This window comes from Thermobia domestica, chromosome 9 (genome assembly GCF_964235325.1).
Source record: "Thermobia domestica chromosome 9, izTheDome1.hap1.1, whole genome shotgun sequence".
Lineage (NCBI taxonomy): Eukaryota > Metazoa > Arthropoda > Insecta > Zygentoma > Lepismatidae > Thermobia > Thermobia domestica.
The window spans coordinates 71402370-71469950 of NC_137462.1; the positions used below are offsets into that span (position 1 = coordinate 71402370).

A 67581-nucleotide genomic window follows, 5' to 3' on the forward strand; every position below is an offset into this window, starting at 1 on the left:
TTCTGTTCTAACTTTTCATCTAGCTTTTCATCTAGCTTTTCATCGTACAATTTTTGTTGTTGATCAAATTTCTGTTTTAGCTTTTTATCTAGCTTTTCATCGTACAATTTTTGTTGTTGATCAAATTTCTGTTCTAGCTTTTCATCTAGTAGTTGACTAAACATATCAATAAGATTAGAATAGGAATGTTCAGACACAGTTACGGCATTTCCAGATATGGTTTCATTTGAAATACTGGGTACTTCTTCAATCTCGGAATCCTGCATATTGCTAATTCTTTGGATTCTCTTCCCACTTCTCAAAGTAGTGAAACTCATAAAATACGTATACACATAAACTCAGTTCTTACTATTCTTCGGAACTAAATAGTATAGTATAGTCCCGTGTCTTCGGCACCAGATAAAACGAAATATATTATAAAAACACTTCGCTTTAGCCCTGATTCGTTTATGTACCTTTAAAATCACTACGTTATTATAATAAATATATCAACTACTAATTACTAACCATAAACATGAATTGTGTCCAGATATCGTCGATTTATTCTTCTGTTTTATACGTACATGAAATATCAACAGCAACCATAGCTTTTGTACATATCTTCCAATTTCGTGTGTATAACTCAGTAATGATCTTTCCCATAACAACTAATAATCTTGTCAATAACAAACTGATAGTTTTTGTCATAGTCTTTTCCCATGACAACCTGTCCTGTCAATAACGGCGTTCTTTCTTTTTAATTACATCTAAGCTATATGCTTAATTATTGCGCCTCTGATCAGTGTTGGTAAAATGGGTACAGATTAATTATAATAGGAATGTATCGCTGTAAATGGTTCACACTCTGCTGAGACAGTCTTGAAGAAACATAATTTACACTTCATCAAAGCATCACCTGTACCTTCCACAATTTTAAATGGTTTACTCTTGATCTCTTTATTTGTTCGTACAAACTGCTTTATGTCATCAAAAATAAGTAAAGCACGTTCCACACATGCTATGTTCTCTACCCATCTTATTGCACAGTGTTTTAAAGGAAACATCTTGCTACCAGTGGAAGCAGTGTAATCTGCACGACGAGCTGGAGAATCACAAAACAAATAGTATACGTCACGAAGAAAACTGTGCAAGTCCCATCCAGCAGACTGAATACCACTTTTGATTGAACCATTGATAACATGTAAACCACACACACACCAATGTCCATTTTTTTTTCATCTGGGAAATTTTCATTCAGTTTTTCTTTCAAGTTCTTCAGGAAGCAATGATTAACATTGGGCCCATCCATTGATACCTGCAGCAAGTTGTTTGGCGGAAGAGGGGACAGTCCGCTGAGAAAAGATTGCAGTAGATCTGTTGATGTTGCATGATCCAAAAACACACTATTGTAATACTGATTTGCCACTCTATTTGTACACACACACATACATAGACTACCTTATTCCCTCAGTATGAAATAGCAACACTACTATCACTATCATCACTGGGAATAATGTATCATTGCCTTTCTCTTCACATGTCCACATTTACATACAGTACTCCATCCTTGCACATTTACGTTCCCTGACTTTCCATGATATTTTACATGAAATGCATAATTTCTATGACTTTCCCTGACAGGTTTCCAATTCCCTGACTTTCCATGACTTTCCCTGATTTTCCAGAATGTGGGAACCCTGTAAGAGTATTGAAACAGTTCTCTAGACGATACCTCTTCACTAATTCTTTGAATATTTTTCTCCTTTTTTATGTATAACATGTCTAATTTCTTACATGCATATGTTGCATGTTCTTGTATATTGATATACATTGCGCGGTTTATATTGCTGTTATTTAATACGAAATTTTCACAGCTTAGCTTTGTACATAATACATAATATTACATGATACTAATATAAACTTTATGATCGTAAAATACCAAGATTTTTTTTATACAGCTATCGACAGGAAAAGTCTTCAACTTTTTTCTGCTATACATTTCTGACCACTCGTTTGTATTTTTTATTTTTATTTATTTTATTTTATTTTATTTTATTTTTTTTGCGCTATAAATTTTTGACCACTCGTTTGTAAATTAAAAACAATGTTATTCTTGCTACTACTACTCCAAAATATGATACCATATTTTAATACCGTATGACACGTCGCCTAGTGTAAGGCCTTAGGTATAGTTAAATTTATTTTTCCCTGATAGTTTTCATTGCAAAGCAGAGATGACTTAATTTAAAAACAAGATCATTTATATGTTTTTATCGAGTGAGATTACGGTTAACTATTAGTAATGTTATCTTTTTTGTTATTAAAACGAAGATCAGAGGTAACTGAAATATTACTGCTGTGACGAAAATCAATGGCATATGATTTATTCATATGTAACATACGATTATTGTTTCTCAGCCACGTTGATACTTCCTCTAATGTTTATCATTTCCGTCACCAAATTTTCATTTTCTTTAGTTATGAAAAGACTAGTCCCAACTGTGTATACTGTCAAATTGGATACCATGATACTTTTAGATTATTCATAAACAAAATGTACAGCAAAAGCCCTAACACCGAACCTTGCGGTACACCATATACAATGAATTTCTCACTTGATAAAGACGACTTAAATTCTGTGTTTGACTGCAGATCACACCATGTTCACGATTTAATATATAATGAATTTCTCACTTGATAAAGACGACTTAAATTCTGTGTTTGACTGCAGATCACACCATGTTCACGATTTAATATATAATAGTAGTAATAATAAGTGCTGTTCTTCTAGAATAAGGTTTGGGAATTAACTCATTCTACCAATCTAAAAAACACACACAATCGTCGCTGGAATAATTAAAAAGTGTGCCTCAAATTTCTTTACTTTACACAATTTACACCTCGTGATGTACAAAATCTGCTTTTACCTTGACATCTACCTTCTCATCAATTCGATCTCGGAAATGAAGCCTCCGTCGCCTATGATTCTACAGTAATCGGCAGATCTCGTAAAATCATACAAAATACGGGTGTTGGCTCAAAATAACAACTTTTGAGATATGTCTATTGGTTATTCCAGCGATGATATATCCATATCACAGCTCTCAAATATCTGAATCCCACTCAATATTTTTCGAAAACCTCTTATCTTATGGGTATTTATTTAGTACCAACACTTACCTTCTTCTTCGGAAATCTTAGGCAGGTTAACAAGATTCATTAATGGATCATTAGCTACATCTATCATGTTCATTTCTTTAGGCTTGTTGTTAGAAAGATCATTCGTATGTGCAATATAATCTTGATTCATTTTCTCCAAGCTTGATAACAACAAAGCCTTTAATCATGAAGTGCCAATCTGGAAGGAAAAATAAATTATTAATATTAGTCCAAAACTATAAAATGAAGAGTAAGAAGTCACTAAACAAACATACAATAATCATTATAATAAGTAGAGTCAACGATACTTACAACTTTTGATACAAATAGTTGAAGGTTTTTCTTAGCAAGCGTATAGATAGTGGAAGAATTGCTGGTTCCATACACGATTTGGCAGACACAAAGATGAAAGTGTAACACTGGAGCACGATGCCAAGGAAGCAACCGCAGGACGACTAGCACTCGAAAGTTGTCAGACGGAGCTCCATACCTTACAGGCCAGAGTGATTCATCACCTTCACAATCTTGGCAAAAACACTTGGAGTTGCCGAACTCTCTCTTACGAATTGAGCCTCCAGAGCATCCATAGACTGTCAAATGAGTGGCAAGAAAACTCATGTAATCTGCACTTCTTGAAGAGAAGAGTACGATGAAATGAGAATCTTGTTATTTTTATTATTAAACAAGAGTCAGGTGCCATTACCTTTTGTCAAATATAGACGTTTTGAGCATAAAGTAATTCTCTGATTCTAGTGGAATTATGATGGAATAATTCACTGTGACTTCGTTTCGCACAGTCGAACAATTAATGCCAATCTGTACTTCGAACAGTTCGAGTAGCTGTATGCTATTCTGGACATTTCCTGAATTGGTGAACAGAAAGTGAGCCCTTCTGTGGCAACACGATGCAAAACCTCGTTCCTCTCGAACGAAACGAAATAAACTCCAGTAACTTGACGGAATTCAATTGATTTTACAACCAGCACGTAATGTGGACCTCGCGTCTTTAGAGTACTGCTTGATTGGCCAATGGTTCTCCTATTCGTGAGAACCAAGAGAAGGTGGAAGTTCCAGTGCAGGAGATTTTTTGTCTTAAATAACAAGAATTGGTCGAAAGGCGTTTCAGGTTGTATAGCACGGTGACCTCTACAACCTCAACTTTGTACATGTCGTTGTGGCCGAACGCATGAAGCAAGTGACTGATATACTATAAGTTACCTTTATAACTTTAGACTGCAATAACTTTAAAACTATAGTATACTAGATACCAACAAAAAAATGTTTTAAATATATGACAAGATAACTCAGTTTTGTGTCTTCATACATGTCACTGTGCTCATTCCTAGTGGCATGGGCATCGTTCAGTCAGTCAGTATTCAATTGTTCTCCATTTACGCTGCACAAACTCCACGGTGACATGTTCAAATGAACTGCGAATCCGTGCCTTCAAGTTCTGTCGGTCTGTAACTTTCGTTCGATATAAATGGTTCTTTACAAAACACCACAAGGAAAAGTCTAGTGGTGTGAAATCAGCTGATCGTGACGGCCACCGAATAGACAATCTCGTCAAATCCATCTATCTGACAACTTTTAATCCAGAAATTGACGTTGGAATAACGTCGGATTGCAGGTGTTCCAATTTTGCCGCACCAAACTCTAGTAACACGTCCAGGTAAACATCACTATTGATAGTAGACTCCTGAAAAAGAATGGATCAATGATAAAAATGTGCGTAAGTCCTTCCATACATTGACCTTGGGACTGTCTCTTTCCATTTCACGTGTAACATGAGGACGCTCTGATCCTCATATACGAATGTTATGAGGATTTAGTTTGCCGTATACATGAAAAATTGATTCATCGGAGAAAAAATATTTTCCAAAAAGTAACGGTTTGCGTGAATCTTGGCTAGCATATCCACTGCAAACTGTTAGCACTGAGGTTGTCCGTACGTTTTAGTGCCTGAAGCAGCTGCACCTTGTAGGCGTACAGACGCAACCTCTTATGCAAGACTTCGTGTGCTGTTGATCGTGGCATTTCCAACTCTATTGTCGTCGTTCGCACTGATTTTGTACGCTTCCTTCTAAACATCTGCCGTACCTTGTCCACGCTGGCATTTGAAAGAGAGCGACAATCTCAGTTTATGAAGAACACTACTTGTTACCATAAATGACGTATGCCAAGTCCGAATAGATGGTTGGGACGGTGGTCCTCTTCTATACTGTGTCCGAAAATTTCGTTGTGTTTGGGTATCAGACTTCGTCTCTATGAACCAGACTACACATTGAACTTTCTCTTGTGGCTTCCACAGTTTTAATATTGTCCTATGGTTAAATCTACGTCATCTGACAAAAATACTTCATGAATAATGTTGGCACATGTTGAAAACAGTTTATTATTATTATCTAGATTAGTTTTAAAGTTATTAAAATCTAGAGATAATGTATATAATGTATGAACACACGATATATCTATCTATCTATCTATCTATCTATATATATATATATATATATATATATATATATATATATGCGTGTGTATGTGTGTAGAGAGAGAGAGAGATAGAGATACACAGGACAAACTGAAGGGGGTGATGTCTTACATGAAAATAAGGAGAAAAGTTTCTCTGACTCTTCCTAATTTATGTTATTTCCTTGACTCCTTCCTCAGAATCATCTTTCATTTTCCTGAATTTCCAGATTAAAGAAATCTGGATGTATTCTCTGGAGACGTGGACCAAGTATCACGTATGACCTGAACCACTATACAGTCGCATAGTCAACGCGAGAACACTAACCATTAAAACAGAAGGGAGCTTCACATGCAGATGCAACATTCATGCAAGAAAAAATACAAATAGGGAAGGAAAATAAGAAAACTTCCTTAGTCAAGATAAAACCTAAAATAACTAAAGTCAGAATAAATTTAATGAACGAAAGATGCAAGACGCGTCCCTTTTTGTGAATTGTACTTCCCTGGGTATTACAATTAATATAATGTTACTAGCAGCAGGAAGAGCGATGGGTGATGTTGAGGCAGAGTGTAGGTAGGTTGACTTGGACGTGTGATGAGTGTATAATCAGTCACTGTTAAAAGGGGAATACGTGCCATTTAAATATAATGAAATATGTCCCTTTTTAACAATGACTGATTCACTTCATGTCCTTCCCACAAGCACCACAAGGTCAGTGATGATTAAAAAAAAATTATATATATATATATATATATATATATATATATACTCGCGGTGTCTACGTAAACAGCGCTTAGGTTTATTTTGGTAGTAAATGAAATGAAATGAAATCTTTGAGTTTTACGTCCCACGATTATGCCGGTTAGGCTAAAGGAGACGGTGAAAATGAGTAATGAATGAAATGGTGGAATGAAGAAAGTGGGAGGAAACGGGAGAACCCCGAGAAAACCCACGCACATGGTGTTTGTCCACCACAAAGTTCACTTGGCGAGGTTATTTTGGTAGTAGTTTGTTACCAATCCTGAATACTCGGGTTTATAGGTGGTGGATAATGAAAATACTCTTCGAAAGAGTATTAAAAGAGGAATTCGACCCGAATCAGAACTGCCGTAGGATTGTAGTTATTGTAAAGACTTGTAGGAAAAGTTGGAGAGAGTGGTTGCTCAGAAATGTCCACGGCTTTGTTCATGTCAAGCAGGGTCTGATCATACACTTGAGCAAGAGTCGAATAGTAGTGCTTCTAATTTAAAGACAACTTCGTCAAGACCACTGAATGATGAAAGCATTGGTGTCTAATGCAACGCGAGTAACAGACATGCGACATATTTTGACGATCAATTTTTTTTTAATTTTTTTTTTTTAAAAAAAAGCTTAATGCTTTATTCTGTTGCGTGCGATGGAAAATAATGTCTCACTGTCTGAACCAAATATCGATAATAAGTGTAACATTTTTACACGGATGACACATCGTTGAAAAACAGATATATTGCGATCTTTAGAAGCTATACAATGTAAGCTAAATTATAGACGCAGTGCCTATGTGATAGTCGAGTGGCTGCATATGCCCAACCTCACACTATGGTTCAGTACCCGACATCAATACACAACATAAGAAGCTTGATACATGATTGTCTCATAACCTGTTCCAATTAGAAAGGCAAATATAACAAGAGGTATTCATCTCTTATACTGACGAATAATCAGAAGGTATTCTGCGACCGATTGACACCACTGCTGAAAAAGGATATGGTACAGTGGCGAACACAAAAGAGGTTCTGGGTTTTAACCTTCCCTTTAACAAGATATTATAAAAAATACACGTTTACTATGTTAAAATATGTATACAAAAAATAATCTGAACTTGAGAGCTTGACACCTCTCTGAATATGAAAATCTGTGCATGCCACTGCTATGGTACAATAATCGTCGATGATTGTCACAGAATTTGAATAATGTTGAATATAAAGGATGCTATCTTAAGCCAACAGTCCATCTTCAAAAGATGTTCCTATTTGCATAGCGGTCTCCAGCTGAAATCATTCACTGTATCTTCATCATACAAGATTATGTTTGAGATTTTGTTGTATCGGAACCAACAACGTTACTAGAAACAACAACAACAACAAAAAAAAAAAAAAAAATCCCTACACATATATAGGGATTTTATTTATTTATTTTTATAGAGAACTGATCTTAGCCCTTTTACGGGCAACCAGAGCCTTTCAGGCCAGTATCTTAATACTCTTCCATATTTCGAAGATATAAATTCTGAATTCTTCTATTCCTATTCGGAGATAAAATCACGAATATATTGGGTTTCAAAAATAACGATTTTTTAAAAATTTAAACACTTTTCTAACGTAACTGGGAAAAGCGGGCTCTGCTAGGCCCCGTATGTTTTAATGTAGTTTCTGTGAAGTATATGCTTAAGTTATCACATAATTATATATTTAACACGCTGGTAATGTAGCCAAATCACATGCATTCATATTATTATTTTATTATTATCAATTTCTCTCTATATGTATTTCTTGGAAATACATTGAAAAAGTGAGCAAATTTTCTTTTTTTCTCCTCATTTGAGCTATGTCAACAATTCGTCTACAAGTAACATTGCTGAAAAGGAAAGGATTAGAATTTAGGTGAAGTCTGAATCTTGGGAGAAAGGAAAATTATCGTCTCTTGTGTAGCTAGTTCAAAGTTCATATTTATATAAAAATAGTGTCGGAAATTTTCTTGTCAGCTCGAGTTTGTATTTATGTAAGTAATTATTTTTCCACTTCTATATACAATATCTTCTGGGCAAATGTTGTTATGAATCTGATCTTCTGAAACTATAAGGTCTGGAAACAATGAACACACTTCACATTTGTTTTCTTTATCAGTGGAAGAAACGTGTTGGTATTTCATATCACTTTAAAAGTATTTTTGAAGTAATTTCAGTTTTTTTCTTACAGAAAGTAATTATTTTCCTGACATATGTGTATTACACATTCATTTTTTTATTACTTCACTACATCATGACGAAAAAAAAAAAAATAGAGCTGTGTCGAAATGCAATACAAAAGCTGCTGGAAAATGACAACCTAAGTGATGAAAGTGACTTCTCTTTCTGAAATTAAGAATAGTAATAGTCATGAACTAAGTGAAGCTTCTGACATCATTTCCGATCAAATTTCGGATGAAGAAATTTCCTGTAATATATCACAACAACATAGATTTTCCGGAAAAGATGGGACAATTTTGTAGGCCAAACCATATGTCGCAGGTACGACAAAGGCTTATAATATCATTAAAAGTCAATTAAACAAAGTAGTTTTACCTCCAAGAACTTGTCTCGAGGATCCAGTGCATGTATTCAGTTTGAAAACTGACAATTCTGTTCTTAGTGACACAGATCGGTTCACTAACCACGAAGCTCAGTGTGTTTATTCAGAGAAAAAGATTTCGCAACCGTGAAAATTGTGATACTTTTTTTTTTTTTTTTTTTTCATGATTCTAACTGCAGGACACCTGAAATTCTATCACACAAATTATGATATTTTGTGTAGTAGGGCGGATCGTATTCCAATATTTAGGGTTACAATGGACCTAAAAAGATTCAAAATTTTTGTTATCCTTTATAAGATTTGATTATAAAACGAGCAGAACCATTCGTCGCGAAAAGGATAAATTTCTTGCTATGAGGCAAATTTGGGAATCTGAGAAAATATTATCTTCCTGGATTTGATATCACTGTTGGTGAGAACTCATTCCGTTCCGAAAAAAATGTCCCTTCAGATAATAAATCCGATATATATGGAATGAAAGTTTGGTGAGTGTGCGACTTGAAAACTTTCTATCCTCTCAGGGGCTTGCCTTATACCGGAAAGGAAAACAATGAAAGTGTTGCTCCAAGATTAGGGTATAGATTCTTTGAAAGTTTTACGGAGCCTTATCTGAAGTCGAACAGAAATGTAACCTGTAAAAACTATTTTACCGATTCTGATCTAGCAAGAAATCTGTTAGGCAGGGACGTGTAGTGCATATTACCGCTGTTACCGGCGGTAACGGTAAAAATATGACAGTTTTCGTTGTTTTAATATGTCTAAATTTCATCATCAACATGGGAAGATGTTTACATATTTTCCTTTCCTTTCTTTTCTTTTCTTTTTTTTTTTTTTTTTTTTTTTTTAAAAAGTTCGGACGGCCTATGCCGCATTTACACTGCCAGCGCCAAATAGGAACATATTCTTGTTGATACCATAGATTTCAGAGGTAACGCGAACCCCGATAGCGGTCATTCACTTCAGAAGCACCTTTTAGCGTGCCAGCCAGGGCCAGAAGCATCCTGCGCGCTCGTATTTTCGGAATGGCCCTTATGTTACCGTTCGGCTGAGTGGAACAGGAAAAAATAGGAACGTTCTCTGTCAAAACAAGGAGAATCTAGAATATCATCAGCATGTTTATTCTACTCGCTCTCCCCTCGCTATAGAGGATCGAGCTGGCAGTGTGATTCAACTATACTGTTTCGTTTGCTTCCTAATCCAAGTATGGAAATTTGGCTGTAATTTCCGTATTCGTAAAGTTATTTCAATGTCTTAACAGTATACAATTTCATAGTAATGATAATTAGAGAGAAGTAGAGATGTTTCCCGCCGCTCCTTCTAATTCGTATATTTATTATTATTTAAGATTTATGCTCATTAAGTTGCAAATATTTTGTTTTTAATTTAGTATAGAATACCTACTTTCGATTCAGCAAATTTCCAGCCCTAGCCTCTAGCCTACTAGTTCAATTTGCACTTTGATGCAGTTTGATGTGTTGAAAAAGAACTGTGCAATCGTCTTCACTATACCGTAGTTTGACTGTCCCGCATTGTGTTTGACAGTCTGACTAGTTTTCAATACGGAAAACTTGTTGCTCAAACATACGATGGAGCTTCGGTTATGGTTGGTGAGGTAGGAAGCAGCAGCCTCTTGTTAAACAAAGATATACAGAAGTGTATTTTTTTCATTGTCATGCCCATAGGCTTCATTTAGTTTTAGGAAAGTCCGTTGACTGTACAAAACGGTGTAAGTTTTTTTTCTAAAACCATGTCGTGACTTGCTTCTTTATTCTCGAAGTCTTCAAAAAGAACAAATGCTTTGGACTATGTAGTCACAGGCCCGTATCTAGGGAGGTTTAGGGGGGCCAAGTCCCTCTAAATTTTTGCTGTCTCCCTAAGATTTGCAAATGAACTATAATAAGGTGATGAAATATAATAAGGTTGGATCTGTCCCCCTTAACTTCAGCCGCCTCCCTACATTTTTGGGCTGGCTACCGGCCTGTGTGGTCAAGAAAAATATCCCAACAGCCTCAAACACAAGGTGGAACTATAGAAGTAGGATAAATTATGTGCTGTATAGCTTTAAAGATGAACTGTTAGGACTCTTTAAATCCATGACGAAAATATCGACGAATGAGATTCTCAAACCAGAGTTCGTGCAGCAAAATTCTACCAAACCCTTCATAATTTTGATTTCAATTTTTTACTTGAACTGTTTTATGTTATAGGATCAAGATAAGAAATTTTTTTCACTATCTTACAGAAGGAAATTCATGATGTAAGTTTTTGCAGAAAAAAATAAATGAGTTTGAAGAATATCTAAGTTCACTGAGAGACGGTTTCGATTATGTTTAGTAAAAATGGAAGAACCTGAAAAGCCACACTTTTCAAAAGATCAAAGTAAATGAAGTGGGATGACTCCCCCCTGAAAAATCGTTGCCAATGCTTATGATTGATATGCTAAAAGGAAAAAAGGACTAGATTTTCTGATATTGAAAAACTAGAGATACTTGTTAAAACAACAACCGGTAACAGCTGTGAAAGTGTCACGCCACGCCACTGCTGTTAGGTAATGGAATTACTCTAGTAGAAACTGCGTAAGAATAAGTTTATCCCTAATGAATTTCAGCCTCAACGGAATCTTCTTCAGTGATTGAATTCACTAGAAATTCTACCCTTATATGTTACGTTCCGAAGGCAAATAGAGTTGTTGTTGTTTTATCTACCATGCATCACGATAACATTGTTGTGGAGGAAGAGGAAAATAAACCGGAAATAATTTTACATTATAACAAAACCAATGGAGGTGTAGACTCTAGATCAGCTGTTACATGAAAATATGTCCAAAAAACCCCACTAATCGATGGCCTCTCTCGCATTTTTTTATGAATTGTTTAGATGTTCATGGCGTGGCTGCTTATGTTCTATGGATAAATAGTCACCCCAAGTGGCATCCAGATAATCACACTATAAAAAGGTTTTTTTTTTTTTTTTTTTTTTTTTTTTTTTTTTTTTTTTTAAACGAGGGATGTGATGTAGCAGAAAGTTTTGTACGAGATCATCTTAGAGATCTTCTAAGAGTCTTTGAAAACCAAATCTCACAACTACAAGGCAAATTTCATCATCATCTTTAACTGCGGATACTAAAAGGAGGAAGCGATGCCATCTTTGTCCGTGGTTTAAAAACTGCAAACAGAAGTAAGTTTGCAACTTTTGCAGTAGCTCCATACGTAACCAAGACAGCGAGACAAGAATTTGTATAAAAAGTAAAAGAGACTCACTATAAACACGTGACAAGTGTGAATATAAACATTTGAACTTTGAAAACATTAAAAACATATATATGCTATGTGTAGAAAACAAACAAAATGTTCAGGCAATTGTACAACATTATTTCTATATACATAATAATTACGTAATGTAAACTCAAAAATTTAAAATAAATACACCTCGAATTACAAAAAGTTAAATTTTCAAGCAACCGGTACAGGCTACGGGAATTAGTGTTGAATTACTCCCGTTGCCTGTCCACGCTACAAAAATGTCTTGCCCGAATAAGGTTTAAGTAAAGTTGCACGTACTTGAATATGCAAATGTACTGTCCCTTTCAAATGTTCAAACCCAATAATTATACCCACTGCAAATAGTATTTTCGAGTTTTCAATTAAATCCGTTCCTATGCATAGTACTGAAACATAACTAATTAAAAAAAAAAAATAAATAAATAACGTAAGGTTTCCTTACCACGAAACAAAATCAACGAAACTAATATAGGTAATTGAAAAAAAAATCTTTATTTTCAGTATATTATTATTTGTAAGACCATTGCATTTATCAAAACGAGAACTATATAAGGAAAGACCCACGTAGCCTAGTTCACAATATGTAAAATATCTGCATAAATCTTTCAATAGCTATATCTGAATATTAGTGGCCTTAGAGCATGGATACCAGCACAGGGAACTGTGGACCCCTGGAATTAGAATTAATTAGGATAACTTAAATTAAGTTTTCAGGCACAAACAATATTCTCTAAATTTAATTCATTATATTCTCTATTTTTGTAAGTTTCCAACTTTTGCTATAAAAGTATCTATTAGATGCCAAGAAGTGCCAGGATAATAATAATAAATGTCTTGTTGCTGAAAATTATATCCTGAATAACAGAACGGTATCGTACAAATCAGCCCCTGGGAGACTCCTTTCCCTTCCCTCATCTACAATTAAGCCTCGAAAAGCCATAAATATCTCCTTAACAACGAAAATCAAAGGCCTGTAAACTTTGCTCCCTTCTGCGAAAAATCCGGTAGATGTTCATGTCTTAGAACACTGATGGGCAAATTATGGCCTGCAGGTCATTAGGGTTGCACTCCTAATAGGTTCTATCTGGCCCGTGACATGATTCCTAGTCTGACGAATGAAAAGAATAGTTACTTAAAAAAAAAAGTCATATTAGAAAAGATTGAAAGATGGGTCAATCTTACTTCTGACAGCCAATGCATGTCTGTTTGAACCCGATTGGGAAAGATTTTACTTTGACTCAGACAGTGACTTCAATCGATTCTTATGGGTTCAGTCACTTTCTGGAACTGTTTGTGCCTCAGTCACTTATTGGAATTGTTTGTGCCTTTGGTGCTGTCAAGTGGTATAGTCCACTTTTCACACACAACTTTATTGATTAAAAAAAAAAAAGTGATTTACTTACGTTACGAAACACACCTGAGCGAGCGAAGGGGGTTAGAAGCCCCGCAGCACTCATTTTATTCCATCTTTACGCCTATGATCAGTGGCGTAGCACACTTTTGCGCCCCCCCCCCGCAAAGTATAGAGAAGGGGCCCTAGTTGTAAAGCCGATAGAAGTAAGGATGAAGTTCTACTTCTTTAAACCTTTATTCATCGCAAGATTTCGGGGCCCCTGCACTGCGGGGGTTGCGGGGGCAGCTGCTACGCCACTGCCTATGATAATATAAATGACATTACGTCACGATCGCATGGAGCAACTTCAATGTTATTCCTAAACTGCTCCGGGAATCAGGTCAGATGAATCGGTTGCAGTCACTGGCCGTCAAAATAAAAACTTGCCCCATTGAGAGGAACTTCAATCATTAATAGGACTTCATAATACAAGAATTTCGTAAACTGTACAATCGAAGCTTTTAATGAATTATATTGGCCAGAAGTTTTTTTCTTTTCTCTGGCCTGCTCTTAAAGAAGTTTGCCTATCACTGTCCTCGAGTATAAGTATGCCACCATATAAGAAAAAATGAAATGAAATCTTTGAGTTTTACATCCCACGGTTATGCCGGTTAGGCTAAAGGAGACGGTGATGATGAGTAATGAATGAAATGGTGGAATGAAGAAAGTGGGAGGAAACGGGAGAACCCCGAGAAAACCCACGAGCACGGTGTTTGTCCACCACAAGGTTCACTTGGCGGGGGCTGGGATCGAACCCGGGACCCCAAGCACCAGAGGTGAACGCTCTACCACTGAGCCACCGCGCCCCCCGCCACCATATAAGAGTAGGAAGGATTTCGATACAAGCCTATAGTATCAATGTATGATTTTCAGTTGTGAATAAACGTTAATAGACGAAGCAATACTGCCCTCCCAGCTGGTCTAGTGGCTAGCACGTGTCATTGGTGCAGAGGGTACCGGATTCGATTCTCGGTAGAGCAGCCTTGAAATTTGAACGCAATACGATGGTTCCGATTCCGCTTTAACCGTAGGTTAACATCTCATATAAACTTGGTGCTAAAATGGACTAAACTTGAAGCAACTAACGATTCAGTATTACCCAATTTAACTAATACAATTATAATAGTTCCGACAGAAGCAATTTACTATGTAGTAAGTAGTTAAATTGTTAAAAAGAAATACTCTTAAAAAACCTAAAGCTCCCGAACTAATCATTCTCATAATATGGTGTACGCAGAATCTCGTCAAAGGGAGCAGATTTCAAGATCACGAGTTTATATCGGTCGACCACATCATTTCGAGCACTTGTACTGTACATGGTAATGTTTATTTTTCCATAATACCCTACTCAAGGGGAGAGTAAAACCCAAACTCTTGCGTACGTTACTGACTTATATGCACGTTATGTTATACTGTGAAGCTCAATATTCGCATCTAAGGTTTTCATGGTTAATTGGATGTTTTCCGTACTTAGTCACGTACAAGTTTTTACTAGCTCTACAATCTAACTAATTAAATACAAACCTGCAGGTCTGAACATGTCTTGTTATACTAATTCTTCCGAAAAATAATAATAAAGAAATATAGACATAGATCCTGACAAAAAATACATCCGTATGAGATCTACTTTACAAAAATCCTCTATTAGAAAGAAATTTAGTTTGTTATTTTGCTACGCACTAAAAGTAAACAAATTGTATGATATACAAGTTTGCTTTTGAAATATATTATTTGTATACAAACTAAAATTAGTAAAGCCCTACTTTGAAAATTACGGAAATTTTATATTCTTGCCATTACCATTAACAGCTACATTTGACTCACGCGGGGTTCAACGAATGTTCACAATTCCGTACATAGTTTTCTTCTTCTTCTTTTCTTCTAAATGTATAAGAAGTTGCCAAACCGCTATAGACGACCTCTCCCGCAAGTTACAAAAGTGTATATACAAACGAAAATGAAACTCACAATTTACTATAATTAACATTGACACTATCTGTGGGGGCAAAAGGGTTGCAAGAATTTCATCTTCATTAGGAAATTGTCCATTTTATTCAAGAGATAGTAGAAGTAAAAATCTTAAGGAAAATCGTTACTGTAAATAAAAGAAAAAGTCTTTATTCTGTACTACCTTTCGCAAAAATTGTCGAGCGTAAAGGCGGATTTTCATGCCCGCGTTAGAACGGAAGCATCACATATAGCGTATTCATCGTACATTATTTTCGTTTTCATACATCCGTGCGTGTATTGCGCCAAATTACTACTCGCTAGCTAATGCGCATGCGTAAAATAGAAAGTTTGCGACTTTAGTTTGTGATAGTGGATTCCCGAAGGAGAGCTATCGTTTTAGCTGGAATATATTATATTTCAAAACGCCGCCGTCAGAAGTATGTTAGGAAAATGTGGTGGGTTCACCCCATTTTCCAGCTTCGACGAGAATACGCAATATACAGGAACCTTTTCTTTGAATTAAAATCCGATCCGGATAAATTTTATAAAACAAATAAAAATATTTATAAATCATACTAAAGCATGTTTCAAATTACATTGCTTTTATTTTATATAGGGATTGATAATTTGTACATACCAGTTATTGTATGAACTATCTATTGTTCCCGGTAATACAACTAATTAATTACACAAATATAAAAGTACTAACCATCGATACCAATATTTTCAGCAATTTGATGGCATGTTTTTGTCCTTAATACTGAATCCTTGTATTTCGGATACTTAAGGTTGTCCAAATTTTGTTTTCTCTTACTTGTTCTACGAGCAGTTCTTCAAACGCTGTTCTTACCTCCGCCATGTTAGTCAGTGAATACAATAGTGTACGCGCGCTACTTCCGTCAGAATTGAACAAATTTTTACTCTGACGCGAGTGTAGCGCGCCATCTCCGATGCGTGATTTCATTGGCTGTTTAGCACAATCGCTCGCTGCTCACGGAGGTAAAGGACACATGAAAATCCGCCTTTACGCAATGCAAAGCTGCAATATACATAAGGGGTAAATTGCGGGGGGATGCGTCCCTCAGTTCCTTAAAAAAAATCAATGGGCAAATATAGACAGGGAGACGGCGACGTCATGCCGCTACCTACCGTTTCACACACATTTTTACCCCTGATATATATATCAAGGGTGTTAATGAACTATACCGAGAAACTGTAAGAGGTGATTCCTCACATCAAAATTAGAGAAAAAGTCCATATAGACCTATAGCGAAAAGTGCATAGTTTCACAGCTATGACTGTCCAAAATTGCGAAAATGCTAAATTTTAACAGGCCTTATTTCGAATTCGAGAAACTGCGGATTGTGGTCTTCATCATACTTCATCTGTGCATATTTAATCAATTTTCAATAGGTGTACAGGGTATTCCCTACAGGGTGTAATTCTCAGATAATTTATGCTCTCAATAGAGTTTTCAGATATACTCTGATTTCAAGGATGGTCCAAGTAATCAGGAGGTAAGTCTTGACAACAATGGGCATCTAATGCTTCGGAGGGAAGGCGGAAGTCTTAATAACCGGCAGCTCCATGTTTCTTTACATTCGGAATAACGTGTGATAATATGTATTTCGTCACGGTATATTTAAGGATTTCTTCACTTATAAGCGTGAAAGAAAATATCGCACCATGCGATTTCCTGAGTACGAGAAACGGTTCTGCTGCTGATTCTCAACACTTCCGACATCGTGCCAAAGAATTCCGTGTTCACTGGTATCAAGACTTATCGTTTGCCTATTTTGGACCAATCATAAAATCAGAGCATATCTCAAAATTCGGTTGATGGCATGTCTGGGAATTTCACAAGCAGGGAATAATCAGTACACACATTGAACATTAATGAAATATTCATTTTTGGATTGCGTATACGTGATTTCCTTTATGATGATAAGGACCACCATCCACAGTCTCTCGAATTCAAAATAGGGCCTTTTGAAATTTGGCTCTTTCACGATTTTGGCAGCCCTAGCTCTGAAACTATGCACTTTTCGCCATAGGTCCACATGAACTTTTCCTCTTATTTTGATGCGAGGAATCAGCTCTTAGAGTTTGTCGGTATAGTTCATTAACACCCTATATATATATATATATATATATATATATATATATATATATATATATATATATATATATATATACAGGGTGGGCCATTTTAATTAATCCACCGAAATATCTGAAAAATGATAAAACATAGAAGAAATGTTTCAACTACACGTTATATATTGCTAAGGGGGAAACCCAATTCCGCCAAAAGTACCCCTCCCCGCCCCCCGTAAATGGGGGTAACGGGGGGTAACTTTGAAATGTCAAATGGGAACATGGGTCGAGTAATACCTCGTTCGAAAGGTCTTGGAAAACTAAGTAACCTTGTACCAAAAGATGTTCCATATTGTTCACCGGTTTCAAAATGGCCGCCATAATATGGTTCAGAAACTCCAGTACTCGTAGTGTGAAAACCATGGAAGGTAAATGAATGGAACAAAATTGAAATACGTAAATATCATAGGGCATATCGAACGGTGTGGTCCCTGTGATCCCAGTGGCCTCCCTAAAGGGGTCTTGGGGGCTAACTTCAAAATTTCAAATAGAACATGAGTCGAGTGGTACCTCGTTCGATAAATCTTGCAAAATCTCACATATTGCAGGAGAAAACGATTGATGTGAAATGGCAGTGTTCTCAAAAGGCCACCGAAACATAGTATCCGTGTCAGAGAAAAGGTTTAGTACCCGTAATATGAAAGCGATTGGAGATAAATCAACAAAAGAAAAACTGGAGTAGCTAACTGACGTAAGGCACATCGAGAGGTGTTGTCGGGGTGACTCCAAGGGCCAACTGAAAGGTATCCGGGGCCAACTTGAAAATTTCAAATAGTAGCTTGAAGCGAGTAACATCACGTTACGTAGACAAATTAATATCAAAAAGCTTCTGTAAGAAAATTTTCGACATGAGACACCGTTTTCAAAATGATCGCAAAGACATGGTGACTGTGTCTAAGAAAACGTCTAGTGCCCATAGTATGAATACGGTTAGACATAAATGAAAATAACGAAAATTAAATAGGAAAACCACGGAGGCGTTCAAAGGCTCGAGAATAATACAACAGAGATAAAAATATTAGAGTAAAATTGCCTTAATGTATAGAGAGAAATCCAAGTCCTGCAAAATAATCTCTCCCTGCGCTCTGTATGTGAGTGGGGTGGAAAGTAAAGTGAAAGTTCAAACGAGAACTCTACTTTAATTCGTAAATTAAGGCTAACCTTACAAATAGGTATGGTGTGGTTGAAACATTTGTTTGTAAGGATGACGCTGTAGTGACTAAAAAAAGAGAAACTTTTATGCAATGCATGCTGGTTATTCAGAAAGCATTTCGGGGATATACGTACACACCGTTTCGTCCCTCAAGCTCACAATATGACATGAATGTTAATAGTTAATCAAAATGTAACTGTGGCCATCCGCGTTAACTTAGTGCACCAATTCTCTATGCATGAAGTCTGCCTTCCAAACAGCATTGGGTAGGTCAAGCGTACGCCCGAACCGTTGTCCGGTCGGACATTGAAATTTTGAAGTTAGCCCACAAGACCCCTTCAGGGAGGCCACTGGGATCACAGGGATTACAACATTCGATATGCCCTATGATATTTACGTATTTCAATTTTGTTCCATTCATTTACCTTCCATGGTTTTCATACTACGGGTACTGGAGTTTCCGAACAATATCATAGCGGCCATTTTGAAACTGGTGCACAATATGAAACATCTTTTGGTACAGCGTTACTTAGTTTTCCAAGACCTTTCGAACGAGGTGTTACTCGACCCATGTTCCCATTTGACATTTCAAAGTTACCCCCCGTTACCCCCATTTGCGGGAGGCGGGGAGGGGTACTTTTGGCGGAATTGGTTTTCCCCCTTAGAAATATATTACGTGTACTTCAAAAATTTCTTCTATGTTTTATCATTTTTCAGATATTTCCGTGGATTAATTAAAATGGCCCACCCTGTATATATAGGGTGGCCAATTTTAATCTTTCCACGGAAATATCTCGAAAACGGTCGAACATAAATGAACCAAACAAAAACTCAAATAGGAAAGCTATGGGGAAAATCGAATGATGCTGTTGCGGTGCCCCTATGGCCGCCTTTCATGGGGCCCAGGCCCAATGTAGAAATTTTAAAAGAAAATATGGGTCAAGTGATACCTCGTTCGATAGATCTTCATACACTAAACAGTGTTGTGGCAAAAGATTGTCCATATGGATCACCGTTTTCAAAATGGGCGCCAAGACATAGTGCCTGTATCAGATAAAACGTCCAGTATCACTAATATGAAAACGGTTGAAGATGATAACGGATGAACAGAATAAAATTCCTATACGAAATTACAGAGGGTATTTATCATTCCAGGGCTCGAAAATGTTGCAACGGAGGAGAAGATGATTAGAGTAAAAGTGCCATAATGCGAAGAAGGAAATCTAGTTCCTAGAAAATCATCGTTCCAACGTTCTCCGTAAGTGGGTGAAGCGGGACGGGAAGGAACGGTGAAATTGCAAATGAGAATCTTAGTTTTTGCAAATTGTATCTACACAACAAAATTATTTGAAATGTGTTTTTATAACAGATAGATGTCTGTAATGGAAAAAAGTAGATAAAGTTCTTGTTAAATAGTACCTTCCATTTTGATTGCAGGCAATGATCTGTGCAAAAATGAATCAATTGAAATGCGAAACCAGTTTGTCGAACAATGCAATTTTAGAACAACATGTACAAATGTTGGTTTTGCTCAAAAATCGTTTGTACAAAATTGGTTCATTACAGTACCAGTCACTTGTACATCCAAGTGTTTCAGACAAACCATATCTATTGCAAGTAAAAGTGGGGTTCTCATTTGAGATTTTATCATTTCCGCTTCACCCACTTACGGAGGGAGATCAGAAAGATAATTTTCTAAGAATTAATGTCCTCTTTAGCATTATGTCACTTATACTTAACACTCTTTTTTTTCCGTTGGATTATTCTCGAGGTGTGAAATGATAAATACCCTCTGTGATTTCCTATACGAGTTTTATCCTGTTCATTTATCTCCAACCGTTTTCATATTAGTAGTACTGGGCGTTTTATCTGATACAGGCACCATGTCTCGGCGGCCATTTTGAATACGGTGACCGATATGAAAAATATTTTTCCACAACACTTTTTAGTTTTTAAAGATCTATCGAGGGAGATATCACATGACCTATGTTTTCTCCAATGACAATTTTGAAGTTGGGCCCTGGTCCCCATGAAAGTCGGCCCTGGGGGGTCACCCCGACATAATTTGATGTGCTTTATGTCATTTTCCTCTTTCACTTTTTGTTCTGTTCATTTATCTCCAACCGTTTTCATATTAGTGGTACTAGACGCTTAATCTAAGCGTCATGTCTTAGCGGTCATTTTGAATACAGTGACCGATATGAAAAATCTTTTGCTACATCGCTTTTTAGTTTTTATAGATCTATCGAACGAGGTGTCACTCGCCCCATGTTTCCATTTAAAATTTTAAAGTTGGGCCCCCTTGAAGAGCGGCCCTGAGGGGCACGGCGAAATAACCATTCGATTTGCCCCATGGTACTTCCTATTTGAGTTTTTATTCAGTTCAGTTATGTTCAACCGTTTTCGATATATTTCCTTGAAAATATTAAAATGGGCCACTCTCTCTCTCTCTCTCTCTCTCTCTCTCTATATATATATATATATATATATATATATATATATATATATATATATATATATATATATATATATATATATATACCGGGTGCGTCATTTATAATGTCAAACCTTGATGACGGAGAAACCAAAAGAGAGAGAGAAGCGAAACTTTGCACGAAGCAACTATACAAAGGGGTACATTGGTAGACGTATTATTTGATATCACCGGATGAAAAGTGTTGCCAACCTAATATAAAGTTATGATTTTTTAAATGGAACGACCTAAATTGTATTTCATAATTGAATTCAACACTAAAAAGGAAGACGAAAGATATGCCACCCGCAGGTCAGTGTTGCAAACTTCTCGAGAAATAACAAATATAAAGTTTCTTTCGTATCTTTCGTCTTTCTTTTTAGTGTTGAATTCAATTATGAAATACAATTTAGGTCGTTCCATTTTAAAAAAATCATAATCATATTGGGTTGGCAACACTGTTCATCCGGTGATGTCAAATAATACGACTACCAATGTGCCCCTTTGTATAGTTGCTTCGTGCAAAGTTTCGCTTCTCTCTCTCTTTTGGTTTCTCCGTCTCAAGGTTTGACATTATAAATGACGCACCCGGTATATATAACTATTATGACTATTACCGCAAATTACAGTGCATGCAGAATTTGGATGCTTTGACGCAAACTGTTAAGAATGAAGCACTATCAGTTATTTCCCACGTTATGCGCAGATGCTAAGGGTGGCGTGCCTGGCGTTGCAAAGTTCTCCCACAGGAGCAAACATGCCCACAATCTCCCCTAAGTCAAGGAAATAACTGCGGATGATTCACACGCACCCTTTCCTAGCCCGTTGGAGTTCTTGTTTTATATAAAATGCACATGCTTCGGGTAAAGTAAATATTTGAATATATTAAAATGAAATTAAATAAAATCTTTAACGTCCCACGGTTATGCTAAAGGAGACGATGATAATGAGAAATGAGTGAAACGGTGGAATGAAGAAAGAGGGAGGAAACGGGAGAACTCTGATAAAACCCACGAGCACAGTGTTTGTCCACCACAAAGTCCACACGGCGCGAGCTGGGATCGAACCAGGGACCCCAAGCACCGGAGGTGAACGCTCTACCACTGAGCCATCGCGCCCCCTATTTGAATATATTAATGAGTTTATCGAATTCGTTGAGCAGCTTAAGCAATAATGAACAGAGTAGGATTAAGACCATTGCGGGCTCTGGAGCGGAAAAATACATGGGGCCCCATTTTAAAAAATAATAAGTTTAGTTATTGTGAACCAAAACCGAATTTACTGACTACGACTTTCAAAGAGAACATTCTGGATTGTAGTAATAAACACTTAACAAAAATTAAATATTTTAAATTCACAATTACTCGGTAACTTTTTATATTTAGCTTCGAAACGTAATATAAAAATAGGACATACGCAGTAGAGTTTAAAAGGCATTTTTCTGCACTTTGCTCGCACAAAGTTTTCAGTAAATTCTTCAAAACGTGCTTTTTGCAAAAACGTGGATTTAACTGACAATAAGGCTAAAGAGTTCAGTTTCTCTTCCCCCATAGTTGCACGAGTTGGTGATTTTGTCAGCTACAACTTTAAAAAAGAAAGCTGTCCTCTCAGGCCCAAAACCAGGCACAGAGTTGAGTTGAGTTGATTTTAGTTTAGCGTCCCTTTCAGCAGCGAGGCTATATGAGATGTGGACCTACTGATTAACGTGGAATCCAAACCACATGAACTCCCGCCGGGAATCGAACCCGGGTCTCCCACGCCAAAGGAGCGTACGCTAACCACTTAGCCACAAAGTAGCTCAACCAGCCACAGACGTTTGAGGGGGTCCATGAATATGTTAGTGGGGTCAAGTCATTAAAAATTCTCCTACAATTTTTTTAAAATAAATAATAGCATTTTCAGTTGAGGTCTGGAGGAGCCACGAGAAGTTTAACCAGGCCCCCCGTAGCCCCCTCTAGTTGTGGGCCTGTCTCCTGTACAATTAGTTACAAACACTTATAAATTCTGAAAGCCAGACAAACGTTTAAAAAACTTCTTGTAACTCCCGCCAAGTGAACTTTGTGGCGGACAAACGCCGTGTGCGTGGGTTTCCTCGGAGTTCTCCGGTTTCCTCCCACTTTCTTCATTCCACCATTTCATTCATTTCTCATCATCACCGTCTCCTTTAGCCTAGACGGCATAATCGTTGGACGTAAAACTCAAAAATTTAATTTCACTTTATTTTATTCCTGTAAATCAACTTCAGCAAATCCGCAGCAGCCATTCTTGCATAATCACTTCGCTTCTTTATTCCTTTTATACACCCTGCTTCAAAAAGAATATACGTATTACGAAGAATTATTTTGTCCAAACTATAGATCGCTGCGCCTCGACTCGGCTATTGGAGAAACGAATGCATAGTCTAGTTTATATTAATAGTCGTTGGATGTCAGTTGTCTTTTGTTTTGCTTGGTAACCGTCATATGTTTAAAATGGCTACTTCGCAGCAGAAATAATTTTGTGTTCTCGAGTTTGCGAAGTGTAATTCCGTGATTACAGTGCAAAGACTTTTCAGGTTGAGGTACCAAATTGATCCTCCGAATGGGTGGAACATTCGCAGATGGTATCGACAGTTTATAGATACAGGATGTGTATGTAAAGGAAAGAATCCTGGCCGCCATCGTATTCCTGAAGAAAATGTTACACCTGCTTTCCAACGTAGTCCTTCAAAATCAACTCGTCGTGCCAGTCGAGAGTTACAAGTGCCGACAACAACAATTTGGCGTGTTTTGAGACGTCGGTTGGTTATGAAGCCGTACAAGTTACAGCTGTTACAAGCTCTGCGTCCTGATGACAAACGCAAACGTGTAGCATTTTGTAACGAGATTCTGGATACTATTGACAATGATAACACTTTTGCACAACGCATCGCGTTCAGTGATGAAGAGACTTTCCGTGTTAGTGGTCAGGTAAACAAACAAAATGTTCGAATTTGGGGCCTACATAGGGATGGGCTCGAGCGAGTTCGAACGAGTTTTCATTGAAACTCGACTCGACTAGACATCTTCGAGGTCGACTCGAGAACTCAACTTGAAAAATTTCCTCCAACTCGACTCGAAGCTCGACCCGAATTTGACTCGACTTTCGAGTCGAGTCGAGCCAAAACGAGCCAAATCGAGCCAAATGCTGCGTGTAGTTTCAAATAGTTTTTTCAAGTATCCTACATAGGCAATATAATTATTATCAATGATACTTACTACTACTACTACTACTACTAGAATTTATTATTATTATTATTATTATTATTATTATTATTATTATTATTATTATTATTAATAATAATAATAATATTAATATAACAACGCAGTGTATAAACATGAAAGATTGACGGTTTGTAACTGAATACTAAGAACTAGTTGACTGCAGACCTCGGGAGTCGTGAAGTCTAGGAGGCAGGGACATCGTTTACGAGGTTCTGGGTTTGAGTTCTGGAGGAGCAAGTATTCGGGTTCGAGCCAAAAATTGTTAGGCCTAAAAGTTATAGGGCACCGGTCAAACATGTTCAAAACTGTTCGGTCCAGGTTTAGGGTCGTCAACGGCTGAGTAGCTCGGCTCACAGCTCATTCACTATCGAGCCGAACCAACAGCTCACCCAACCTAGCTGGCTCGATCCAATGGCTCACCTGAACCAAGTCGGTAGCTCATCCCAACCGCGCCGGCTAGAGCTGTTCGCTCAGCTGAACCGAGCTGAGCTGGTTGACATCACTACCCGGGTTGGGCTTCAGCTTGGGCGCAAAACTTCGACCGTGCAGGTCTCAACCTTGATGGTCAGAACTATAGTATATATTTATATTGGTGCTCACGACATTTGAGGCTGTCTAGTTATAAAAACCCATTGTCGTCTTATTAATCAAGACGAGATGTGCAATGTTCCATCTTGTGAGCAACACTAAAAATATTTCAACTTACTGCTTACATTTCTCATGGGTTTCGTTTTCCAGCCTAATCAGCAATGATTTCAAAACGAGTTAAAACGAGCTGAACGAGCGAGCCATTTATCAAACTCGACTCGACTCGAAACTCGACCTGAAAACAGTGACTCGGCTCGGAACTCGACTCGAGAAAATTACGCTTCGAGTTACGAGTCGGTGCCCATCCCTAGGCCTACAGAACCCACATGCAGTCATTGAACGTGTACAAGATTCGCCCAAAGTCAATGTGTTTTGTGCGACATCCCGATCATCTGTTTACGGCCCATTCTTCTTTAATGGAAACACGGTTAACAGTCAGCAGTATCTCGCTATGTTACAAAACTGGTTGTTTCCGAAGCTGCACGAAGACAACTTCATTTTTCAAGACGGGGCACCCCACTGGAGTCGCCAAGTGCGTGAATATCTGAATGAAACTCTACTGAACCATTGTATTGGTCGTCAAAGAGCTGGCGACTTAGCATGTCTCAGCTGGCCTCCACGGTCACCGGATTTGACGCCCTGTGACTTCTTCCTGTGGGGTTTCGTTAAAGACAACGTTTATGTACCAACACTCCCACAGAACCTGGAAGATTGAAGAACCGGATCCGTGCTGCCATAACATCAGTGACGCAGAACATGCTTGCCCGAGTATGAGAGGAATTTGAGTATCGGTGTGGTTCGTGTCGCTGATGGAGGACATATTGAACATGTGTAATTTTAACTTTAAACTGTAATTGAACTTGAGAGGTTCGTAAATATGTGTGTAAAATTTCATATTCGTATGTCTTAAAGTTTAATAAATATATGCATTCGAAATACGTATATTCTTTTTGAAACAGGGTGTATACAAAGTAAATTGTTTAAATTCATCACAAAAGTTTGAGTCAAGATCACCATTGTACTTCACAAAAAAGTACTGCATGCCATTTCCAGACCATCTTCCCTGAAATCTGCAAACTCAGTCAAAAAGCCAAACCTCTCATACAGTTCCGTGTATTATCCTTTCTTATTCATAACTTAGAAGCTAATTTGTCAATTGTGTAGTTGAAAGTGGCAAAGCGGAATTTGTTGCTTTCAATTAAAGAGGTTTCTGCTGATGGGCTCTCGTCTGGAAACCTCTTCCTGGCTACTTTTCTTCTGCTTTCGTCCTTGTACTGTTGTCCTCTTTCTTCCATTGTTTATCTTTCAAAAACTTCATATCTGTCTCGCAATGAATATATTTGCAAAGATAAGGCTTCAAGCAACTTAACACCCTCTATTAGTTCCATTCCTTCACATTGGAGATATTTACTGGTCTAGTCAATCTTTTTTCAAACTTTTGCTCCATAATAACGCCATAAAATATATTTCAAATGATGTCATCTTTACAAGTTTATTTGCATTTCTTCATATTCGTATGCTTTCAGATGGGTCCACCCCAATCTCTCGGAGAACTTTTCTAACTTCATAACTCTGACGACAACATACGCATCACTATTAGCTTAGCATCGATTTCCTCATAGTGTTTTGAAAGTTTCAAAGGTGGCAGAGTTTTCTTTTACTTTGGTTTCCAAGCAATTCCAAGGACGAGATGTCCCACTGAAGAAACTGGACAAAACTGGAGCAGGTGGGAAAATCCAAAGCGTTTCCACAACAATTGACAACAGCTTTTCTCACCAATTTCAAAGAATTATGCCGCACATGGTATAAAACCCTTTCGTTACGACAGTTTATATAAGCTTGTACGTCGTCATATTTTCCTGTTATATTGGTGGCATTGTCACCAAGGGCGCCGATCCTGGGGGACCGAGGGGGCCCGGGCCCTCCCAAAGCTCATATGGGCCCCCTATTGTATTTATGAGTATACAATATTTGGCGTAATTTGAGCGCAATTTGTCTTAAAATCTTCATATATATACCTTCTGCATCTGAATGGGCTCCCCAAATTTACAGAGAAATCGGCGCCCTTAATTGTCACATGATTGTCCTCTGCAATCAACAAGAAAAATAGCGTACCCATTGAGGATTTCAATGACAATACGTGCGAGTGATTACCCTGTATGGCTAAAAATGGATACAAATGGAGTGAACTTTAAGAATCTCTGCAGTAGATATACTTCTTCATTCAGATATCAAACTGTAAATTATGGTTAATATGACTTCTGTCCGGCCTAGAGTCCACACTAATGCTATTTCACTGTTTCCACTTTTCAACTATTTGTTTTACTACGTGTATGCTCACACGACTGATGAATTCATCCCATATTATCGATTTATTTAGGGTTGCGATATTTTAAAATTAGAAAAGCTGGGGATTCTAAACCGTAAGTACTGACGTGAACTTGTGTATTACAAATATTACAAATACTGACCTGGGATCCTTTGGACTTTTTTTTAAGTGATTTCTTTGTTAAGTGACACTTCCAATATACATTTCTAACGAAACTAAGTAAAGCAAATTTAGTTTTTGTGTTTAATATTTACTAAGTTCAACAAATGTAAGTCTCAAATTGTAAAGTAAGTATTAAGTAAGATATCTACAATTGTAAAGATATCTGTAAGGCAAGTTTTCAAAATAAATAAATAAATAAAATTAAATTTAAAAAATAAAAAATAAAAATAAAAATAAAAATAGATGTATGGTAGATATTGTTCTTACAGTTCTTTCCCTAAGAAAGACAAAACAATTTCTAAATTTTTATCATAAGAAAGGCAAAACTTATTGAGGAATCTTTGTCCATCTCTTATGACAATCATTTTTAGAGATTGCTACTTGAAAACGTACTAACACAAAATTACCAGGGTTTCACAATATATAAAATACAGAATAAACATTTTAAAAGAAAAAAAATATTAATAATGAATCTAATTTAAACAAAATGCTAAGGATACCGTAATTCAATTTGCAATCATTCCTGAATATATAAAGAATAGGAGTACACATAGACTAGGTAAAAACATAGACTTGTTCAGCTGAACTGGACAGAATGGTTATCAAAGAAACACGCACCATGAGATCATACGTAAGTATTCAGATGTTGCACTAAAATGTGTATGATTATGGCACATTTATATATATCTCCTTTTAAGTTTTTTTTTAAATCTCTTTTGCATAAAATCTTATCATAAAATTCTACGCATGATACGTCTATCATAATACGCGTAGCGGTTTACGTTGAATGAAACAAACTTTATCAACAAAGTCGTCTTAGATTTTTCTCCAATCCAAAAAAGCGTGGAAAAAGTAGTTTTTCGTGGGACCTGAAAATCGGGTGGTACCCGCTAAAATCGGGTAATATGGCAACCCTAGATTTATTGAGGCAACTTTGAAATAAATTTAAAGTACCTTTAATCGAATTCTTTATTAGTATATTATAATTACGGATAATGTATGGGGCTTATGTTAAAAAATGTTACATTATCTATTATGATGGAGGTACTGTCTGGACATTTTCAAACAGGATTCTGAATTATATAGGAGTGAGTCATGCCGCTTTTTAAAACTTTTATTGCAAAATGCTTTTTAGTAATTTTTAAACTCTTTGCTTCCCCTCCATGTCATAATGAATGACATAGTTTGATGGCAATTAATTTAAAAACACGAAGGTTGTTACATAAATTCTAAGTCTAACCAAGAAATATTAGAACTAGACATATATAATACTTTTAGGCAGGGGTAAAAGTGGATCTGAAAAGGTAGGGGGTCATATGACGTCATGCTGTCCCCTGTGCCTATCTTTCTCCATTGTAAATTTTTTTAGAAAGTGGGGGGACGCCACAGACATTTTCTGGAAGTGGGAGGACGGCGTACAGTGGGGCCAAGGCGGACAAAATGAAATATCATGAAAGTAATAATTTGGGCGATAATCTATACGTTTTCTATAGTAAATGAATCGAGGAATCCGGTTGTGATAATGATTTTGCAATTAGCATTCTTTTGCAATTAGTAAATTATATTTAAAACGCAACAATGTTGAATTTGTTGAGTTGGCGTAGGTTTATTGAGAGGTAAAATACAGTTTTGTTTTATGAAAAAAAAAAAAATAAATAAATAAATAGCTACCCTAACGTGTCTGATGTGAATACAGGCAAGCATGCGACAAACAATTGGTTCGTCAAAAAAAGTTACATAGGAGGGGTAATTTGAGCAAAATAGTGAATTTTTCCAAGTATTTCACACATGTCTAGGCTTATAAAAAAAAAGCTCCGCTGAACTCCGCTCTAATTAAAACGTTTTCATGAAACTACTGTAGTAAACTACTTTCTCTGTGAATTGCATCACAATATGCCGTAAAATGTAGCCATAGCACCGCTGTAAGCTGGCTGGCTGCGTTAAGAAAACCCAGTTCCCCTGGAGCAACATAGTAGGAAGTATAAATAGGACCGTGTGCAGCGAGTACTATAAAGTCAATTGGCTGTCATGAAGTTTCTATTCAGTAGTTACAGTAGTTATTTCAGTGAGAATGTGCGCTCTTTCCGCATAATGGAAGAAGTAGTAAAATATACCGATCTTGTGAAGTGTTACTTACAGGTGGATCAGTGGAGTGTTTTATTCGTGAAATATATCAGCACATGCATGAAGATAAACTTTCTCGAATTTGTGATGAAATAAAGAAAATATTTTTCCCGCATTATGTACAAAAACAAAAATTGTTAATCACAGTAAAACATATTTTTGCAAGAAGTATTGCGAGTGGATGAATGGTGAATTTGTGATTAGTTTTCCCAGTGATGATGCTCATTCGCCGAAGTCATCCAATCCTGTTGGAAGGCCTATAAAGTGTTTTGAAGATTGTTGTGAGAGAAGTAAAAGACGTAAAGTTCACGATCTAAGAGTATCACATTCCCAAAGCGTAATAGATGCTGCTGCTTCGTCGCATTCAGGAAACACATCAGGATTTTGCATTATCAATCTTTACACAGGCTAAGCTTTCCAAATGTCAATACGAGGTAATCAAAGCTGTCACAAAAGAAGAAAGGTTCAATATTTTCTCCAGCTATATATATGTATATATATATATAAAAAATCCAGAGCGCAAAAGAAGATTGTCACCCTAATGATATCAAAATGACCGGTCCCCTCCGCAGAAGTCCCGCTCCAAAGTTTACTGAACCATACAGCCAAAAGCATCCTAAAAACAATAAATGAGAAGGAATTAGAAAAGTTGAACTGTCAGGCACTGACAATGTATACAAAATGGGGCTTTGATGGCTCGTCTGGCCAGAACGAGTTCTCTCAACGGTTTGCGAGTGAAAGTGACGCGAGATCAGATGCTAATTTATTTATGACTTCTAGTGTGCATTTACAAATAACCTTACCTGGGAATGAAGATAAATCAATTTGGGTCAATCCTCGACCTTCCTCGACGCGACACTGTCTATCACTCAGGTATCAATTCATAAAACAGACACCTAAAATAATAAAAACTGAGAAATTGAGGGTTGAAAGGGAAAACAAGAACTTGCAAGAAACACGATTGAACCTAGCACTGTAAAACATGTTTTAAGTTTGACAATGTTGGACGGAAAATTTGCTAAACATATTAGTGAGACATCTGCAGCAAGTAACTGCTTCATTTGTTGGGCTCGCGCATCGGAGATGAACGACTTATCGAAACAAACTGAAGTAATCTAATGAAAAAGGACTGAAGCTCGGGATTTCACCTCTTCATGCTCGAATCAAGTTCATGGAATATGTGCTACATCTAAGCTACAATCAACAATTCAAGTCGTGGAGGACTACGAAAGATACTCTCCCAATCAAAGAAGCTGCAAAGAAAGGCATCCAACTACGATTCATGAATGAGCTCGGGATTAAAGTTGACGTCGTAAAACAGGGTTATGGTTCGACGAATACCGGAAATACCTCCAGGATATTCTTCCGATATTTTTCTCTAACAGTAGAGAATACACACACATAGACGAAAACTTGATTCGCCGGCTTGGTATAATACTGGAGGTAATTAACAGCAACTCTGCAATTGATTCGGACAAATTTAGATTGTACACAGAGGAAACGGCTAAATTAGCTATACAGTTATACCCGTGGTACTATCTGCCTTCCACAGTGCACAAAGTATTGATAAATGGGGTCGAAATAATACAAGCTGCAGCTCTGGCTATCAGGCTACTTTCAGAGGAAGCGCAAGAAACTCTTCATAAAGATTATAAGGATTACAGGCTTCACTACCCAAGAAAATGTTCCCGTACAGCCACCAATGAAGATGCATTCCATAAACTCCTCGAGTCATCAGACCACACATACCTTCCCTGAGATCCGAACTAAGGAAGAGACATCTTCCTCTAAGTACTGAAGCTAGAGGATTATTAATTTAGATTTTCTTTGAAAAAACACTTGTCTTTTCAGTTCCTCCTGTAAATAATTTTTATAGTGTGTTATACATAAAAGAAGAATATATATTTTTTTACACCGTTGTTAATAGAATGAACAGCCTTTTCCCGACATGAATAAAGCAAGATGTTTTCTCACTTTCAAAATATACAAACATCGTTTTTGAAGACTGCAATCTATGTTTTGTTATTTCCAAGTCTTGTAGTGACTTATCAAAACACTCATATAAATGTACAGTTTCTTTGTATTATAATTAAGATATAAAATAACACAATATTGTATTTAGCACACTTTTTTGTATATGTTATTTGTCTATGATTTACTTATTCTACAATATTATGTATAGTCGGGTTTCCTCAAATTCTACTATTTTAGATATTTCCCACTAGCATCATCCATTGTATGCATCAGAAGTTCACACAGCTCAATTTAATGTTCTGTTTGCGAAAATATCTCGCAAAATCTTGATTGCAGTCAGTCGTAACCTAACGGAAATGGTTTCATTTGATATACCATCACAACATACAAGGAAGCACACCATCGTCTGTTTCTTCTACCAACATTACACTATTATCGAGAATTTTGTCCGTAAAACGTGTGTTTTGCCCCACTGTGCGGCGTATCCCGCGTTCCCCCTTACTTTTACCCCTGTTTTTGGGGTCACATTTATTGAATCTTCCTATGATGTCATGCCAAAATTTGTATTAATATCGACTGGCTTTTATTCTGTTGTTACAGGTCCAGAAAGATAGAAGAGTGAGAAAAATATGACCAAAATGGAGAAATTGAAGGCGAGAGCTGTTATTGTATCTCCACAAGGAAGGTTTAAAGCCACAGGAGATTGACGCCGACATGGTTGCTACCTTAGGTGATAGTACCCCTTCATATGCCACAGTGAAGAAATAGATAGAAGAATTTAAGAGGAGGAGAACCTTCATTGAAAATGACACTCGATCAGGAAGGCCCCTGAAAGCACTCAGTCAGGAGAAATAGACAAAGTGCATGAAATCATCATGAATGATCTGCGAATGACCATCAGACAGATTGCTGAGACAGTGGGTTTATCTACTGCAAGCGTTGACCGAATTAGTACCCAGCATCTGGAAAGGAGTATTTTCTAAGGTTTTCGCTAGGTGGGCGCCAAAACTTTTGATACCTAATCAAAAGCTCACCAAACGCAACATTTCATGGGACAATCTTCATCTTTTCCGGACAAATCCAGATATCTACCTTTCACACTCGATTCATAACAGTAGATGAGAGCTGGGTCCACCATTACCAACCATAGTCCAAATAAAGTTCCAAGCAGTGAAAACACCCCTCATTCCCCCTAAGAAGAAAGCCAAGTCAGTGCCCTCAGCTGGAAAAGTAATGGCTACAGTTTTCTGGGATTCGGAAGGAATAGTGATGGTGGATTTATCTTCCAAAGAGGCGAGCAGTGACTGGGGAGTACTATGCAGATCTTCTACGACAGCTTCGTGATAATATTTGGCAGCGTAGTGGGAAATTGACAGCAGTGTGCTTCTCCATTAAGACAATGCTCCTAGCCACAAGTCAGTCATCTCAATGGCAGTAATTCACGAATGCGGCTACGAATTGGTCCCCCAAACACCTTATGAGCCTGATATGGCACATTATGACTTTAATCTCTTTTCAAAGCTCAAAAAGAAGTTGGACGGTACTAATTTTGACACTGATGATAACGTCTTGTATGCCGTAGACGTTTTACATGCCTTTGGCAAATCATTTTTTACCAGCTGTATTAACACCGTTGAGCAAAATGTGTTGACTTATCAGGATACTATGTTGAAAAGTAACACCATTCATAAACTCTCTGCTGCTCCCTTCATAGGTAGGCTTAGAACTTTTATAACAATCCTCGTATATACTGTTTTTTTGAAAGAAGATTGCAGGATGTTTTGCTTCCGTTAGTACAAGTATTGAATACTAAATCAAAGAGTGAACTAATAAATTCTACCTGAAATGAAATATCGAGTGCTACTTGGTTCTACAGTATTGGTAGTTCGTATAGATTAAGAATTAGGAGACCAGTGGTAATTTCAAGGATCGGGCGGGGAATTTCCCCCGGGGGCCACGGAATTCCTTTCGGAACCACATATCCTATCGTGTTCAATGTGGATTCCCAGTATTTTTGTTACTAATGCATTTTATCCCCAGTATATTAAAATTTCCCTTCCCCCAGGGGAAAAAAAAACTTCTGAAATCATCATTGACGGAGAAAATTGATACAACAGTTATTCATATTTAATCGTAAAATATTATCCTAATTCCTTTAAAGTTTAGGAGTGCTGCAAAAAAGTTTCCTTCGTGATCTTCAAATGAATTTTGCATTTCTTACCTGCCCACCAGCTGCGTACACATTTATAATATGATGCAAACTTATATGCTATAAGTACAATAAGTGCGAAAATCACGCCAGGGAGGCCCAGAGTGTGTATAATTAATGAAAAACCAAATAAAAATTGAATTCAACGAAACCACGTCAATATTAGAGTAGATTATGACTTTAACGAAAAATACAAAAAAGTACGGAGCACCAAAATATCCAGTGCGACTTCTCTAGTTAAACAAATAACTGGTCATGCGCCACAACATCTTGCTTGTATTCCAGGGTTAAAGTATAGTTTTTCTGGAGAATGAAGGAATGGGAAATAGTACTACTGCAGGGAGCGGCAAATGATGCTGTTGCACGGGGCGACTAAGAACCTAGGACTGGCCCTAGTTGTCCACATCAGAGCCACAGAATCAAATCACGTGTTGTGTCAAATGTCTGGGAAGCAGTCGAAACAATTTTCCTCTTCACCGATTAGTAAACATTCATGCGTGCGACGAGTTAGGCCTAAGTCCAGGGGCGTCATTTAGGGAGGGCAGGAGGGGGCAATTGCCCCCCCAAGAGTTTGAGGAATATATATACTTTAATAAATTGTCTACTAATATACTAGCACAAAACGTGAAAGTCTTACGTCGGTGGTGCTCTTGCCCCCCTCAAGCAAAGTCTGAAATGACGCCCTGCCTAAGTCGTCTGTTTTCGAAAGCTTAAAATAAGCTTAAGTAGAAAATAAGACAAGCGGCGGATCTAGCCCGGGGCTGGGGGCCTAGGTCCCCAGTTTTTTGAGTGACAAAAATAATTTAAGCTATTATTTATATATTTTGGGTTTATAATAAACTATCATTTATATAAGTTTATGATAAACTCATGATACACCTATCATAGTCTGGGTTCTGGCAGCCACCCCCCAGTTTTTACCTTCTAGATCCGCCCGTGCTTAAATATTGTCATAATCTTAGTTTTAAAACAATAATCAGGATCTAGGCAAATTCTTTACTTGTAGTCTGTGTCTCAAATTTATATTCATCTCATCAGAGGTTATAAGAAAGAATCACTGCAAAAATATATGAAAATTCCTTTACTCGACCTGAGTGTCAGTAACGTCCAGTCAATCATAGAAAAAAAATCTTATTAAATGTAGTATACATGCTTTCTTTATTTCTCTAGAAACTGGAAATTTTACTAGTAGAGAGAGAGATAGTTACAGCACATAATACAGTTCAAAAACCATCAACTACATCTGTAGAGTTTCTTCTAAAGTCTATATTAGCGTAAATTTTCCCATTTTTTCTTTCTATTCCATTAGCTGATGTGAAATAGCCATTGTCTCTGGACATTACATGACCAATTGCCTCAAGTCCTTCGACGTATTGCTGAAAAAATAAAAGAACAAATTAAGAAATTAGTGCGTATTAATATTTGGCTAAAATAGCGATTTATTGGCTTGGTAATGCACAATCAAACTTTACATCATACTTCCAAACAACTCTCTAGTCTTGTATCACGGTTGTTTTCAAAGTAAGTAGCAGTGTCATGTCTACACCATGTGAAGAAGTTAGGTTTATACAGTGATATTCTCTCAATTATTCTTGAAAGCGGAAATACTATTAGAGTCATGTGGCTTACGGTTTTAGTAGATAGGTTAAAATGGTGACGGAATATATTCTTGAGATGCTCAACTGATCCCAGAAAAGTTTTCACTCTACAACATGGAAGTGGTTGATTTCTGCCACTTCCTGTTTTAGTAGAGAGAAATTAAGGTAGAGATAGAATATATTCGTAAGACGGTTAATTGATTACAGAATGCTGATTCTCGCTGTCTATCACTGTTTTCATTCTATGGCGGTCAATGTTAAAACCGATAGTAGTTTATTTCTTCCACTTCCGGTTTGAATAGATAGTTAAGAGAGGAGCAAGTACCTATTCTTAAAACACTAAATCGATTCCAAAAAACTACTTCTCCCTATCTGTTATAGTTTAGGCTCTATGTACAGGGTGATCACAAAGTCCCGTTACCCCCTATCGCGTGTCCACATGTTCATAGATGGTCGCATTGTATTAATGTGGGATAGTGGCAGAGGACAACTTAAAGGTAGTGTGACTATTCTGTACTATTTATTCCAGAGTATCTGTGTGTACATAATCGTTTTCATAACAGAGTATAATTTCCTCCACGTACAATATGAAATCCTCATCAATATTGCTGGCGGGATGGCAGTAAATGGACGTTGAACAGCGTCCAACATACTTTGCATTTGGTTTCAAAGCAGTCACCATTAACCGGTAAAGCAAATTTGTCCGCCACGATTCATGAATTTTGTAACAAAACACGTCAAGAAATGAGTTTAATGAAGGCTGCAAGAGTTGATATCAGCGTTGAGTATGGTGAGCTGGTGACAAGCATGCAATAACGTCTCGTGTTTGGAAATGTCAGCTACTTTTAATTTACTAACTGGTATTAGATTCGATTCAAGCTTGAAGATCTGGAATGCACAAACTCAGTGTAGCTAAAAGAAGAAAAGCAACAAGAATGGATGAGATTCGAACCTAGAACCACCAGCAGAAGAATCCCGTTCACTAACCCCTCATCTAACAAGCCATCACCTTTTATAAGTTATAAATTTGCATGCAAATGATACCATTATACGTTTGTGCAATCAACGTTTTCTTCTTTTTCTCTTCAAAAACGTAACATGTTTACGGCGATTCGTTTTGTTTTCCATTAGAGCTTCGAAAGAGGTGATTTGTGTTTGAGTATAGGATCTTTTGTCTCCTTTAGCCGACAGTTCTAGCAAATACAACTCATTTAACAGCAGTAAAAATAACTCGTACTGCCTTAGAAAATATTCCTAAAAGGGGAAACTGCATCATGCACCCTGAGCGGTGGCGTGACTAACGGGAGTGCGGTGAGGGAGGCCCACAGCAAAGAGGGGCCCATTGAAGTTTCGTAATTCCACTTTGGAGGTTTTAATATAATTTCGCACTTTTTGAAATGAATAGAATTTTTTGTTTTACGTACCACGATTATGCCGGTTAGGCTAAAGGAGACTGTAATGAGAGATGAGTGAAATGGTGAAATGAAGAAAGTGGGAGGAAACGGGAGAATCTCGAGAAAACTCACGAACACGCTGTTTATCCACCACAAAGTCCACACGTTGCGAGCTGGGATCGAACCAGGGACCCCAAGCACCGGAGGTGAACGCTCTACCACTGAACCATTACGCCCCCTTCACACTTTTTCCTCAATGCCTAAAATTGCAACTACTTTACTGTTACATGAAAAAGAAGTTGTAAAGGAGCTATAGACTGTAAAGTCTACTGAAAAGATTTATCACGTCCTTGCAGCAAATTTAAGTTTTCGATCAGTAATGAAGAACAAGATTGATTGAAATTTTAACTTATAACTCTCATTGATAGTAATGTTCCGTATTTGTTTAGACGCCTATTCTTTTATAACTTTACCTATTTTGCATGGGGTCTTTGGTTCGATCCCAGCTCGCGCTGAATGAACTTTACTATGGACAAACACCGTGTGCATGCGTTTTTCAGGTTTCTCAAGTTTCCTCCCACTTTCTTCATTCCACGATTTCATTCATTTCTCAATATCACTGTCTCCATTAGCGTAACCGGCATAAACGTGGGACGTAAAACAAATATTTCATTTCATTTTTCTTTCATAATGGTATCTTACTTTTCCTGTGACGAGATCAATATCTAAGCGAGTATTCAGTGAATTAAACCAATAAAACCTATATTCATAGCACAATAGTGCAAATGAAGTTTAGCCCTTTGGCAATCTTCAGCATGGAGAGAATAAAAAAGCAATACATTGATATTGAAAAAGTAGTTAACGAATTCCTCTCCTAAAAAAGATCACTCGTACAGTTGTTTTTCAGATGGTAATTTATAATTATACTTACGTTGGTTGAAATTCCTCCATAGTTGTGAGGGCGAGACAGTGAAACCATCCCTACCAAGAGGTGAAGGTGACATGTAAAAGTAGTCAAATACGAACGATATTAGTATCGAATTCATGTGCAAAGATGAATACTGACACTGTGGATGCTGCATAAGTCCAAATTAAGCCTTGGTTGGCATGGAGTTGACAATGGGAGGGTGACAAAAAAAAAAAAAAAAAGAATTGAAAATATCCTATATTTGTGTCGAATGTTTAGTTTTCGGGATCACTGACATAAAAGGTGATATTTCAGATGTGGATAAGTCCAAGGTTGGCCCTATTGGCATGGGGTCATAGGGAGAACTAGTGAAGACTTCAGAACAGTTCCTTTTTGGTGCGTTTCAATACACTGAGAGTGAAAAGCGATAATGCACAAATACTGATATCATATTCGGAATTATCGAAGGTATGACTTCTGGGGAAGTGTCGTTGCTCCAGGGAGGCATAACTAACTGATCACTCCCTAAAATCATCACTGCTTTGCAGGGGCGTAGACAGGAATTTATTTCAGCGATTGAGGGAATATTTTACTAAAATGTCTATAATCATTTCTAAAATTAGATATAATTTACGGTAAAATTTCGTGGGGGCAGGAGCTGTGGATTACCAAGGCCTGCATCCTGTGTATGCCTCTGCTGCTCTGAATTGTCATAAGCTCCTCTTCAAATGTAAGACAAAAAATGTAAAAAAGAATAAACATATAACATAGAATACAATATAAATGGAAAATATGTTGTTATAACTAAGAAATAGAAAAAAATATAAAATAAAATTGAAGGACAAGTTTTTTTAACAGTCATACTTGAAAGCAAATTATATTTTTAAAACAATTTGGTTATGCAGGGGTACAAACAAGTGAGGAGTGCCATGTAATAACAAATATCATATTTGAAAATAATTTTGAATTAAACTAACTGTGACTACATTACTTCAAAATTGAACTTGCGGAATGCACAGTATGAGCATAGCTCAACGAAAATAATCAATAAGAATGGTATTGACTCGAAGCTCGGACCATCTACGTAGGAGTAACTTACATTAACCATTCACTTAACAGACAATGACGCACAGGGTTTGGCACTACTTTATCAGATGGTTGTATCAAATGTAACTTAATTAACACAATAGTAACAAATTTTACTGCTTTAAAAAGTGTCCTGAACAAGGAGAAGTTCATTATGCACATTGTAACTAAGTTACAAGAGGTTTACGTCCTATCTGAACGGCGCATCGACCAAGTCAACTTTTGGAATATCCTATTAAGTTAGCTTTCAACGTAGCCAAAGGGAACGTATGTGAACGAGTACATAGAGTTCTCGGTAGCAGAATGGATAAAGTCATGGTTCGATAACTACAAGGTTCGTGGTTCGAAACCCAAATCGTAAGTTGCAGTATTTTTAAATTCTTAATTCCTCATTTCTCAAGATCTTTCTCTCCCTTCGTAATCATTTGATGCTCTAAAAAAAGTTCTCCACCTTAATTCGACAACTGCCTCATGTGATCCTCGCAATTCGCAACCTCCCCTTCTTCTGTTTCACAAAATCACAATTTTCGTCATAATACGAATGCTGTCTGATCATTTTCCCCCAATTCTAAGTCTGTCTATATAAATCATCCCTCTCTGTCTCCAAACTTGAATCTCTCCCTCTCTCTCTTTTTCAATGTCGCCCAGGAACTCATATGACTTGAGATCAAACCTTCGACTCTTGAAACCAAATGTAAGCTCTCTAGCAATGTGCTATTGTAACTCTATAGGTTTGTTCTTAAAAGCAGTATCTTTTAGATTTTATTCGGGGGGGGGGGGGATTCTCCGCCGACATAAGGTTTTCACTTCTTATTAGTGTATTACTATACATTTGATCAAACAACACGTATTTATGAAGCTCAAGGGAGGGGGAATTACACCGTCCTGTCCGGCCCAAATGACGCCCCTGGAACATTTGCTTGCAATTACTGAAAAGAAATGAAATGAATCATTGAATAACACTCATTTTTGTCAGTAGATATTTCAGAGCTCTGTGCGTGCATTACAGAATTTAGGAAGCACAAAACCTACTGCCGTTATTGACAATTTCCATAGATTTCTTAGGGAGCATCTTACCAGCTTGCAGTCTTTAAAGAAGGGAAAGAATGAAACTAAAGGTATTTATGAAGTTCTGAGAACATTGTGCGACCTTTTTTTTAAAATGTAATCTTAAAATTATTTCAGAACAAACGAATGGAAAAGACTGTTTTAAAGCTATAAGGTTGTAAACTTGATTCCTGTTTCTTTTTCGTCTGAATGGAAAGAGCGTACTACGTCACAGACACTGCTTTAGACAAGGAGAGGTGGAGGAGGGGGAGGAGTTGGATTGAATACTAGAAGCAACTATTCGACTGAGACATGTATTTCTCGATGCATAAGAAAACGGGGCAATAGTTTGTTATTAATTTGGACTTAGAATTTGTGTAACGATTTCTATGCCGAGAACTGTACCACTTTCGCTTCAAAATTTACACAATCTCCAATTCCGAGTTGCTATGTATATTAGACCTCCTGTAGTTTACCTGACATACGCGAAAATTGTTAACGGTGAACAAAGTCAAATAATACATTAAGATGAATTGAAACAAGATCAATTTTTCAATATTCAATTTATTTTTTCCACCGGCGGCTCGGCGCCTTTTAGAACCTTATGCCTGTGATCGAATTGTGGTAAAAGGCAACACTCACTATAAAGAAGGGTGCTTGATGATACCTGCACTATGCTCTAAACAGCCGTTGAACACGTGTTACGCTCTCAAACTGAGCATACTATAGAAGCATTAAGCTCGTTGCTGGGGAGTAAGTATTATCTTAGAAAAAAACTGTCGGAAATAAAATATAGTGAATGACGTTACAAAGATACCTTGTATATTGGTACTAGCCTTGTACAATGGTATATTATACATTAATACTATCTGTGTAGAAGAAGAAAAAGAAATGTAATGTGAATGTTTACAAAATATAGATGTTCAATAATTATCTATTTAGGTGTCATGAAGAACATTTTGAGAAAAATGCATGGGATATTTACAGGCCCGTTGCCAGCCTCCAAATTTAGGGGGGGCTAAATGTAAATTAGGGTGGGCACACACAGAGAGAGACACAGACATTATAATATATATATATAATGTCTGTCTCTGTGTGTGATGAATAATTTCTTATGCTCTTAAAACTAAAACTACAGCGTGAAGGAATTATTATTAAAATTTTCCCCTATAGCGTTAGTACAACTGTACCTGATAGCTAGAATTAGCTACAATACAATGTGTCTCCTTTTTATTTTATTTGTTATGGCAACAAAATATTTCTTCCGTTTTCTCATCTTCAAGGGAATTAAAAAAAATATTTGTTAAAAAAATAGTTGGCCGAACGAACCAATCATTAAAATTTCCAAAGAATTAGTACAGGAAATACGTTTTTTTAATTTTTGGTGACTGAAAAAATATTTGTGAAACTTGAAAACATCTAGAGAGTAATGAGATTTAATACTATCTTCAAAGAGATTCTACAGAGAAGGGTCTCAGAATCTTAAATCAATATTTTCAAATACATGTGGCCTAAACAAATATATGCATATTGGAAAAATGAAATTAACATTTTACCTGTATTATTTACATCTCCTTAGATATGAAACTTTATATTTCTTTAAATATCACGCGCTTTATTTTACACTTGTACTTCTAAACATTTTTTGACCTTTTTTTATGGCGATGTTCGAGAGAAATAATAATATGTTTACGGGTTTTTGCTATCTACAAATTTATAAATTTCATAAGATTAAGAGACACAAACACAACACGCATATATACACTCCTCATGTTGGCACACTATAATAGAAACAAGTTGAACATTTAAACAATCACTAACAACACAATTACAGTATAAGTCTCCTTGTTTTGGATGCTGCCAATCTTAAAACAATTGTGTCCAGATCGAGGTTTCTGGTAATGTCCTTGTAACTCAGCAAAACAAGATCGGCACGGTGCAGTTAATGCACAACTCCTTTTGAAAAAATGCCTTAACAAAGAAGGAATTCCTCTCACCTGAAGTAGTTCTATATAAAGGTTGACAGGCTTCAGGGCAGAAATTTAGTAAAGAAAATATTCAAATTTACAAACGTATAATTTCTAATTGCTTTCTTTTTACTAACTGAAAAAATACTTTTTGCATAACAGCTGTGAGTTCCATTTTATCACAACACATTTCAATTTTTAGACGTCGTGGACCCCGTAGCCAGGTTACGCGGACTCCAGTTTGAGAACCACTGCTCTAGACTCTTTGGAACATACTATCAACAATCATTTAGGATGATTGCTACTAAAGTCATGTTTAAGTAAAAATAATCTGTTATGATCTGGTACTCGAGCATTCAAATAAGAAATAACTCCAAAAAAGTTCCCTGTTCTAGCGCAGTTACCTTCTTTCTCGAAACGAAATTGATAAGAGAAGTAACAGTTCATTAAATTTTCTTTGTATAGTGCAATTCGTATCAAAGTATACATGAAATTATTCTTTACATTGTACAAATAAGAATTCGAGATCAGTTGCTTTCGTAGGTACTAAAATGTTTAAGTTAAGAACTAATTATTTAAACAGCTATTTACTTATTTCTATTGAAGATATGTCTTCTTCAAAATGGAACTACATTAACAAATTGTTACTTTTATGGGCTACCCCGTAGCCTCATGGGTACAGCGCTCGCCTTCGGCGCGTCTGGTTTCGGGTTCAAACCGTACAGGGAGTCCTCGGATTCAAACCGATAGTGATTTGGATGTTACTTTAAGCTATAGGTCCCGTTTCTTTATAGCCTCCCTGCTGAAGAGAGACGCTAAACTCCCCAACGCACCCTGTTTTAAGTCAAAGGTGAAATTTCAAATTTATAAAGCATTATACATATTATCATCCAATAAGGTTCAATTTTTAATTGAAAATTCTGTTTTTCCTATAAGTGCAACTACTACCTCCGTTTAGTCCGCTGCATTTTTTGTTTACATACCAGAAGATTGCAAGGTATTCATTTACAAAATAGTAACTTTGCATGATTAGGCTTACGTCTAATGATCTGCTTGAACATTTGATTCTGGCACCAAAAATTGGCAACGATTATTAAATTATTTTAATATAAGTATCTAATTATTCACCCCCGATAAAGATTAGGTGAATCGAACTTATCTTTAGTTTAAAGATATATTATTCTAAGTTATTTAACAAATAGTCAAGTTGCTGCTACACTACAATTCTCATTCTTCAAGTGAACTTCGGTGCATCTTCAGAAACCAGCATCGACCAACTTTCAATTACAACCATGTTCAACTCACAACACAAGAGTAAATACAATTCAGAAAAGGAAACTTTTCTTACTCCGTTATCATGTGACATAAAACGTAGTCAAAATCCCCCACCCCTCTCTCTCTCCATATCCAATATACACAAAACAAACCCTGTGTGATTATTAGAGCGAAGCAGTTGCGACCCCCTGTGGAGGGATGCTGTCTTTTCAATCTCTCGCATATTAACCGAAAGCCGATGACTCACAGCAAAAGAATGTTTTCAGTTGCAAATTCCAAAAAGAACAGGAAGAAGTAAACTCTTCGTCCGCAGATTAAGGTAAAAGTGTTGTTTCTGAACACAAATACATGTTTGCCGATATAATAACCATAAATTATTTTTCTCCTGCAGCGAAGGTCGTTTGCACATGGAGCATTATATATATATATATATATATATATATATATATATATATATATATATATATCATCATCATCATCATCATAGGTATTCTGCCTTTATTGGCAGGTCACTTGCCGCAGCTGAGAAGCTTCCATGCTCCACGGTCCTCCGCTAAACTTTTCGTCTTCGCGTATGATCTTTCTGTTTTAATATCATCCATTAATTGTAGTCTCCTTCGCCCCCTCCCTCTCTTTCCCGCCACCATACCCTCTAGGACGTCCCTCATGATACAATCTCTTCTTAGGCAATGTCCCAACCAGTTTCTCTTCCTCCTCCTAATAATATCTAAAAGTGTTCTTTTCTCACCCACCATTTCTAACACTCTCTCATTCGTTTTCCGCTCGACCCAACTAACTCTTTCCATTCTTCTCCACACCCACATTTCGAAGGCTTCCAGTCGATTTTCGTCACCCTTACTCAATGTCCACGTTTCCGCCCCATACAGCACAACACTCCACACGAAGCATTTTATGAGTCTTTTTCTCAACTCTTTGTTTAAGGTCCCACAAAACAGACTTTTCTTTCTTTTAAAGGCTTCTTTCGCCATTCCTATCCTTGCTTTTATTTCACGTTCGCATTTCATGTCATTACTAAGAACACTACCCAGGTATCGAAAACTATTCACTTGTTCTATTTTCTCCCCTCCTACTTTTATATTTGACACAGACCCCTTTGTTCCAATCACCATGGCTTTTGTCTTTCTAACATTTATTTTCATCCCATATTCTTCAAAGCCCCTTCTCATTTTTTCTAACATTTTATTGATTTTCTTTTCAGATTCTGCAACAAGGGCCATATCGTCTGCAAATCTTATGCATCTAATCATTCTACCTCCTACCGAAATGCCATCATCATCATGTAGGCTCTTTTTCACTATCTCTTCTAGATAGACATTAAATAGTGTTGGCGAGAGGCAGCATCCTTGTCGAACTCCCCTTCCAATTGCACTCTCTTCCGTCAGTTCTTCCCCTATCCTAACACTTACTTGCTGGTTCATGTATAAGTTTCTTATGAGTCTTCTATCTTTCCATTCCAATCCTATCTTTGTTAGAACTCCCAACAACAATTCCCAATTCACGCGGTCAAAAGCCTTTTCTAGATCAATGAATACAACATACACCTCTTTCCCTTTTTCTATAAATCTTTCACCGATCACCCTTAATAATCCAATAGCATCTCTTGTGCCCTTGCCTCTTCTGAACCCGAACTGCTCCTCCTCAACATCTTTATTTGTTCTTCCATATAACCTTCTGTTCAGTATTCGGAGCAGAATTTTAGCTGCATGAGATATAAGACTAATAGTTCTATAATCCTCACATCTCTTTGGGTTCGATTTCTTAGCCATCGGTATCATGATCGTTTTCAGAAAGTCTCTTGGCCATTCTCCTGTTTCATATATTTCATTGCATAGTCGCCACAATTCTTTCTTTCCCTTGTCTCCTATATTTTTAATGAATTCAATTGGTATGTTATCTATTCCTGTTGCCTTTCCATTCCTAATCTCGGATATAGCCTTTTCAAACTCATCCCTAAGAATACTAAATCCTTTATCATCCTCGCCTACTTGATTTTCTACTTCAACATTTAGGCTACACGGTCTATCCCTACTCTCATATAAGTCTTCAACGTATTCTTTCCACCTTCCTATGACCTCATTTCTCTCGCTGACTACCTTCCCATTCTTATTTTCTACTGCCATCATGATACTCCCTTGTTTCCTCTGAAATTCCATAGATTTTACCTCCTTGTACATTTCCTCATATTTCCCAACTCTTTCTAATTCTTCTATGTCCTCGCATTTTCTTTTGTAAAACTCTTCCCTCGCTTTGTCTGTTTCTCTTCGTAATTCATTATTTAACTTTCTGTACATCTTTGTGCCCTCTTCTGTATCAACCTGTTTCCACATCTTCCTCTCCCTCATTTTCTGCAACATCTGCTCTGTAACCCATGGTTTCTTAGATATATATAAACAGACTCACGCTCAAATAAATATTAGCAATTCAAAGAAGAGTAACGCATAAATAGGCCAATACTTTAAATGAGGATAATAAAAGTAAATTTTAATTTAGCACCAGTGGCGGCTAATGGTAGTGTTGCAGCGTTGCGCAACGACCAAAGTTTTTCAAGAAAAATTATTATTAACAGTAGTAGTAAAAAATGAAAAATTTTACTTTATTTTACTCTCATATATATTTTAAATAATATACTTTTTACTTCTGTAACTGTAAAATCCATTAATCCGTTTTCAAAAACGAGAAAACAGCCCATCAAGAGTCTCTAATTTATATTGCGTTGCAGCGAGCATACAACGACCAGATTCCTTCAGCGCGGGAATTGGAGCGAATGTTAAGTCTCCTTTCCCCTATCTCAGAAGTTAAAGGGACTGGTCGTTGCAGTGCTCCTGCAACACGGCACGGGTTTTAGTGAACGAGAATGCTTTTCGCACTACGAAAGATTTCTAAATTTTATTACACTATCAAGAAACAAACGAAATCCATTTTTATCCTTTCATATATTTAAATTACGGGATTGTGCTGAAGCAAACCAATATACTGATGCCTTTTTAAAACAAGTAATCACAGAATTATAAAATAAGAAAAAAATACGTAGTAGCTTAGAAAGCAAATGAAAGTAAACACGCATTTACAAATTAATTATTAGCTTATGTAGATAATGAAGGATTCTTGTAGAATAATTTATGAGTTGAGTTGATTTTGAATTTAACGTCCCGTTCAGCAGCAGAGTAATTTATAAATAAAATTTTAATACATCAATATAAAGAATTATACTTGAGCTCCTTCGTGGCTAAGCGGTTAGCGTACGCGCCTTTAGCGCGGGGGACCCGGGTTCGATTCCCGGTGGGAACTCAAGTGGTTTGGATTCCACGTTAATCAGTAGGTCCACGTGTATGTAGCCTCACTGCTGAACGAGACATTAAACTTAAAGTCAACTCAAAGAAACATACTTCAAGAATTACTATGTTTTCTAAATTTCCAAACACAACGAAATTCGTTTAACTAGCAACCATGCGTGCTTTTGCTTCTGACAAGAATTGCCAATCAAGAAAGAAAAATATGTTATGCCTTAGAACCTGGGTTAATGTAATAAAAGATCACATTTCTTCCTTCCAAAGCATTATAGCACCAGACATTTATGTTAAAAATTGTAAAACATCTCCCACTCTGTGGATATTATTTTTGTATATACATAATTCTTTCATAAAATAAATGTATTTTATACTCCTGTCGACTATCTGTATACAACTGTGATGGAAAACGCTACAGTGCATTTGGAATTGGTTAGCAATGCTGTTTGTTTTGGCGTTCCTTGTGGCTCCTGTTACATGCTGACCCTACATTCGGCAGGTTCAGAGTTTGCTTATCAGAACATATAACATTAATAAGCATTGTTTAGTCTCATGTGGGAGCAACGTTCTATATTCCATTCATGATGCAATGCTTACAACGAAGACTGATGATTAGGAATGTTGTTTTTCTTTCATGCACGTGTGTCTGGGTGTATATGTGGCATTCCTGATTCATATACCTTTCGAGTGTGTTTCGTTTTTCAGTGATTGCGTTGTGTATGTGTTCTAATTCTGTGAGTGATTTACAGTTCTGAATCAATTCTATACAATGAATTCTGTAAATAATTTACAGAAGAAGTCATTTTCCCAGCTCTCGGCTGAGGAGAAACTTGCGATTAAAGAACTTGGAAGGCCAATACCAGACTTAGATATAGTGCAGAGCATAAAAACAGGTAAAAGGCAGTTCAGGAGAGTGTTCAAAAAAGTTATATACAATAGTAATGATTGGTTGTGTGGGTGCGAAGTAAAAAATGCACTATTTTGCTTTCCGTGTTTGTTGTTTGGTGGTGAAGAGTCGTGGACAAAATCAGGCGTAACAGATTTAAACCATTTATGCTCAAACGTAAAAAAACACGAATCTTCGGCTTCACATTTGAGAAGTGTTTTAAAATTCACACTTTTTGGAAAAGTAAATATTGCTTCGCAATTGGACAGTGCTTATAGGAGAAAACTGGAAGAACACAATGAAAAAGTCAAACATAACAGGTACGTACTGAATATTATCATAAACTGTGTTCGTTTTTGTGGCGTTTTTGAACTTGCTTTAAGAGGGCACGATGAAACTGACTTGTCCTCCAATCCGGGAGTATTTAGAGGATTAATAGATTTCAGTTCAGAGTTAGACGTTGCTTTGAGAAATCATTTAGAAAAAGCTACAGTGTTTAAAGGGACGTCGAAAACGATCCAGAATGAGCTCCTACAAGTAATGTTTGAAGTCTGTCAGGAAGAAATAACACATGAAATTAAAGAAGCTGATTTCCTGGCTATTATAGCCGACGAAACAAGTGACATCTCAAATATATTTCAAATGGTTATCGTTTTTCGGTACGTAGTAAAGGGCAAACCAGTAGAACGCTTTTGGAACTTTATTTCACCACCAAAGCACGATGCTGAAACATTAGCTTCTTATTTGCTTGCAGAATTGAAAAACCAAAGGTTAGGTCTTCATGAAAATTCACGCAAATTAATTGCACAAACCTATGACGGTGCATCTGTTATGTCTGGTTCTTCTAGGGGGGTACAAGCAATAGTTAAAGATACTTTTCCTAGTGCCGAATATATACATTGTTACGCTCATCAAGTTAATTTGGTTATGAGCAAAGCTGCTTCCGTAAATAGAAATGTAAGAGTTTTCTTTTCTAATTTACAAGGTATTTACACATTTTTTTCTGGTAGCCCACAGAGAACCGCAGTTTTGGATTCAATAGTTCAGACTCGGTTGCCTCGGGCAAGTAATACTCGTTGGAATTTTATATCTAGAAGTGTGAATACCGTATTTGACCATAAAAAAGACATCATCCAGTGCATGAATAAGATACTAACGATGGATGAAATAAAAAATGCAAATACAATCCACCAGGCTGATGGCCTAAAAAAAATCCTTATCAGTCACCACTTCAATTTTTGGCTATCTTTCTTCAGCAAAATAATGCCACTTGTAGAAATTTTGTTTGGTCAGCTTCAAAAGAGAGAAATTGACCCTTCTTCTGCACAATAGGCGATTTTAAACTTTGAAAAGAACATTAATGCAATAAGAAATCAAATTGATGACGACAGGAACAAGGGAATAGAATCTACAGAGAGAGAATCAAAAAAGAGGAAGAGTGACAGTACAGAATGGAACAGAGAAGCTAAAGAAGTATGTGATGTTATAATTTGCGAAGCTAAAACCCGGTTTAAATTCACAGGACATCTTATGGCAGCAATGTTGTTTTCACCAGATATGTTTCCAGAGTATGCTGTAAATTTTCCAAGAGAAACAGTCAATAAAGTGTGTTCAATTTACAGTTTTTTCGACAACACTAAGCTCTGTCACGAACTGTCTTCAATCTACGCTGCAGAGGAATTTCGATCCCTGTCGGGGGCTGTGGGTTTGCTAGAATTCATTGTCCAGAATAATTTAGAAAAATCATTCAGTGAATCTACAAAGCTTCTGAAGTTGATATGAACTGTACCTATGACATCAGCAGAAGGAGAAAGGTGTTTTTCCACATTGAAAAGAATTAAGACATTTTTAAGAAATTCGATGTCTCATGAAAGGTTATCAGCATTGGCTATGCTCTCCATTGAAAAAGACTTGATAATGGGTATACCAGACTTCAACCAGCGTGTAATAGACAGATTTGCTGCAATCAAAGAGAGAAGAATGGACTTTCTATTTAAATAAGGTGAGTAATCTGATAAAATTTTCTACATTAATTTTTAGTTCTTTTAAACATTATTTTATTTATTTTCATATGCCACATAGTACTTGCATCTAAAGTTAAACTGATTAATCAGTAAGTCCAGTTTATGTCTTCCATCTCCAATCGTTCGTACTGCAACACCCGAGATGACAATCCACCGGCCGCCACTGGCGGAAATACTAACTGGTTTTATTGCTCCAACCATCTCTACAACTAAAAGGGATTCCGGTCGTTGAACCAGCCAAATTTTGGTTTTGTTTCTGTTCTCCAGAGGGAAGAATAAAATTATGCTAGATTTGGCCAAGATGCTAAAGTCAAGATGCTAGATGCTAAATGTGTATGAATTATGCTAGATCTAGCACCAAGATGCTAGATATGGCTGCACTGCAACTGACAACGGTCGATAAAGTATGATAAGCGAAATGAAAGAAAGTAACGTCAAGAAAAAGAAACAGAAGTAGAAAGGGCGAAAGACAGAACAAAAGGACGCAGTTCTTACATGGAATGAACTTTGACAAATACAGTATTATTTCTGAACAAAGAACATAAGAAAATGGAAAGTCAATAACATTCTTGGTAAGAAGGTCAGAAATGGTAAAAAGGATTATTGTTGCACGTGGAATGCGAAAAACAAATTTATTTCGGAGGGAGCTTGAGCCCGATAGCCTCCTAAATACGCCACTGAAGACAATTCTGCTCCCCTGATCTTTCACAGCATTGTTTTTTTCAACTTCATAAATATTTTGAATATTACTTATATATATATTGGAATGGTCTTACTCGTCCCCCCAATGTTGAAGACAGATTTGGGCCGATGTATTAATGCAAACGATTACGCCCAGTTATCCCATATAATATTTTTCGTTCATTAATTTGCATCACTAAATATGTAACGTGAGTTTGCTATTTCACCATAAATCCAGTATTGTTCTGATTTACGAACAAACGTTCTAAATTATAATAAATTTACTTTACAAAAATCAAGTTACTTTAACAATTTTTTAAAAAAATAATTTTCTTGGTAGCATTCCATCCATTTTCCCGCTAGACATACACTACCGCTCAAAAGTTTTGGAACATCCTAGATTTTTGAAACCATCTACTGTTATCCTATTATTTTTGGCATCAGAACTTTACCGCCGTGTATCAGAGGTACTTTTACCTTTAGCATAAAATTTGATTACAGTTGAATCGAGGTCTTAGAGGTACTGCAGACAAGGGCGCCGATGCTGGGAGGCCCGGATTCCCTCAAAGTTCATATGGGCCCCCGCATTGCATTTATGAATATGCAATATTTGGTATAATTTGAACTCATTTTGTCTTAAAATCCTCATTATATGCCTCCTGCATCTGAATACCCCCCCCCAAAAAAAAAGAAAGTTACAGAGAAATCGGCACCCTTGACTGCAAGTGATATATCAAATTATAACTCTTCAATTGTAACAAAAAAATATAGTTTGTTACATATATTGCATAGTGCAAACAAAAGTGTGGAAGGTGAGGCAAGATATTAGTTTTATTTGAAAATGTAGACATAGAGGGTCAATGCAGTGACAGAAATTTGCAAGAAAAAGCAGTGCTCCAAATTTTGAATTTCTCTATAACTTGTAGATGTGCAAGTGTTTAAAAAGCCCAAAACATCATTCTTTGAAACATGTTTACGACGATCAATATACATCCTTCTCTGTTCAATTGTCGCTCAGGCGAAGTATATATAAAATGCTCGTCGTTACTATTTCAACGAATAACAATGGAGTACACTAAACCATGGTAATCGCTTTTCAAAGTGTGGTACTTTCGGCGTTTTAAACGTCTACATATCAACAAGGTATAAAGAATAGGAAAATTTGAAAAATTACTTTTTCGGGCAAATTTCTGTTACTAAATTGACCCTCTATGTCTACACTTTCCAAACATAACTATTATCTTACCTCACCTTCCACATTTTTGTTTATACTACAATATCTGTATCAAACTGTATTTCTTTTGATACATCATCTGTAAAACCTCGATTCAACTGTCGTCAAATTCTATATTTTAGGCAATAGTATCTTTGGTGCATGGCGGCAAAGTTCTTGTGCCAAAATAATAGGATCATAGCAGATGTCAACAAAATCCAGGATCTTCAAAAACTTCTGAGCGGTCTGTAACTCACAATGCTCGTCAGAGTAAATATAAGTTAACACATTCTCCAATCTACAATACTATCTGCGGGCTTCATTTCGTAACGGTGGCGCAAAATTTGAAGATTCAACTCAAGGTAGATAACGCAATAAGTAATAATAACTACAATAACAACAATCACAAAGTAAAACACAACTTTTGCATTGCGTTGAAGCAAAGCGCTACGCAATTTTGCCCCGAAATTCTCAGATAGACCCAAAATGGCTGCTTTGTCATTGGTCTTAACTTCCATTTACTCGCTTCGCCTATGGAAACCGATACGTAGAGTGGCAACACGCCTGGTTGCCAGCCAGTAGCTCGCTAATACATTGTTACGTCGGACCCCTGGGCACGCAAGCAGTTATTTACGTTTCTTTTTGCTGGCAGTAGACAGTGGTTACCAAGGAGGTGCCACATCATCAGTGTCTACGAAAGCGAGAGGGATGTCCTTCTAAGCGTTAATGGCTTAGTACGTATTCAAGTTTGTGAAAAGTATAGAGAAACTAGTGCCATGAAAAGCAGATAATACATATTGCTTATAAAACTTATCGTTTTTAATTATTTATATGTGTTCTATTAACTTTCTTTATTAATGTTGCAGGGCTACCGCCGGTAGCCTCGGTTGCCCATAAAATACGCCACTGCCACAAGCCCACATCCTACATCCTAATCGTGACTTTTATACACTGAGAAAAAAATTGTAGGTGGCATACTTAAAAAGGTAGGTTACATGCGAAATTCCTGTAGTTTTTAGACTTAACGTACAGCAGACGTATAACTGAAAACGCATGTTTTAAATACTTACCGTATAAGTGTTTCATCTATACGTACTTTCCGTATGACACAATATAGGCAGTCAGGATCTCGTACAAATGGATGTATATAACATATAGGTGAGGAATGTGACATAAGTATATGCATGTGATATACGGAAAACTGTTAGATGTCAGACATCCTGCAACATCAAGATGTAACATCTAACGGCGATGTGTATGTAGTACATGGATAACGTATGCTCCATACTGATTTCTGTAGTAAGCAAGAGAATTCTGTATATTTGTACAATATACCGCTGCCCGGAGAATAGATTTTTCTCAGTGTAGTCTTAGTCTAAAAACTCGCCCGCACCGATGAACCACTCGCCCCAGGCGAGTGTGTGAGTGGTTATTTGCATCTCTGTGTTAAAGTAAACATATAATAAAGATAAAATAAATAAGATGAGACGATCCTGTGCTGGATCGCTAAACTTGATACGTCATAATTTTTACGTTACCTTAAAACCCTGAACTGAGGTGCCAAACTTGAGACATAAAGTTAGATCCTGGCTATGGAAGCCAACTTGATGAGTGCGAGTTCGATTCTATAGCTGGGTAGCTAAACTCGTAACGACTTTAGAATCTCGTGGCTGGAAAACCACCTTTATATTGTACAAGTTGCACCAATTACTTACACCTTTGTTCGTAGCTAACGTTAGGGGAAAGGAAAAGTAAAATTAAAAAAAAAGAAAGAGGAAAAAAATCAAGTGGGTCGCCGATATAATTCCTTTCTTAAGCTACAATTATAGACCAGTGAGCACAACGCTATTTAACTCCAGACTCTTGCACACTAATGGCATTGTCGGTACCATGAGAAGGAAAAAAAATCATTTCAGAACAACACCACATACCTTGCAAATCATGTTCATTTAACTCTCTTGGAAACAGCGTATAATATTGAGAATGGCATCGACATTAACGATCATGGACAGCTAAACTCAATTGTCAGAAAAAAAGTCATATGTATTCAGTCTTTAAAGATTCCAGATAACTTCTCGCGCCAACACAACTAAAAGATAAGTAACAACAATATTTAAACATTATCCTTAATAACAGTAGAAAAGTTGTTGACATTCCTCGACAAATATTGAGACAAAATCTTTAGTAGGCTACATCACAGGGAGTGAAGGGAGATTACCAATTACCTTACTGTTTACAAAACATCTCATCACAGAGGGAGTAAGTGTGTGTGGCTGCGTCGACTAACCTTCCTCCCTAAAAGCATAACGTTTCCACTATTCTTCCGCAACCAACTGTTAAGAGGGCGCATTCCCTCGACATAGCTTACGACTAAACAGCGGCGGTAATAACGATACATACTGTAGAAACATTTATAGGAAGTACAAGACCAGCCAGTAAATTAGACTCTACCCCTGACACCATCACATCTAAGTGTGAGTACTATCGCAATGCCCACCATCTTCGACGCGTGCAACTGAACTAGTACGTAGTTTCATGATTAAAGATAAGACACGGAAGCAACTCGAGGATTTGCATAGAATTTTCTTGCGTGGCGACTTAATACTTAGATTATGAAGTGCCCACTACTGGACAAACATGAGCTAGCTGTCGCTAATCAAGCTTTAACTTCACCAAACATAGTACTTATAAAATAGACAATACGGAGTGCCCACTACTGGACGAACATGAGCTAGATAGTAGCGAGTGATACATTATACATCTACACAACTCGGAAAATAATTTCATTTAAAGCAAGAGAGAAATGGTGTTGATATCAGACTACCCCGTCGGCGTATGATTCGACTTACTGGATAGATACTCACTTCTGTCTACTCAGACATGCTACGGACAAAATTTACTTGAAACAACATTATGGACATTGTAGAATCAATATGCGTATATTACGTAAATTCACTGAGTAACAAATGATTAATAAATCATATATTGTCTTTACTTTATAGAATGACTCGAGACAATAGAATAGACACACGACATTGATAATATTGCACCAGATATTATGAACGAAGACAAACACTTGAACGAATTATATGAGTTGTAAACAAGTCCCTTTACAATTTCCGGAACAGCATTACTCCTTCCATAGATCGAGATAGAAATAATAAAGACAGAGTTACCTGAAACGGTGACCAAAGCTCACCCGACAGCCACTTTCAACACCTACTGGTAGACAATACCGGCACCACGAGCCAGTTCAAGAGCACAGCTTCGGGCAGCGACCAGTCTCCAATGTCCTCTCAGGCAGCTCGACACGTAGTAATCGCAAATTCTAGCCACAGGTACAGATTGACCAAATGGCGACCTTCTTAGTCAACAGCAACTAGAGACACTTCATCAACGTTCACCAGATAGACACAATTTTACCGTATAAGTCGTTGTAGCACCTATGCTCACAACGACGACCACGGACGAAGATCCCACTAAGCGATATGCTTGGGTCCCACTGAGGCAGGTGGAGTCAGTCGGCAAAATAAAGGACCAAGTCCCAATCAGGAAAAGGAAGACGAAGAGTCGCTACGGAGAATATCCACGTTGACAACGTTGTAGACAATATATCCAGGAAAGAGGTAGCAGACCGGATCAAAACTTAATCCAAGAGATGGTTCTCAGTGTAACTATCATATTCCCGCTTATGGCACTACGAACTGTTAGCGAGTAGCAAACTGATCCCAATAGTAACCGGAGTAAGCACAAGCTGAATGTTTGCAGGCAAATTGTTATAATTCATCACACGTTACACTGACTTCCTATCACTGTTCTGTTATAGCATCTCCCATCGAAGAGTTTGTGATAGAGAAAAAATCATTTTACAGCATAATATGCAGTAATTCCATGTTTAAAGACAGAGCGAAACACTATCCCTTTTCCCTTGTCGCCGTGGTTTTTGGTACGAAGAACTAAGACAAAGGAGAACGCGCTTATAGCTCCCGCTCGTTCTCTCATTGGCCGCTCCCTTTTGCGCAACAGAGCGTAAAACTAAACGACAATTTTAATAGTAAAATATATATGACTGAATGGAAATAAAAATTACGTAAGTTAGTATTTATATATGTGCGTTCATAACAAATTCCTCAGTTTTAAACGCAACACAAAATTTCAAATTATTTCAAGCAGTCAGCGTTATCTACCAAGACTGAGAGATATCCTCTCGATGCAGGCCATAGACGTACAAAGAGAAAGTAGCATATTTCGATTGTATTGTATTGTATTGTATTTATTTCTTCCTTTTTTCATACATTTAGCACTGTAATACAATGCATATTAAGCGGACACGTCATTTATATATGAATACAAAAGTAAAAGAAACAATAATAGTGAAAATTACATACACTAGGTTAGTAATTAAGCCTTACTTCTTACATCTTATTACACTATACATTTTACATGACATCATTGTTAAAAATAAACTTAGCAATTATTACTTGCAGTGTATTTAGAAACCCTCCAACAAATATGTAATGCTAAAAGCAAGTAATGACATTGATTTACTGTACATCCTGTAACGTTTCTATTTACTTAGCAGTTCATGTATTCCTCTACCGAGTAAAAGCAATGTTGTAATAAATATTTCTGGAGTTCTTTTTTAAATTTAGCAACAGAGTCCTGAGTTTTAATTTCTTTCGGAAGTTTATTGTGCAACCTCCAAAAGTTCGTCCCCCGATTAATAATTCACCATTCCTTTTTTAAAGAATCACCCCCGGGAACCGAACTTGTGTCCACAGATAAAAACGGCTCATTAACATCTGTGTGCACCCAGGAGGAATAGCATAATTGAATTAAACAGAAAAATCAAATAAAAAACGAGCCCCCAAAAATCTCTCTCCAAGCAATGTACTGAATCCGGTTTAGATGCACCAGATTCAAACAAAAACTTCAATACACCAAAACAGCAATCTAATAGGTAGATTCAAAATACCTTAATGAGGAAGTTAATAATATGAAAGGATTACGCCCAAGGATTAACTTATAATAAAACTTTATTCATACTAATAAATAAAAAAAAAAAACTCGCATCGTTCATTTCGAAGAAAGAATCCAGCCCTTTATAGAAGAGAACCATTGAACGCGCATATCTCCCCAAAATTGGCCGAAGGATGCTAAACAAACTATTTCAACGAAAATTTGGGTAAGCCTAACTTCGCCTCCTACGTGAGGTGTCAAACGGGACTTGAACCCATAGCCTCTCCTCCCACTAAAGGAGTGGCGTGGCCCCGAAGCCAGCTAAAAAAAACGGTTCAGCGACTTAATTCGCTTCCCCCTTCACACAACCCTCTTGCTGTGTGGTACAGTTTAAGACCAACAATTTCCGTAGCCCCCCAGACTCTCTTCCTCTTAAGAGAGTTGTGGTCTGAAATTGTCAAAAACTAAACTTTTAGCATCGCGGCGATACAGCCCTCTTGCTGTACCATGTAGATCTCTAGCCACCTCTTCGGCTAAGAGAATCTGAGAATTCCAGAAAAGAGATTCCGTCCCCTCTTTGGACAAGAACCCTAACCATCTACCTCTTTAGACGGTCGAGCTGGAATCCTCCCCCACCTATGATTGTCCTGCTCTTATATAGACGATACAACCAACGGTCACCAGACAGACGCTTGGTTTAAAAATTTTAAAATTAACAAACAAAAAATATCAACGGGCAAGATAGCGTTGGTTTCTGGCTCTCCCCTAAGTGAGCTGTTTAAAAAAAAAAAAAAAAAAAAAGAAATCCTGTTGGAAAGAAGGAAACTGCATGTTAGTTAACAAGATATGGAAACAAAATCACACAAAGACAAAAATAAAAATATAGATTAAATGAAATGTAATAATAATTTAAACCGGCCGGGATTTCTCTCTAAAACTATATTAACTGATAAAGCAATACACAAGAATAATTAAACAAAGGTAATATATACAATTATAAATAGCAGCTCCCAAAGAGGGGGCTGCAATTGTAAAGCATGATACCAGCGTATTTACATCCTTTTTCATATAATACTGTTCTGTGTTCTACAATAGAAAAGTTTTCTTTGTTTCTTGTGTCATGATCATGTTGCTGTTCTACTCGCGTAAGGATACCTTGTAGGTGTTTCTTTACAAATATCAATAGATTTAAAATATACAAACAGGGTACTGGAAGTATACGAAGTTTTTTAAATATTGGTTTGCAATGATCTTTTGGTTTAGCATTTGCCATCAATCTTATTATTCGTTTCTGTATCGTAAAGATGACTTTGGCCTTGTGTGTATTTCCCCAAAATATAATACCATATGTTAAATTCGATTGGAATAATCCAAAGTAAATTGTTTTTAAAGTAGACTCTCTTAAAACATTTTTAAGAACTTTAATTGCGAAATATATTTGGTTTAATTTTTTACTAAGCTTAGTTATTTGCACATCCCAAGAAAGATTTTTATCTATCCAAATTCCTAAGAACTTAGTTGAGTTTACATATTCTATTTCATTATTTTGAATTATAATGTTCCTAGGCTGTGCATGTTTGTTGCGCATGTGATGAAAATTGATTGCTTGTGTCTTTTCAATATTTAATTTAAGCTTATTTTCTTTAACCCAGTGAGAGATTTTACAAAGGATTTCGTTTGCATTACCTTCAACAACCTCATTTGTTTTACCTTTTGGATTACACATACTAGTCCAATTGTCGACCATCTTGAATCCTTCATGAGGGTCGAGAATTGAGAGAATATAAAAGAAAAATAACACTAACTAAGAGCTGATTAAATATCTCTATAAAATAATCTCTTTGAGAAAATGTAACGCTCAAAGAGGAACGTTACAAAGATTCCGATTAGAAGTAAAATAAAAGATTTAAATAACAATCACTCGACTTAATAACAGGTGCGGCACGTAAAACCGGCCCGTCGTAATATTCTGGTATATTGTGTTTTTGGCAACACTTAAATAATCTACCTTCCTACCAAGAGATGGCGTGTCGAGGTCGGGTCGACTTACGTGACCTGCAGCAGTCACGTGCAGCCGCAGCCAGTGAAACTTGTCGAAACCAGTTGAGAAAAAGGCCTTGTTGTGTTAAGCCGGGTGAGTGTCAGTGTGTGATAATGCCGTATTCGATACCCGAGCGTGTTGCCATTGTTGAAGGGTTCATTCTCACTGGATCTTTTGTGAAAACAAAGAATTTGTTTCGGGAGAAATTTCCAGGACGTTCTATGCCAGCAAAAAGCACCATTCAGGAATTGATTGAAAAATGGCGGCGTACAGGATCGGTTCAAAATTTTCCCAGGAACAGACGACCATCTGTCTGCACACCTGAATTAAAGATGCAGGTGGAGGAGATAATGACAAGAAGTCCTCGAAAGTCAACCAGGAGATTGAGTCAACAGGTTCATGCGAGTGAGAGAAGTTGCAGACGTGTTTTAAGGGGACTGAAGTTAATCATATTCAACATATTACATTTCATTTTATGTGTTCCCTTTACGGGCCGGTTTTACGTGCCGCACCCTGTATAATATATATGTTCTTAAGATAAACGTAACGGAAGATGTCTTCAGAAGAATTGTAGCAAGAACTAACAATCACAGCAACATTTTTTATTCTTATTTTTTAGAAGGTCAATTCACTAAATCAAAATTATTTTTCGAAATAAATAGAAAAAGGAAAGTAAGACAGTATAGCGCGTAACAAATTTATTTGCACCAGAAACTTCGTGTTTCATATGAAACATTTACTGCATTTCTAAAATACCTGGTATAAAATTAATGTTTTCTGAGAAAATAATTATACTCGTACTGTTAAAAGGATTTTTACCTGCCAATAGAAGCACATGGGTACCCAACTGATACTACGGCTGCTTTCGAATATATGCCAAGGAAAGAATCGGATGGTGGCAAGTGCTCTGTTGGGTTCGGAGGATCTAGGTCTTCATTTTGTGTGCTGAGCGCTAATACACTAACACAAATCCACAAGAATAAAGCCGCCATATGGTGTTTTAACCTTGAAGTAAAAGATAATTTATTTTATAACACACATTTTAATATGACATGGAACATGGAGTCTAGAAAATAATAGATGAACATCTTTAAAATCCTTTTTACTCATATTAATACACTCTGATCAACGTCTAAAGCATCTATGCATAACAGCCTGCCTTCGGCCCGGTTGCGGCCCACTAAATCCTTTCATCCGGCCTGTCTGATCCGTTATTAGAAAGTACTTTTTTACGCAATCTCTTAACCTGAATTCATTTTTCTTTCGAAGATAACTGATGCCCACCTTAAAAATATCCTTCGTTTGGAATATCCAATTTGCCATCGAACATCAAGAGACTAGTTCAAAACATGATGGATCAAGTTTCCCACTTAAATAGTAAGTAAATAGATTTTTCTGCATTTCTTTAGTAAGTAAATATTTTGGTTATCGCTACAGCAGTTTTTCTGATCTTGTGGTGATAGTGTACGATGAACCAGTCTCTCCATTGAATATGGTTATTCGATTCTTGTGAAAATGTTAAACATTCTCTCATACGGCCCTCAACAGCGATAGGCGAGACCGGGGCTGGTTGAAACATTTTTTACATTTGCTCACATAACTTTTGTAATATTTATCTGAAATTCACAAAAAAATATTCAAATGAGTTTCAAATTTCACCTCCTATTACGTACAGTTTTCTTCTTTTATTGGCTCACATTACGGAGTAACACACGAATTTCTTCAAGTCTATGAGTGTTGCAAACAACCCCCGTCCACGGGGTAGGTTGAAACACGCCGTGGGGTTGATTGATATCATTCTACGTTTTATTTTAGCCTTTATAAAATGTAATTAGCTATCATATAATGCAAATTCTACACGTTTTCCACAAATTGTGAGACAGATCAAAACTATTTTCACAACCATACAGAAAATGTGCTTGTGACAATGATAAGATATAGCACTGTAGCACAACATATAATTAAATTACTTATTATGCAGTTTCGCGAAAACTGCATCCTTAATCATCGTCGGAATTGCAGTTTTGGAGTACGAAATAAACTGTTCCATCAGTACATTTCGTGAGCCCAAAAGTGGCACGATAAAAATTTAACCCATTTTTCGAGACGTTTACTGATAGAATATGTATCACAACAAAAAAGACAGAAATATTCATATTCTGAACTGGAACTGGGTCATGTTTTTCTCTTTCTTCAGTTTCTTATTTGGAGGTAGTTTCTTTACTTTTGTGAAACTTTCTTTTTTCGGTAGTTCCACTAAGTTTTTGCTTCTCCCTGTATTTGCCAATTCGTTTCTTATAGGTGTATCTGTTAAAACAGCACTCTTTCTTCTCTACGAATCACTTCTTTCTTTCGAAGTATAGCTATCTATATACTTTGGAAAGGGTCTTATCATTACCAGTGATATAATTTTGATTACCTTTCAATTGTCAGAATTGCAAGCTGAAGGATCACAATTGCTGATGCTTGCAAGACATAGACTTTTTCTACAGACGTATATCCTACAGGATATGAATTTCGGTAAATTCGCCAAATTTTGTTTCACCTTGGAAGAAAACGAATATGGAAGCAAAGGAGAGAAATTTTCAAAGAGCATTTAAATATTTTTAAGGATGTATTCGTCTGCAAAACCATCTCGTATTCCTAAAACGTTCGTGAAAATTTTTATAAATGCAAATTCCAGAACTACCAGCAACATGAAAGTTTTTTTTTTTTTGAGTATGTTAATTCTGGAGGTGTAAAATAATCAAAATAGAATTTTAAGTTTTACTTTAAAATAGTTTTCAGTTATGATAATACAAGAAATTTCTTTAAAACGTGCTATTTTGAAGTATGAAAATATTTGTTCATGGACTGAAGCATATTGATACATAAAATTTGTTGTACTATGGAGCAAGACTGCTCTACGCGGTATTTGTATTTCCGAGATGTTAATAAAAAATAAACTAGTGTTACTATTAGCTACTTTTCTCACTTCCCTCTGGAAAGGTCTTGAAACACTGCCTTTCTCATTACTATAGCACAAAGTATACTTAAAAGGAGGCGAAACACGAAATACAAGACATCGCACATGCACCCTTGTACAGGTACATAGTGCCTCCTATTACGTATTTGATATGTTCTTTTGTACACTCCAAGACAATAGTCTAGCACTGCAAAATGAATAAATTGGAGGCGTTTCGAGTGGGAAATAAGAAAAGTAGATAATAATAATAATAATCAAAACATCATATCACTTGTAGTTTCTGAAATGACTGAATTATTTCAATCACAAGAACATATATATTTAAAAACAATCAATTGTTTATGTAACCATTGACTATATGAAAATACAAACGGGTTAGTTGAAACGCTAAAAATTGGTGTTTTAACCAACCCTTTCCTCTCCGTTATGATAAGAATACAAATACTGACACACACAATTGGTTAAATCAAAATGTAAGCAATGTAAATTGTGCACGATACTTCAAACCACTTGCCGGACACTACTTATATTTCCATAAATTCGTAATTCTGAAATAATAAAGGAAAAGCAAAAAATTTTTGAAGTTACTCATCACCTTCAAAAACAGATTTTTCAAGATGGATTGCTAACGGTGACTCCAACCTCTATAAAACTCGAACACAATGAAGACAGTTGACTAATGCTGCTGCACTAGGAACACAGAGTTTCTAGGCCCCTTTCTTCATAATTTTTCGCTTCTGTTTCAACCAAGGTGTTTCAACTAGCCCCGGTCTCCCCTAAATCCTTTCTAATTGGCCCACTTCCTGTTTCAACTTGCACATGCCTGATCTAAAGGTTGTACTTGGAAGGTACATTCGCAAAGTGTCCCCTCGGGATTCATCTAAAATTGATTTAAATGTGAAGTTCTCCGCGGCACAAAGTGTATTGTACTAATTTTTAGCGGCCCATACGGGTAATTTTCATATTTATGGACCTTCATATATCCGGAATTCATATACTACTAAAACACTTGGTCACAAAATTGCTTTTAGTTTCTTTAGATGTAACTGAACATAAATGTGGGCATATGCAAAACAAATTGGATCAAGTACTGCTTCTCTGACACGTGTTACCCAAACCAGCTGCCATCTTGGATCCGCCATATTGGATTCAACTTTCGTTTTTTCAAATGGGAATAGATGCATGTGATACATCAAATTCATACAAAATTTTCTCGGAAATTCATTGGTGTAGTGAGTTTTACGGTAGCTTGTACCATTTGCATGATATTGCATGTTAAATGTGAGACACTTCACAAATTCAACCATTAAAAAGTTGTGCAGTGCCCCGTATGTATATGTGATCTTTTACGTGATTTATTGTTGACTAAATGTTTTCTGAACGTACATACATACAGACACACAGACGTAAATAGGATATGGTAGATTTTCACCAAAATCTGGTCGTATCTAAATTTACATTAGGCATTTTGTTCGTAATACAATACTTCCTTGTTATAGTATAACATGTAAATAACAATCACTCACAGAAATGTTGTAAGATTCTGACACCAATGTTGTAGAGAGTTTGTTTATACCTACAGTACTTTTCCAGTTAGAAATTGTTTTGATTTGTCAACATCAAAAACGCAAGCGTGACTGATATTACTCTGCAATGTCTATTCGCGAAGTGCCTAGAGGGATTTAACATGTAATATCTCGCAAATGGTACAAGCTACATTTTCATAATACATAAATATAATAACTATACTGTATATTGCAATTTTCCTCGCGTCACAATGAAAAACTAGTTTAATGTATACTTTAGTATCAACTTTATATTAATACACTGAGAAAGAAAATGTATGTGGCGTACTTACAAACGTAGATTACATGCGTAAATCCTCTAGTTTTTAGGCTTAATGTACAACTCTATGTAACACCTTGCAGCAAATGTATAACTGAAAACATACGGTATGTTTCATAATACTTTGCGTATAAGTATTCCATCTATACGTACTTTCCGTATGAAAGAAATGACTGTATGCGGTAAGGATCTTACATAACCTACAGATGGAAGTATATAACATATAACTTACGTATGTGACATACGTATACGTATGTAATGTACGGAAGACTGTTAGATGTCAGATATCCTGCAGCGACATGATGTAGCATCTAAGTGGGAAAATAGTACAGTAGAAAGGAGGATGAACCCGAAAAAAATGGTACAGAAACTATTTATGGCTTGTTTGAAAGGTTTATGTTTGTACTTCAACATTACCAAACTCCACCAAAATCCCTCTCATGAATATCAAGATATGACGTCATCAAAATGGCCGCCCGTGAATTTCGTCTCAGTGCATTGAAATGTGCATAAAACCCTCTACCGTTCGTTAGAAAAGTTACATTTTCGGAACATTTCTCAGAGAATATGTCAGAAAAGAATTCCTGTGAAAATATAATGAAAGTATTTCCACCATGTCGTAAATATGGCATCTAAGAATAATAGAAATCCACTTTTCTAAGTGAACTTTATGTAAGAAACTGTTCTTTACAACGCTACTTACTGCAGAAACTCACATATCAGAAATTCAGTGAAAAATTCTACGTAAGTTTTCTGTTCGTCACACTCTAGGAAATATTTTTATGAGCACATGATCCTATGATAAATTTCAAAATGGCAGAAGTTAAAACTTTTCAAATATTAGTAATTTTCGCCATTCTTAACCTATTCCGCAATTATTAACCAAATCAAACTTAGCATAAAGATGAATATATACAATGCCTCAGTTGTGCGTTAAAATCAGCATGATTCTGCAAAATATTTTAATATGACAGTTGTTTTAAAGAAATGTACCTTTTTTATTCTTGCTTCTTTGTGTCAAAAGGTTTAAGGAAACTCTTGCTGCTCATAAATTTATTTTTATTCAAGAAACACATTGCAGAAAACTTTTTACATGCATATGGAACGGCACTTTTGCTGCTCATAAATTTATTTTTATTTAATGAAACACATTGCAGAAAACTTTTTACTTGCACATGTATCGGCACTTTTGCTGCTCATAAATTTATTTTTATTCAAGAAATACATTGCAGAAAACTTTTTACTTGCACATCAGTAATTACATTTTTATGTTCATCGCCACTGACAATTTCCTTACAAACAATTTCCTCACAATAAGCGCTGTTGTCAACAAATGTACATTGGTCAATCGTTGACACTTCTTGTTTATGTTTGTACGAACCAAGCAAAGGTATTTTGCTATGCACATATATTAAAATTAGAGGGTTCTATAACTGAATATATATATTTCCTTAACAACTGGATCAAACAATTAATTAACATTAAATTACATTAAATTCAAACTATGGAAGCTGTATTGTCCACTAAAACACTGTAGGCACGACGACGACCACAAGCTCACATCATAGGGACGCGCACACACAAAAGCAACTGGTCTAACGGCTCTTTTTAAAAACACACTTGTCCGCCCAAAAGAAAGAAATTCCGAGGGTTGACAAAAGTGAACCCCGGAGCCCTCTGCAGGAGGGAAAAAATACTATTTGAGGACCAGATCTTCAAGGAAGGGCGATCGGCCCGAACATAGCCCCCACCTTGAAATGCTCGCGTTTCAAGAACATGAATATTATAATGAGAAATGTAATGCAACAAAATAGAAAACAACCCAATATGTATATACAAAATAAACAAGTAAAGAAAATCGAGACACTAAATATGAGAGAAATAATATAAGCACAACATGAAAAAAAAAATGAAAATCAAAACACGAAATATGAATAAGAGTACCATAAACACAATATGAAATGTTGATATTTGAATGCAGAGTATATCTATCTGTTTGCATCAAACGGTAAACGAGAGAGCTTCACAATGGGGCGCCTTAAATCCCCAGCGGCTGTTCTTACGGTGACAGTTCGCACAAGTCCATCACTACCACTATGGATGTCCTTGACACGACCTAGCCTCCACTGTAGAGGGGGGAGGTGAGGTTCCTTTAATAGCACCAAGTCTCCTTCTTTGAGATTATCACGGCGGGTCCACCACTTTGGCTTCTGCTGTAGACGGGATAAATACTCTTGAGACCAGCGCTGCCAAAAGTGTTGTACCATTTGCTGCACTAATTGCCATCTCTTCAGGTGGGACATTTTTGACAAGGTGAAATCTTGTGTCGGAACAGCAAGCATCGGTTCTCCTATAAGGAAATGTGCCGGTGTTAGCGCAGATAGGTCATTAGGTTCTTCAGATAAGGGGATAAGCGGACGTGAATTCAAAATTGCTTCAATCTGGGTCAGGATGGTGTTCATCTCCTCATAACTCAGAGTTGCATTACCCACAATTCTTTTAAGATGGTGTTTCACACTACGCACACCAGCCTCCCACAAACCACCAAAATGAGGGGAAGAGGGGGGATTGAAATGCCATCTTATGCCCTTTTCGCTCAGGTAGGACGAAGTCAGCTGGTTTCCCTTCGTATGCACACTGTGTTGGATCAGGTCTCTGAGTTCTTTATTCGCTCCTACGAAATTCTTGCCGCAGTCACTATACATATCACTAGGGAGCCCTCTTCGAGATACAAAGCGTTTTAACGCCGCTAAAAATGACGCACCGCTTGCGTCAGACACTAGCTCAAGGTGTATTGCTTTAGTAGCAAAACATACAAAAAGAGCGATGTATGCTTTGTATTTCATTCGGCTTCGCCCATGACTGTTTTTCAATAGCAATGGTCCCGCATAGTCTACACCTGTGTGAGAAAAGCATCTACTCGGGTTTACACGAGCCGGGGGCAACGGTCCCATGATTTGAGTTTCTGTTCTGGTCTCGAACCGATGACACCTTACACATTTTCGGATAATATTTCTTACTAAATTTCTCGCACCAACAACCCAGAATCTTTCGCGAAGAAGTGACAAAACTAGTTGAGGACCCCCGTGGAGCGTATTGAGGTGCTCCCTCTGAATCAAAAGCTCTGTGAGTTTGTGCTGTTTTGGTAATAAAACCGGATGTCTTTTGTCTATAGTGATTTTTGCATTTTGCAGTCTTCCTCCAACACGCAAAAGCCCATCACTATCAATGAAAGGAGTTAGACACAAAACACGACTTTTAGGTGGGAGGGGTTGGCCATTTTTCAAACATTCCAGTTCCTCAGGAAATGCTTGCTTTTGAACTTCTTTCACTAAACACCTTAAAGAACCTTCCAGCTCTTCTGCTGTTAATGGGCCTTGAAGCTTCTGTAGGGGGTTTCTGCAGTTGTAGACAAAGCGACGACACCAGGCTACAACGTGTTTCACTTTGAGCAGAGATGAATAACGGCTAGTGATATCATCCACTGTAGTTACACACATAGCACTGACACACATTTTTCTTTCTTCCGCCACCTTGTCAGATATGAGGGGTGGTCCTGCAGCCATTGGCAACACTGCATCATACAACCAGTTGGGACCGTTCCACCACAATGAATGACACAATAATTCACTAGGGTTCACACCCCTGGAGGCACAATCAGCAGGGTTTTGCAAGTCGTCTACAAAACACCATTCCGCTGCACGAGCTGTTTCTTGGATTTCCGCGACACGATTCGCCACAAATGTTTTCCATTTGTCAGGGGAAGAAGTAATCCATGCTAACACAACCTGTGAATCGGTAAATGCTTTTACCTCTTGCACCTCAAACACAAGAGCGTTTGAGATTGCGTTGAGCAACTTCGCCAGCAATAATGCAGCGCACAACTCCAATCGAGGGAGAGAAACAGTTTTAATTGGAGCCACTTTAGTTTTTGCAGCAATTAGCTGCACACTGACCGTTCCGTTTGAAAGCTCGGCCCGCAAATACGCCACTGCAGCATAAGCCCGCTCGCTGGTATCTGAAAAGCCAATTACTTGACATTTTTTAGCGTTGGGAGGTATGATGCACCGCTCAACCTTTGCTTCCTCTAATAGGGACAGTTCCTTGCAATATTCTTTCCACTCCGCGCACATTGAACTAGGGAGGTTTTCATCCCATCCCAAGTTTTCCTTCCACAACGACTGCAGAAGCACCTTCGCCTTGATGGTTACCGGTGAAAGGAAACCAAGTGGATCGAAGATTTTGGCGATCTCAGATAGTATCATGCGCTTGGTCCACACGTGGCGCTGCAAGGGGGGAGAAACACTGAACCCAAACTCGTCACTGACTGGCGACCACTGCACTCCGAGGGACTTGATGGTGTTGTCATCGTTGAACTTGCACGGCACAGACACTTCGCGCATATGAGACGGT

General features: G+C 37.0%; 2 protein-coding genes and 1 long non-coding RNA gene across 6 annotated transcripts in view; all 3 read right to left on the reverse strand.

The window, feature by feature from the left end:
* The window catches only part of LOC145694736 (unconventional myosin-XIX-like), a 90275-nt gene extending 74734 nt beyond the window's left edge, over positions 1-15541 (reverse strand). The window contains exons 1-2 of one of the 3 annotated variants that reach the window (XM_081771317.1): positions 15415-15541; positions 3160-3337 (exon numbers count right to left, since the gene is read on the reverse strand). In XM_081771317.1, coding sequence (XP_081627443.1) covers positions 3160-3289 — 130 coding nt within the window. In that variant the 5' untranslated portion in view covers positions 3290-3337; positions 15415-15541. Of the gene's footprint in view, positions 1-3159; positions 3338-3450; positions 3724-15377 lie in introns of those variants that run through there. The other 2 variants (XM_081771318.1, XM_081771319.1) reach the window with 2 other exon arrangements.
* A 19577-nt stretch (positions 15542-35118) lies between these two features.
* LOC145694021 (uncharacterized) lies at positions 35119-59357 on the reverse strand. 2 transcript variants are annotated; one of them, XR_014132890.1, is made up of 2 exons: positions 59178-59357; positions 35119-35348 (listed from the first exon to the last, which is right to left on the reverse strand). It is a non-coding gene; the product is annotated as an uncharacterized LOC145694021 (long non-coding RNA). The 2 variants fall into 2 exon arrangements; XR_014132891.1 differs by lacking the exon at positions 59178-59357 and adding an exon at positions 54535-55338.
* A 5799-nt stretch (positions 59358-65156) lies between these two features.
* LOC145660869 (uncharacterized) overlaps positions 65157-67581 on the reverse strand; it is a 5091-nt gene continuing 2666 nt past the window's right edge. Inside the window, exon 1 of the mRNA XM_081726298.1 lies at positions 65157-67581. This exon is cut by the window's right edge and continues 2666 nt beyond it. Coding sequence (XP_081582424.1) covers positions 65157-67581 — 2425 coding nt within the window.